Source organism: Salmo salar, unplaced genomic scaffold, assembly GCF_965601325.2.
Source record: "Salmo salar unplaced genomic scaffold, fSalSal1 ptg000742l, whole genome shotgun sequence".
Lineage (NCBI taxonomy): Eukaryota > Metazoa > Chordata > Actinopteri > Salmoniformes > Salmonidae > Salmo > Salmo salar.
This window is the reverse complement of record NW_027675483.1, coordinates 204,634-265,581: the sequence shown is the minus strand read 5'-3', so window position 1 is coordinate 265,581 and position 60,948 is coordinate 204,634. Positions and strand designations below refer to the sequence as shown.

The 60,948-nt window shown below is 41.2% G+C and overlaps 1 protein-coding gene across 4 annotated transcripts; it reads right to left on the bottom strand.

Moving 5' to 3' along the window:
• Positions 1–24,273: 24,273 nt before the first annotated feature.
• LOC106591474 (small ribosomal subunit protein mS33) lies at positions 24,274–37,211 on the bottom strand. Of its 4 annotated transcripts, none has more exons than XM_082972533.1 (3): positions 37,119–37,211; positions 27,025–27,227; positions 24,274–26,090 (listed from the first exon to the last, which is right to left on the bottom strand). In XM_082972533.1, exons 2-3 carry the CDS (start codon positions 27,219–27,221, stop codon positions 25,985–25,987), a joined length of 303 nt encoding a protein of 100 aa, XP_082828659.1. In that variant the 5' UTR covers positions 27,222–27,227; positions 37,119–37,211; the 3' UTR covers positions 24,274–25,984. The 4 variants fall into 4 exon arrangements, with proteins under 4 accessions (XP_082828659.1, XP_082828658.1, XP_082828661.1 ...); XM_082972532.1 differs by having other exon boundaries at positions 27,007–27,227; positions 37,119–37,205; XM_082972535.1 differs by having other exon boundaries at positions 36,975–37,184.
• Between the last annotated feature and the right edge of the window lie 23,737 nt (positions 37,212–60,948).

Below are 60,948 nucleotides of genomic sequence, written 5' to 3'. Positions count from 1 at the left end.
TAGGAACTGATTTCATCCGTCACCTGTTACCGGGCAGAAAATTGTGGCTCAGTCAATCACTGGCCAGTCTGAGGACAGGTGTCTTATGACGCGCGTGCACTTGGCTTCGTTGTTTTTTATTTTTCTTCTGGGATGAATACCTATTGCCCGGTTGTAAAATTATCGCAATTTTACGTAAAAAAATACCCTAAAGGATTGATTGTAAACATCGTTTGACGTGTTTCTACAAACGGTAATGGAACTTTTGACAATTTCGTCTATGGATTTGCGTCCACACCACATGGCATTGTAAAGTGTTCTGGATGGGTCAACAAAACGGACGTATTTGGACATAAATTATGGACTTTGCAGAACAAATGAACCTTTCTTGTGGAAGTGGGTGCCCTTCCGAGTGCATTCCGCCGAAGATCAGCAAAGGTAAGAAAATATTTTGAACATATTTTTAGAGATTTGTCGACGCCGTGGTTGTAGGCTAACTATATAGCTTAGCATTGAAGGCTAAGTTCTGTACTCAGAATATTGAAAAATGTGCGTTTTCCGTAAAGTTATTTTGAAATCTGACAAAGTGGTTGCATAAAGGAGTAGATTATCTCTCGGAAAAGTGGTGCGTGCATATGTATTCACCCCCTTTGCTATGAAGCCCCTAAATAACATCTGGTGAAACCAATTACCTTCAGAAATCACATAATTAGTTAAATAACGTCCACCTCTTTGCACTCTGAGTGTCACATGATCTCAGTATATATACAGACAGATCTATATACAGATATATAGAGATCTTCTGAAAAGCCCCAGAGTCTGCAACACCACTAAGCAAGGGGCACCACCAAGCATGCTACACCATGAAGACCAAGGAGCTCTCCAAAGTGGTCAGGGACAAAGTTTTGGAGAAGTACAGATCAGGGATGCGTTATAAAAAAATATCCAAAACTTTGAACATCCCACGGAGCACCATTAGATCCATTATTAAAAAATGAAAAGTATATGGCACCACAACAAACCTGCCAAGAGAGGGCTGCCCACCAAAACTCACGGACCAGGCAAGGAAGGCATTAACCTATATGGGCTAGGTGGGACGCTTGCACAGTCTAATTTTAAAATCTGAGCTTTAGTCCTGGTTGGTTCAGTTCCTCTTGGACCTGGACTGGTTATTTTATGATTAGAGGTTGGATCCTGCGTCCCCCAATTCAACTTCTAATTTAGTCTTTATTGCGATCTGAATAAGTAAGTTTCCTTTTGAAAACACAATTTTTTTTTTTTATGAAATGTACAGTGCGATTTGAGAGCTTTTGATTGGGTCGTAGTCCTGTTGAATATTTGTGTCGTTGTCCCTGCGGGTTTGTAAGTCTCATTGTAATTGATAAGTTGTATGGAATGTACCTCTTTTTTCCCCCTTTGACAAACTTTGTCTAATCAATACAATATTTAGGATTTCTGCTGTAACGTGACACTTCCTACGGCTCCCATAGGCTCTCAGAAGGCGGGAAAAAGCTGAATGATGTCTTTGCGGCCCCTGGCTGAAAAACATTAGCGCCTTTGGTAGGTGGTCTATCAGAGGACAATGAGACTGAGGCGCGTGCACGAGGCGACCCCATGTTTTTATTTTCTCTCTCTTTGAACGTAAACAGGGTTTCCCGGTCGGAATATTATCGCTTTTTTTACGAGAAAAATGGCATAAAAATTGATTTTAAACAGCGGTTGACATGCTTCGAAGTACAGTAATGGAATATTTAGAATTTTCTTGTCACGAAACGCGTCGGGCGCGTCACCCTTCTTTACCTTTCGGATAGTGTCTTGAACGCACGAACAAAACAGAGGATATTTGAACATAACTATGGATTATTTTGAACCAAACCAACATTTGTTATTGAAGTAGAAGTCCTGTGAGTGCATTCTGACGAAGAACAGCAAAGGTAATCACATTTTTCTTATAGTAAATCTGACTTTGGTGAGGGCTAAACTTGGTGGGTGTCTAAATAGCTAGCCCGTGATGGCTGGGCTATCTACTCAGAATATTGCAAAATGTGCTTTCACCAAAAAGCTATTTTAAATCGGACATAGCGATTGCATAAAGGAGTTCTTTATCTATAATTCTTAAAATAATTGTTTTGTTTTTTGTGAACGTTTATGGTGAGTAATTTAGTAAATTCACCGGAAGTGTGCGGTGGGTATGCTAGTTCTGAACGTCACATGCTAATGTAAAAAGCTGGTTTTTGATATAAATATGAACTTGATTGAACAAAACATCCATGTATTGTATAACATAATGTCCTACGATTGTCATCTGATGAAGATCATCAAAGGTTAGTGCTGCATTTAGCTGTGGTTTGGGTTTATGTGACATTATATGCTAGCTTGAAAAATGGGTGTGTGATTATTTCTGGCTGGGTACTCTCCTGACATAATCTAATGTTTTGCTTTCGTTGTAAAGCCTTTTTGAAATCGGACAGTGTGGTTAGATTAACGAGAGTCTTGTCTTTAAAATGGTGTAAAATAGTCATATGTTTGAGAAATTGAAGTAATAGCATTTCTAAGCTTTTTGAATAACGCGCCACGGTATTCCACTGGCTGTTGAGTAGCCCATAGAAGCCCATAGAAGTTAATGGACCCCAGGAAGAGTAGCTGCTGCATGTTCAGTAGTTAATGGACCCCAGGAAGAGTAGCTGCTGCATGTTCAGTAGTTAATGGACCCCAGGAAGAGTAGCTGCTGCATGTTTAGTAGTTAATGGACCCCAGGAAGAGTAGCTGCTGCATGTTCAGTAGTTAATGGACCCCAGGAAGAGTAGCTGCTGCATGTTCAGTAGTTAATGGACCCCAGGAAGAGTAGCTGCTGCATGTTCAGTAGTTACTGGACCCCAGGAAGAGTAGCTGCTGTATGTTCAGTAGTTAATGGACCCCAGGAAGACTAGCTGCTGCATGTTCAGTAGTTAATGGACCCCAGGAAGAGTAGCTGCTGCATGTTCAGTAGTTAGTGAACCCCAGGAAGGGTAGCTGCTGCATGTTCAGTAGTTAATGGACCCCAGGAAGAGTAGCTGCTGCATGTTCAGTAGTTAATGGACCCCAGGAAGAGTAGCTGCTGCATGTTCAGTAGTTAATGGACCCCAGGAAGAGTAGCTGCTGCATGTTCAGTAGTTAATGGACCCCAGGAAGAGTAGCTGCTGCATGTTCAGTAGTTAATGGACCCCAGGAAGAGTAGCTGCTGCATGTTTAGTAGTTAATGGAACCCAGGAAGAGTAGCTGCTGCATGTTCAGTAGTTAATGGACCCCAGGAAGACTAGCTGCTGCATGTTCAGTAGTTAATTAACCCCAGGAAGAGTAGCTGCTGCATGTTCAGTAGTTAATGGACCCCAGGAAGAGTAGCTGCTGCATGTTCAGTAGTTAATAATGGATTGGGCGGATGTGACACCAGCATCTTCCTCCTGAATCCTCCTCACGATGGTTGCAGAAGCTGGAGTCCTTGGGATATGTTGCCTCCTCTGGATTTGAGGTCTTACCAATGCCATGCCCAACTCCTCGAGAAAGAGCCGTCTCCTCTGGATCTTCCATCTGTTCCAATCTGGGTACAACGCCATCCAGATGACAAATGTGTTGTTCACCGAGATGTCCAAGATGTTGGAGAATATCACAAGTGGCCAGCGTAGGGTTCTTCTTTTGCAGCTGTAGCCAGTCACCATCTTGTCCAAATTTTCCTCCCCTCCTTTTCTGGCATTGTGATCCATTATGATTTCGGGTTTTTTATGTTTCTGGCCACAAAATCTGTCATTCTGCCCCTGAACAAGGCAGTTAACCCACTGTTCTCCGGTATGCCATCATTTGAAAATTAGAATTTGTTCTTAAATAAAGGTTAAATACATTTTTTTACATAAAATTCTCCCATCGCTATGCAGCATACTCACGAGTACCACATTTTTGCTTTTCTTTGGCACGTAGGACACTAGGGACATGTCGGACATGACACAAACTTAGAGGAATTGATAGGCCTGTTCCATTTATTCAACAGCTGAGGTGGGAGCTCTGGCTTGTTTTTTCATACTGTTCCTACCATCGTCAGCATCCTCTTGAGGAGCTCCTGTCCCATCTTTTGCGTAAATAAAGAAGTTATTGCATGTGATGTTGTGGCCACTGTGTCCCTGTGTCATGTCCAGGACAACCTGCATCCCTTGGTTCTTCTCAGGGGCTCCTCCATCTGGCTTCCCTGTATACACTTGCAAGTTCCACGCATATGATGAAGCAGCATCACAGGCAGCCCAGATCTTGATTCCATATTTTGCGGGTTTAGACGGAATGAACTGTCTGAAGGGGCAGCGGACCCTAAATGGCATAAACTGCTCATCAACAGTAATGTTGGGCCCAGGGTTGTAAAACAGGGGAAAGCAGTCCCCCTACTTGTCCCACACTGACCTGATTGCAGCTAGCTTGTCTCTCTGCCGCCGAGCTGGTCTGGTGTCTCGGTTATTGAAGCGGATAATCCTGGAAATAATGTGGAAGTTTTCCAGAGACATTGTTGCACAGAAAAGTTCTCTGTCAGTTTCTGAATCCCACAGGGATTCTGTGGATTCCCCATTGGATCTGAAAACACCAGCATGGATAAGACCCCCAAAGTATGCATGTAATTGAGTTTGGTCCATCTCCTTCCATCTCTCTCCAAAAACACGCCTTCCCTCCAAGTTTGTGCAGTCCAGAATGATTTTCTGGATGGTGTCTGGGATGAACAGTTCAAAAGAAGACTTTATGTTCTGTACATAAGGAACCTCCATCCACGTCGGCCCTGGTTACATCCTTATCACATTGGCAACCGGGGTGTCTCAAGCCTTGCCCAAGAAGACCATTCAATTTCAAACATTTTTAACATCCATATTTCTCCTTCCGCAGGTTGCTGATGAGCTGGCTGCTGAAGGGCTGGTCCTGGGGCTGGTTGCTGATCCTGGAACTGGCTGCTGACGGGCTGATCCTGGGGCTGGCGGCTGACGGGCTGGTCATGGGGCTGGCTGCTGACGGGCTGGTCCTGGGGCTGGCTGCTGATGGGCTGGTCATTGGGCTGGCGGCTGATGGGCTGGTCATGGGGCTGGCGGCTGATGGGCTGGTCCTGGGGCTGGCTACTAACGGGCTGGTCCTGGGGCTGGCTGCTGATGGGCTGGTTCAAGGGCTGGCTGCTTAAGGGCTGATCCTGGGGCTGGTGGCTGACGGGCTGGTTCAAGGGCTGGCTGCTTAAGGGCTGATCCTGGGGCTGGTGGCTGACGGGCTGGTTCAAGGGCTGGCCGCTGAAGGGCTGGTCCTGGGGCTGGCTGCTGAAGGGCTGGTCCTGGAGTTAGCTGAGGGTCAATCTCATCCTCTTCGTCCAATTCACTGTCAGACTCCGAATTGACAGAGACATGATCATCATATTCATAAAATGCTTAATGTTGCAAGGTGGAAGGCGCTCCTTCCACACTAGCTTCTCTATCTTCAAAAAAATCTTTCTAAGGTCCCCTGAGCAGAGATTATTTTTGCCATACTGATTGATTGTGGTAATGAGCCACACATGCAAAGCTATTTATTTGTTGTTTCCCTCCTCCAAGTTGCACCTGGCTGGGGTAGAGAGTTTTACAATGTATTGGAATAATGTATTGAAGTAATGTATTGTAATAACATTGAAAAGGTTCCTGCAAGACATTGTGTAGTTTCACACGCTACAAAGGGTTAAGAGTATGAGATAAACGGGAGACGGGCAGACAAGGCAGGGAGACAAACAGGTTTTGGTGCTATATTGAAACAGCAGGCCCAGGGAAGACGAAGACAGAGTGTAGGCACACAACAAACATTTGTTTCATTTTTAATTGTTTTCACCTACACACACACACACACACACACACACACACACACACACACACACACACACACACCTTCAACACTTTTATTACCCTCTGGTCCAGTGGACCAGAACACCTCATATGTGATATAAATGTGTAGGGGGGGTCCAGTAGACCAGAACACCACATATGTAATTTAAATGTGTAGGGGGGTCCAGTGGACCAGAACACCACATATGTAATATAAATGTGTATGGGGGTCCAGTGGACCAGAACACCACATATGTAATATAAATGTGTAGGGGACTACAGTGGACCAGAACATCTCATATGTAATATAAATGTGTAGGGGGGTCCAGTGGACCAGAACACCACATATGTAATATAAATGTGTAGGGGGGTCCAGTGGACCAGAACACCACATATGTAATATTAATGTGTAGGGGGGTCCAGTGGACCAGAACACCACATATGTAATATAAATGTGTAGGGGGGTCCAGTGGACCAGAACACCACATATGTAATATAAATGTGTAGGGGGGTCCAGTGGACCAGAACACCACATATGTAATATAAATGTGTAGGGGGGTCCAGTGGACCAGAACACCTCATATGTAATATAAATGTGTAGGGGGGTACACAATGTGCACTCAATGAAAATGTGTTATTTGTCACAGAAAATGACAAAAAATATATAATTTTTCTTTTAGTAAACATTGAAAATGGGTCTGACAGACCTGAACACCACACAAGGGTGAAGCATCCTCACACCAGCTCTATACACCCTGCTGGCTTGCTAACTTCAACTGTGGTCTCAACCACATGGAATGCAGCCTAGCAGATACTGTTGTGGGAATCTACCTCTACGTTGTTATTGTCAGAACATTAAAGTCTTTCCTTACTATTGTACGTGAGATAGAAAGGCCTGGGCGGGTGCAACTTGTCAAGAAGGTAAATGCCTGTGGGCAACACCCTATCATGCAGTGGCATGCAAATATAACACTGGCTTACCAACTTCTACATGCCAACTTCAACCTGAAGAGGAGCAGAGGACCACCGGGTTAGTCATGGTACTTTAAACACTGTTTCCTGTTATTCATGATATCATGTTACAGCGATGACATTATATTACAGAGATGTTACTCATGGGCACCAATATTGATCCTTCTGTACCATATGTTACTAGTGGTGGGCATCAATATTGATCCTTCTGTATGATATAGATATCGTTTGATATCGATATGAACAAGGTATATCGTCATATCTGTTTGTCCTTGCTGTTAACCTACACTATTATGAAAAAGCGCAAACATGACTTTTCCCGCAGGTTATATATGTGTTCTGATATGTACTGACAGCATGGGTTAGTGATTATTGAAAACATCACGCTCATATTTGATTTAGCCGTTGACACTCCATAGGAGCTGGGTGGGTGTAAACTTACTGTCACATGGGATGACGCTGGAGAGACGAAGCAGGTACGGGGGAGTAAAACATTTAATGAATAACGGACATGGAACGAGATAGGAACAGCGTCAGCAAACAGGTAACACAAACAAAAGACAATCAATGCAGCAGCAGGGAACAAAGCAAAGGAACTGACAAATATAGGGGAGGAAATAAACAGATGAGTGAGTCCAATAACGCTGCTGTGCGTGATGAGGGAAGGCAGGTGTGCTTAATGGATAGAAGGAGTGCGTGATGCAGGACAGCCTGGCGCCCCCATGCGCCAGGGTGGGGGGAAGAGCAGGAGCAGACGTGACTGTACACCCCCTCTTGGGGCGCCATCCATCATCCCACCTGGGTGAACCGGCCGAGACATGGGTGCTTGGGCAAGCCTGTTGGGGCGTGGGTGCCCGACGAACCGGCAGGAGCGTGAGAGCCTTGCGAGCCGGCTGAGGCAAGAGGGCCCGACAATCCGGCTGAGGCAAGATGCCTGTCAATCCAGATTCTGAGGGAGGCGTGACACAGGGCAACCTGACGCCCTCGAGCGCCGGGGGGGGAAGAGTGGGAGAATACGTGACACTTACATAATATTTGATGTAGCCGTTGGTACTCCATAGGCGCTGGCTGGATGTAAATCTTACATCATATTTTATGCTGATTATTTTGGGAAGCAAGGACCTAAATAAGCGACTGAATCAGTTTAGTAAATGTAGTGTCATTCCTTCTCTCAAGAATGTCCCAACTGTCCTCCTTTCATTGATTCATATCTGTTCTTTTCTACCAACCAGTCTAAACTGATGATCCATGGTGAATTGAGGAACATTATGGGACAGGCTGTGTCCCAAATGGCACCCTATTACCTATGGACCCTGGTCAAAGGTAGTGGACTGCACCATGTAGGGAATAGGGTGCCATTTGGAATGCAGACGGAGTCCCCTGACCACCCACTCATTGCTCTTTCTCTTAATCAGCATTTTTACCAGCTAGGAGAGAGTGTCTATGAGGAGCTGAGGCAGGTAGGGGTGAATTAATGCAGGCTGACTGCTGATATCAACATGTCTTTATGTTTGGCGCCCTCATGTGGTAGTCAGGGTGCATTTCAGATATAAATATAAATTATGGATCTTCATGATTTGGACAGTTCTATTCTTACCGTGATCAAGTATAGAGGAAAACACATATTATAACTTTAAATGGAGGGTATATATTGTATAACATAAATACAATGTAACTTCAATATCCTTGTTGTAGGAAGTGCATGATTTTGGGAGTGGGAATACTGCACAAAAACATTTTATGTACACCATCATACATTGCGTTCGGAAAGTTTTCAGACCCCTTGACTTTTTCCACATTTTATTACATTACAGCCTTATTCTAAAATGGATTAAATTAATGCTTTTCCTCATCAATCTACACACAATACCCATAACGGCAAATCGAAAACAGGTTTTTAGAAATGTTTGCAAATGTACAGTACCAGTCAAAAGTTTGGACACCTACTCACTCCAGGGTTTTTCTTATTTTTATTTTATTTTCTACATTGTTTAATAATAGTGATGACATCAAAACTATGAAATAACACAACACACAAAAAAGTGTTAAACAATTCCAAATTATATATTTGAAATTCTTCAAAGTAGCCAGTGTTGCACACTCCTGGCATTCTCACAACCAGCTTCACGAGGTAGTCACCTGGAATGCATTTCAATTAACAGGTGTGCCTTCTTAAAAGTTAATTTGTGGAATTTCTTTCCTTAACTTTTGAGCCAATCAGTTGTGCTGTGACAAGGTAGGGTGTGTATACAGAAGATGGCCCTATTTGGTAAAAGACCAAGGCCATATTATGGCAAGAACAGCTCAAATAAGCAAAGAGAAATGACAGTCTACCATTACTTTAAGACATGAAGGTCAGTCAATCAAGAACTTTGAACGTTTCTTCAAGTGCAGTCACAAAAACCATCATGATGAAACCGGCTCTCATGAGGACCGCCACAGGAAAGAAAGACCCAGAGTTACCTCTGCTGCAGAGGATAAGTTCATTAGAGTTACCAGCTTCAGAAATTGCAGCCTAAATAAATGTTTTACAGAGTTCAAGTAACAGACACATCTGAACATCAACTGTTCAGAGGAGACTGTGTGAATCAAATCTTCATGGTGGAATTGCTGCAAAGAAACCACTACTAAAGAACACCAATAATAAGAAGAGACTTGCTTGGGCCATGAAACACGAACCATGGACATTGGAACGGTGGAAATCTGTCCTTTGGTCTGATGAGTACAAATTTGAGATTTTTGGTTCTGTGAGTCACAGAAAGAAAGAAAGAAAGAAAGAAAGAAAGAAAGAAAGAAAGAACTCTGTCCATCTATGACCACTCAGGTCATACTCAGTAAATGTATAAAAAAAATAGTGATACGTTAAAAAGGGTATCATTTATAGATAAAACTATACTAAATATATTCACATCACCAAATAACTTATTAAACCAGCTCTACTGTAGTCTCGACCGCACTTTGTAGGGTAGCACCAAGGTGTTGCCGAAGGACAGCTAGCTTCCATCGTTCTCTGGGTACATTGACTTCAGTATAAAATCTAAGAGGCTCATGGTTCTCACCCCTTTCCATAGACTTTCACAGTTATTATGTCAACTTCCGGAGGACATCCTCCAACCTATCAGAGCTCTGTCCACCCAATCAAAAGATCGGAGAATGAATCTAGTACTCAAATCATAAGATACAGCTAGCTAGCATGCAGTGTATCAAATGTGTATCAAATGTACTCACCCTGCTCAAACAGAGAGATGCTATGTTGGCTAACTGGCTATGGCTATCAAAGACTGGAATTCTTCCAAGTCAAGGTAGGCTTTTGGTTTAATTAATTTATTGCCACTGGGGCCTGCTGGTGTCATTGCTAAACTGCTTGCTGACTGTACACTGTTTTTGCATGAAAGTAGCGGGCTTACTAACGCATTAGTTCTAGTAGCTATGTTGAGTATGACGTTAGCTAATATGGTCACAACGATGTAGGCTGTGTGTAGCGGTTTGTGGTAATGATATGAAGGTTTGGCTTGGAAAGGTTTTTTTGCCTGTTCACAGACAGATGATGTGTTGAAGTTCACAAGCGAAGGAAAAAGGTGAGAGGAGGAGAGAGCAAACTGATCATGGTGTTTTTATGTAGCTGCTATGAAACTGAACTGTGTGATCAGGGTGTATTCATTCTGCCGATTCTGTTGAAAAACGTGAGTGTTTGTTTTCCTGTACCTAAGACATTATTTACAGATATTTCAAACATTTTGTGAATCAGGTTTATATTGGACTTTTCAGTACATTTCTTCTAATCAAGAGAATTTACATATGTGAACCCAAAACTTCAGAAAATGTAATTTGTGTACAGCATCCTAAAACCAAAATAAAAATACCCCACACAATAAATCAGAGTATTAACCACTAATAAATATTAATTAACCTGTTGGGGCTAGGGGGCAGTATTTGCACGGCCGGATTAAATCTGGTTATTACTACTGCCCAGAAACTAGAATATGCATATAATTATTGGCTTTGGACAGAAAACACCCTAAAGTTTCTAAAACTGTTTGAATGGTGTCTGTGAGAATAACAGAACTCATATGGCAGGCAAAAACCTGAGAAGAGTCCTTACAGGAAGTGGCCTGTCTGACCGCTTTCTTGGGCTTCTACACTCTCTTTATTGAAAACTGAGGATATCTACTGTAACGTGACACTTCCTACGGCTCCCATAGGCTCTCAGAAGGCGGCAAACCGGTGAATGATGTCTTTGCAGGCCCTGGCTGAAAAACAGTAGCGCATTTGGATAATGGTCGATCAGAGAACAATGAGACTGAGGTGCGTGCACGAGGCGACAACATGTTTTTTTTTCGTCTTTGAACTTAAACAGGGTTTCCCGGTCGGAATATTGTCACTTTTTTACGAGAAAAATCGCATAAAAATTGATTTTAAACAGCGGTTGACATGCTTCGAAGAACGGTAATGGAATATTTTTTTGTCACGAAACGCGTCGGTGGCGTCACCCTTCGGATAGTGTCTTGAACGCACGAACAAAACAGAGGATATTTGAACATAACTATGGATTATTTTGAACCAAACCAACATTTGTTATTGAAGTATAAGTCCTGGGAGTGCATTCTGACGTAGAACAGCAAAGGTAATCAAATTTTTCGAATAGTAAATCGGAGTTTGGTGAGGGCCAAACTTGGTGGGTGTCAAATTAGCTAGCCGTGATGGCTGGGCTATCTACTCAGAATATTGCAAAACATTAGATTATGTCAGCAGAGTACCCAGCCAGAAATAATCAGACACCCATTTTTCAAGCTAGCATATAATGTCACAAAAACGCAGAAGACAGCTAAATGCAGCACTAACCTTTGATGATCTTCATCAGATGACACACCTAGGACATTATGTTATACAATACATGCATGTTTTGTTCAATCAAGTTCATATTTATATAAAAAAACAGCTTTTTACATTAGCATGTGACGTTCAGAACTAGCATACCCCCCGCAAACTTCCGGTGAATTTACTAAATTACTAACGATAAACGTTCACAAAAAGCATAACAATTATTTTAAGAATTATAGATACAGAACTCCTCTATGCACTCGATATGTCCGATTTTAAAATAGCTTTTTGGTGAAAGCACATTTTGCAATATTCTAAGTAGATAGCCCGGCATCACAGGGCTAGCTATTTAGACACCCAGCAAGTTTAGCACTCACCAAAGTCAGATTTACTATAAGAAAAATGTTATTACCTTTGGTGTTCTTCATCAGAATGCACTCCCAGGACTTCTACTTCAATAACAAATGTTGGTTTGGTCCCAAATAATCCATTGTTATATCCAAATAGCGGCATTTTGTTCGTGCGTTCAAGACACTATCAGAAAGGGTAAAGAAGGGTGACGAGCATGGCGCATTTCGTGACAAAAAAATTCTAAATATTCCATTACCGTACTTCGAAGCATTTCAACAGCTGTTTAAAGTCCATTTTTATACCATTTTTCTCGTAAAAAAGCGATAATATTCAGACCGGGAATCTGCATTTAGGTAAACAGACGAAAGAAAATAAAGCATGGGGTCGACTCGGGCACGCGCCTAAGCCCATTGTCCTCTGATCGGCCACTTGCCAAAAGCGTAAATGTGTTTCAGCCTGGGGCTGCCTCGATATCATTCAGCTTTTTCCCGGGCTCTGAGAGCCTATGGGAGCCATAGGAAGTGTCACGTTACAGCAAAGATCCTCAGTCTTCAATAAGAAGAGCCAAGATGAACAACAACTTGTCAGACAGGCCACTTCCTGTTCAGAATCTTCTCAGGTTTTTGCCTGCCATATGAGTTCTGTTATACTCACAGACACCATTCAAACAGTTTTAGAAACTTTAGGGTGTTTTCTATCCAAAGCCAATAATTATATGCATATTCTAGTTACTGGGCAGGAGTAGTAACCAGATTAAATCGGGTACGTTTTTTATCCGGCCGTGTCAATACTGCCCCCTACCCCCAACAGGTTAACCAGCATGGCTACCTCAGCATTATACAGCGATACGGCATCCCATCTGGTTTGTGTTTAGTGGGACTATAATTTGTTTTTCAACAGGACAGAGACCCAACACACCTCCAGGCTGTGTTAGGAACTATTTGACCAAGAATGAGAGTGATGTAGTGCAGCATCAGATGACCTGGCCTCCACAATCACTCAACCAATTGAGATTGTTTATGGTTAGTTGGACCACAGAGTGAAGTAAAATCATCCAACAAGTTATCAGCATATGTGGGAACTCCTTCAAGACTGTTGGAAAAGTGTTACAGGTGAAACTTGTTGAGAAAATGTCAAGACTGATCAAAGCTGTCATCAAGGGAAAGGGTGGCTACTTTGAATAATCTCAAATGTTAAATGTATTTTGATTTGTTTAACAATTTTATGGGTTACTACATGATTCTATATGAGTTATTTCAAAGTTTTGATGTCGTCACTATCTTTCTACAATGTAGAAAATAGTACCAATAAAGAAAAACCCTTGAATGAGTAGGTGTGTCCCAAACTTTTGACAGGAGCTTTATGTAAATACATGTGTATATATATTTTTATACATTTGCTAACATTTCTAAAAACCAGTTTTCGCTTTGTCATTATGGGGTATTGTGATGTCATTATGGGGTATTGTGATGTCATTATTGGGTATTGTGATGTCATTATGGGGTATTGTGATGTCATTATGAAGTATTGTGATGTCATTATGGGGTATAGTGTGTAGATTGATGTGGAAAAACATTAACCTCTATGGGCTCTATGGGCTACGTAACAGCCACTTGAAGCCTGTGGCGCGATTTTCAAAACCTTAAAAATCCTATTACTTCAATTTCTCAAACATATGACTATTTTACAGCTATTTAAAGACAAGACTCTCGTTAATCTAACCACACTGTCCGATTTCAAAAAGGCTTTACAACGAAAGCAAAACATTAGATTATGTCAGCAGAGTACCAAGCCAGAAATAATCAGACACCCATTTTTCAAGCTAGCATATAATGTCACAAAAACCCAGAAGACAGCTAAATGCAACACTAACCTTTGATGATCTTCATCAGATGACAACCCTAGGACATTGTGTTATACAATACATGCATGTTTTGTTCAATGAAGTTCATATTTATATCAAAAACCAGCTTTTTACATTAGCATGTGACGTTCAGAACTAGCATACTTCCGGGGAAATCGCTAACATTTTACTAAATTACTCACGATAAACGTTCACAAAAAGCATAACAATTATTTTAAGAATTATAGATACAGACCTCCTCTATGCACTCGATATGTCCGATTTTAAAATAGCTTTTTGGTGAAAGCACATTTTGCAATATTCTAAGTACATAGCCCAGGCATCACGGGCTCGCTATTTAGACACCCGGCAAGTTTAGCACTCACCATAATCATATTTACTATTATAAAAATGTCATTACCTTTTGTTGTCTTCGTCAGAATGCACACCCAGGACGTCTACTTCAATAACAAATGTTGGTTTGGTCCAAAATAATCCATCGTTATATCCGAATAGCGGCGTTTTGTTCGTGCGTTCCAGACACTATCCGAAATAGTAAAGAAGTGTCGCGCGCTTGGCGCAATTCCTGACAATAAAATTCAAAGTATTCCATTGCCGTACGTCGAAGCATGTCAACCGCTGTTTAAAATCAATTTTTACGTCATTTTTCTCGTAGAAAAGCGATAATATTCCGACAGGGAATCTCCTTTTCGGCAAACAGAGGAAAAAATCCCAAAGGCGGGGGCGGTCGGGGTCACGCGCATAAGCTAGTGTCTCTTGATGGGCCACTTGAGAAAGGCGATAATGTGTTTCAGCCTGGGGCTGGAATGACGACATTCTCTTTTTTCCCGGGCTCTGAGAGCCTATGGACGACGTGGGAAGTGTCACGTTAGAGCAGAGATCCTTAGTAAATGATAGAGATGGCAAAGAAGTTCCAGAAATGGTCAGACAGGCCACTTCCTGTAAAGGAATCTCTCAGGTTTTGACCTGCCATTTGAGTTCTGTTATACTCACAGACACCATTCAAACAGTTTTAGAAAATTTAGGGTGTTTTCTATCCATATGTAATAAGTATATGCATATTCTAGTTACTGAGTAGGAGTGGTAACCAGATTAAATCGGGTATGTTTTTTATCCAGCCGTGTCAATGCTGCCCCCTAGCCCTAACAGGTTAATGACTTGATATTTTTCCATGCAATGTTCAATTCACTGGTGTTACTAAACAATCAATACCACGAACCAATAACCAGAATTCATCACAAAACAAAACGCTTCTTTCCCGCCAAACATAGCCCAGCGATTACCTCTTTTCAAACAGCGTTCTGCCTTTCCTCTATCGCAAGATTAAAACCAATGTTCCAACTGTGTCTCTCTTTCGGCTTCACACTTATGAAATGTCTATGACCTTATATGTACCATGTAAATCGCCAAATTTATATAATTTATATTATGGCTAGGGGGCAGTATTTTCACAGCCGGATAAAAAACGTACCCGATTTAATCTGATTATTACTCCTGCCCAGAAACTAGAATATGCATATAATTATTAGCTTTGGATAGAAAACACTCCAAAGTTTCTAAAACTGTTTGAATGGTGTCTGTGAGTATAACAGAACTCATTTGGCAGGCCAAAACCTGAGAAGATTCTATACAGGAAGTGCCCTGTCTGACAATTTCTTGCCCTTCTTGATTATCTCTATCCATTACAGGGGATCTCTGCTGTTACGTGACACTTCCTACGGCTCCTATGGGCTCTCAGAAGGCAGCAAAAAGCTGAATCGTGGCTTTACAGGCTCTGGCTGAAAAAAAGTAGCGCGTTTGGATAGTGGCTGGTCACAGTACTGTGAGACGCAGGCGCGTGCCCGAGTCGACCCCATGCTTTGTTTTCTTTCGTCTGTTTACCTAAACGCAGATTCCCGGTCGGAATATTATCGCTTTTTTACGAGAAAAATGGCATAAAAATTGATTTTAAACAGCGGTTGACATGCTTCGAAGTACGGTAATGGAATATTTAGAAATCTTTTGTCACGAAATGCGCCATGCTCGTGACCCTTATTTACACTTCGGAGAGTGTCTTGAACGCACGAACAAAACGCCGCTATTTGGATATAACTATGGATTATTTTGAACCAAAACAACATTTGCTATTGAAGTAGCAGTCCTGGGAGTGCATTCTGATGAAGAACACCAAAGGTAATCAAACTTTTGTAATAGTAAATCGGAGTTTGGTCAGGGCTAAACTTGGTGGGTGTCTAAATAGCTAGCCGTGATGGCTGGGCTATCTACTCAGAATATTGCAAAATGTGCTTTCACCGAAAAGCTATTTTAAAATCGGACACCTCGATTGCACAAAGGAGTTCTGTATCTATAAATCTTAAAATAATTGTTATGTTTTTTGTGAACGTTTATCGTGAGTAATTTAGTAAATTCACCGGAGGTTTGCGGGGGGTATGCTAGTTCTGAACGTGAACTTGATTGAACAAAACATGCATGTATTGTATAACATAATGTCCTAGGTGTGTCATCTGATGAAGATCATCAATGGTTAGTGCTGCATTTAGCTGTGGTTTTGTTTTTTGTGACATTATATGCTAGCTTGAAAAATGGGTGTCTGATTATTTCTGGCTGGGTACTCTGCTGACATAATCTAATGTTTTGCTTTCGTTGTAAAGCCTTTTTGAAATCGGACAGTGTGGTTAGATTAACGAGAGTCTTGTCTTTAAAATGGTGTAAAATAGTCATATGTTTGAAAAATTGACGTTTTTGCATTTTTGAGGAATTTCAATAACGCGCCACCTAGCCCATAGAGGTTAATCACCAGGACTCTAGAGAGATCGATGACGCAGCAGATGGTGAGATATGGGCCAATTCCGAGCTCCGATCAGTGGGATGGCGAATGCGGGCCTCCAGGCCAGGAAGATGGCTCCGTTTCTTTTAATCATGAGGAGCCAATGTTTGATGAACCAATTTTCAACGTTTTGATTGAATTTTCAACGTTTTGATAGACTGTTCCTTTAATGAAAATTATGATGAAAATCCTGAATCGAAGTTTCATAATTGGAAAGAGGCCTAGGACTGTCATTGATGGGTATAGGAGGAATAATTATGTATTAGTCTTGTTAAATCCTTGTATCACAATTAAATTCCATATAGCGTGTGATTATTGTATTTCCATATAGCGTGTGATTATTGTATTTCCATATAGCGTGAGATTATTAGTGATTACTTATAGCATGTGATCATCATGGTGAATTAGTGAATCATTTAAGGTTGGAATTGATAAGAGAATTATCTAATAAAGGTAAATGAATCAATAAACCATGATGAATTATTAGTCATACAGCAGGTTTAATGAATAATCAATGTAATGATCAATGTAGGGATCGATTAGTCTGATTAGTTCCGGAAAGTCCAGGAACCACTGGAGAGGGAAAGAAATGTGTGTATGCAATTAGTATAGAGAGATAGAGAAGCAGATGGTCAAGGGAGTAAAACCTCAGAGTTCCTAACCTTGAAGGAAAGGAACAGGCTGAGCCAGAAGGTGATAAACAGTGTGAGAAGTTTATGGGGGTTGCAGGTCACCAACGGATTGTGTGTAAATGCATGTGCGTAAGTAAGCAAGAACTATATAATGACTGTTTTGTTATCCTGACGCCAGAACGTTCTCTGAATAAAGCTACAGAAACCTTTTGCAGAAAGCTGAGTCCTTGCCTAATTATTTTAACCCATTGTCTTACAAACCTTGGGCAGTAGTCAAGGCGAATTGATTATTGATTATTATCATCAAGATATACAATTCCTTTAACATTTATCAATTAATTTGCTGTTTCAATGTTTAAATGTTTGATGGTGTAGAATGGTTTGATTTATTGATTTTGTTGATATCTGGTATTTGTCAAGTGTACGAACACCAAGTTTAGATAGGTGGGTTAGAAGCGGGGTGATTTATCAATTATTTTTGTGTTGGTCGGAAAATAAATACGGGGATAATACAGTAAAACAAAAACATGACTACCAGTGAAGAAGCGGAAAGAGTATTAAAGGCTCTAAAATCCACGCTCGAAATCAATGGAGGGAAGGAATGGAAGAGACGAGGAGAGAAACTCTGTATGGAATGGATAGAGGATGGTTGGGTATTGTCCCCTGATGGAGTTCCCACAGAAGGTGAGCCAGGTAGAATACTGGGAGCATTGAAGCTAATAAAGCTAATAATTATATGCATATTCTAGTTTCTGGGCAGGAGTAGTAACCAGATTAAATCGGGTACGTTTTTTTATCCAGCCGTGCAAATACTGCCCCTTATCCCCAACAGGTTAATGTTGCTGATCAATTTGAATGTATTATTATTTATTGATTATATTTTATTTTATTTTTCAGTATCAAATGGTCAAAAAATGTTTACAGTTTAAATAAGGCTTGAATTTTTTTTTTAATTTCAGGCAAATTGATGCACTTTAAGTCTTTTCTGTTACAGACTAAAAAACAATGTTAATAAAGTTATTCTTTGTTGTAAGTTGATCTATATTTCTTTCTTTTTTCTTTTTTTCTTTTCTTTAATGTTAATAAGGATACAATGTTATGCAGAGGTGTACTTATAACAATTTTATAGACAAATGATACTATTTACAGTTGCGGCGGAGAGTTGGGGGGCGCGGTTGGAATATTGTCCGGTTGGAATATTATCGCTATTTTACGAGACAAATACCATAAAAATTGATTTTAAACAGCGTTTGACATGCTTCTAAGAACGGTGATGGAACATTTTGGATTTTTTGTTCTCGAAATGCGCTCGCGCGTTACCTTTGGATATTGACCTGAACGCACGAACAAAACGGAGGTATTTGGACATAACTATGGATTATTTCGAACAAAATCAACATTTGTTGTGGAAGTAGCAGTCCTGGAAGTGCATTCTGAGGAAGATCAGCAAAGGTAATACAATATTTCTAATACTAATTCTGAGTTTAGGTGACCCCGAAGTTGGCGGGTGTCTGAATAGCTAGCTGTGATGGCTGAGCTATGTACTCAGAATATTGAAAAATGTGCTTTCTCCGTAAAGCTATTTTAAAATCTGACACCGCGGTTGCATAAAGGAGTAGTCTATCTATGATTCTTAAAATAATTGTTATGTATTTTGTCAAGGTTTATGATGAGTATTTTTGTAAATTCACCAGAAGATTTTGGTGGGAAGTTTTTGATTTTAGAAACTTTAGAGTGTTTTCTATCCAACGGTGTTGCTTCCAGTTTTTTCTCCTCAGGGACTGGATCCACACCCAGTCTCCTGGTTGGATTGAGTGAATCACCTTCTCCTGTAATTCACCTGTTGGACACAAAATCTTGGACATACGGGTTTGGTTAACAAACAGTCTTCTCATGTGCTCTGCTAGTATTTCTTCAACTTCTATGTCTACCTGTTCTGGTATCTCTAACTCTGGCATTCTATAGGCTCTACTTGATTAGCTAAAATGTCATCCATCATTTAAAGAGATGGCTCCTAGTAAACCAACTCTAGGGATAATATCTTGACTTAATATTTTAGCTACCATAATCATGTCCACCAAGTAAGTTGGGAACGCTTCTACCCATTTGCTATACTTATCTATTATTGTTAAACACCCCTTCTTCCCCTTAATTCGGAATAGTTCAATAAGTCCAATTCCAAATGTTGGAATGGATCTTCTTACAAAGAAATTGTTTAAGTAATTATCCTTTAGGTCATCACTCTTTCCTAACTACTCTACTATACTTCCCTCCCCTTGATACATTGCTTAGCCTATGTATCAATATTGCTGCGTATCCATACAATGTCTTTGGTAGGATAAGTAAATTATCCTTATGTCAGACCTTCTCTTGTAGGATGCCCCCTTTCATTTTCCACATGTCCAATTCTCCCTGGGGCCTTCATCCTCAGATATTCTGTAACAATTCTCTGTCAAGTGTTTTATCTTCTTTAAGATTTATCTGTGCTGCTTTGTATGGTTTTAAATGTCTATGTGCTTGTCTGTGTAAATAGTAACTTTTCTCTCCTTTCTTATTTCACCGGTTCTAGTCAATGCTACTATTTCGGCCTACTGTGCAGAATAGCGTCTGAGCAATGGTTCAGTGTCTAACACCTGAAACCAACTAAGCTTTCATTTCCCTTTTAGTTAGGGTAACAATTACTTTCAACAAAATTATACTAATCTCCTCCTAGCGAATTTACCAAACATAAACTTAAAATCAAAACTAAAATACATGCCTGCCAATGGAGCCGATAGTCTCTCCATTAATTAATATCCTAGAGCTTTAGTGAACCAAATTCTCTTCCTATCTACTCCTGCTGTCCCCCTTCTTTCTTCCTGCTTCTCCCCAACCCTCAAGGTTTCAGCATTGCAAGGGAGGATTTCTCCATCTTCCCTTCTATCTGTCTCCTACTTTTTCTCATAATATGGGTTGTTTCCAAATATTGACTAAATGTCTCATTGTCTCCTTGATTTCACTCCTGAGTTTTAGAAAAATCAACCTGTCTAGATATTGCATATCTACTTAAATGTATCTCGTTACCCTCAATAATCTTGGATCACCTACAGATGTCATATATCCCTGTCCTGTTGACATAAGTCTATCATTATTAAACTTATTCACAACAAAATATAGTAATACTATTATATCAATTCCACAGCCTTGTTGTGTTAAATGTCTTACACTGAATTCAACAACAGCTGACTTCCTAAGAGAAAATAAACGTATCTAGATCATGTAAAAAATACCCCTGCTACTGGTCAAAATATTTTCAAATCACATAATCAGATCAAAATGACTAATCTGATTTACTCCACCAAGAAAAATTATTTTACCCTTATTGTTCTAGGAAAATAGACTTAAAGAAGCCTACCCTTAGTCTAAGGCTTTGCCCTTTTAGTCTTCTCATTGTTTCAAATTATCAATTGTGTCTAAGAACTTTAACTCTATCATAATTATCAGTTCTACAAATTCCCTTAAAATCAATATCACCAATGACCTTAAATTCACCATCCAAATGGCTTTTCAATGTGGCTGATCAGACCACACAGGAAAAGTCACCAGAGGGGTCAAAAGTCATACCACCCTTTCAGAACCGTGTTTCTTACTACATTAAACAAATTAAAGCTAAGAACTTTATCTACATTTTGTATCCCAGGTTCCCAGAACATTCCCTATCAAAATAATTTCACGTTTTTAATTAAACTAAGAAAACAAAACTTCCAAAATGCCATGTGTGTATACCCCTTTAAGATATCCTGTCCCTAGGAATTTGTTATTATTTTGTTTTCAAAGAGAGCTAAGCGCTTCTTTTTCCATAAAATAACCACTTGGTCAGCGTTTCATCCTATCACACTGATTCAAAAACCCCAAAGTTGACTATAAACAAAACCTAATAATATTTATAATTCCATTGTACTCCCACCATCATTAGTTTTAAACTTCCTCAATGGCTTATGTGATTGAACATGCTTTTCTGTGGGCGCCTGACCTTCTCTCTGTATTTGTCTCGACCCCGTCTTTGGCCTCTCTTATTTCCCTCATCTGCTAGCCCCCACCCTAGGAGGTTCTGTTTGGTGGCACGATTTATCTCGGGACGCATTCCACTGAGGAAAGCAATTTTTAATTCCTGATAATACGGGGCATCAAATCCATCCACTACCGGGGGTTCTATTAACCCACTATTAGCATTGGACACGTCCTTTAATCTCTCTAGGTATTGGCTTATAGTCTTATGAAATGTCCAAGGGTTTAAAAAAAATATCATGTATATCGCCACAATTCTGTCACAATTATTAATTTCCACTCTTTATAATTCATTTAGATTTAAGTAACTGCATTTTCCTTGATTCCGTCATTCAAATACAACTCCCATTCTCTATAAATCCTTTAAGCAGGCCATTCAGACCACAAACAACGTACTTTATCGAATTCGCCTCGCTATTATTTTCAAAGAATCTGTCTTCCTATTTAAACTAAACAAGCTATCAAAACATTTGGTTTCTATCTTAAACAAACACTAACAACCGTATCGTTCCAGTCAAAACATAACAATAATTTAATTTTAGTCCCATGAGCTGGGATCAGTACACGGGTCCCCCGCATGCCAGGCAAGAATTCTACCACTGAACCACAATGCTATTGTTCATGTTTACAATTTCGGTAGTTGTGTCCTACTCGGTCACAATGTTCACAGGGTGTTTTACAGTCTCTGGCGAAATGTCCTGTTCTATCGCAATTAAAACACCGCTTCTTTCCGTCTTTGTCAGCACGACTCCCTGTTTTCCCCCTTCTGTCTACAGAGTCTCTTCTCCTCCCTGCTATTTCCCCTAGGGTTGCTATCAGGTACTCTGCTTTTTTCTGTTCTTTTTTAATCCTGTTGTTTTTACCATGCTGCTCATAGTGAACGGCATATCTCTTCACCTCTGCCAGAGTTGCTGTTCCCCATCCTACTAGAGTCCTTTTTATGGCACGACTTATCTCTGGGCGCATTCCACTGAGGAAAGCTATTTTCAGTTGCTGGTGATATGCTGTATCGTTCCCCTGGGCTACCGGTGGCTCTATTAACCCACTGTTGGCATTGAATACCTCCTTTAATCTCTCTAGGTATTGACTTATAGTCTCATTGTCTTCTTGTTTACATTCGTGGACCTTAGAGAAATCTGCATGTCGGTGATAGTGGTCCCTCAGATTATTACACAGCTGTGTGATTTTCTCGACATACTGTCCATCTATCGCCCAGGGCAATACCACCAAATCATTATGTCCAGGTACCCACTGTCCCCGGACCGCTGCCCAGTCCTTCCCCACCAGCTGTCTTACTGCTCTCTCAATCTCCCCTGTGTCTAGATTAAAGCTGGCTGCTAGACCTTCCAGATCTCTTCTGAACCCTTCTATACCTGTCTTAGGATGCACTACACCCTCTACGGCTCGGACCACATCTCTCTGTGTCCATGCCCTGTATACATCCAGAGTGGCCTGCGCCCCATCATCCCCAGCCCGTGGGTTTGGCAATGCTATCATAGGGTACTGGCCACTCTCTCCATCCTCTCTCAACTTCAGTAGCTCCTCTCTCTCCTTACCCTGTTCTTCCAGCAGCCTTCTCAGGGCTTTGACTGCCCTGTCCTCTTCACTATCTACATGTCTATGTTCTACCATTAACTCTAGCTTTTCTACATCTAAACGTCCATCAAATTCATACTTATTTCTCCATTTTGGGTCAAAATAAATGTTCCTTTTATCCTTAGATTCAATATATCTCTCATATATCTCTCTTAATTCCAGGACCTCCTTCGAGGATTTACCACCCATATTATTCAATTGCTTTCCTTGTTATTATGCTTATTCTCACAATCTATGGGTGTGCTTTTATTGTATATTTTTAATAGTTCCTGACTACTTCCCATATACCCCTAATAGTCCCAGACTACTTCCCATATATTTTTAGTAGTCCCAGACTACTTCCCATACATTTTTAGTAGTCCCAGACTATTTCCCATATATTTTTAGTAGTCCCAGACTACTTCCCATATATTTTTAGTAGTCCCAGACTACTTCCCATATATTTTTAGTAGTCCCAGACTACTTCCCATATATTTTTAGTAGTCCCAGACTACTTCCCATATATTTTTAGTAGTCCCAGACTACTTCCCATATATTTTTAGTAGTCCCAGACTACTTCCCATATATTTTTAGTAGTCCCAGACTACTTCCCATATATTTTTAGTAGTCCCAGACTACTTCCCATATATTTTGAATAGTCCCAGACTACTTCCCATATATTTTTAGTAGTCCCAGACTACTTCCCATACATTTTTAGTAGTCCCAGACTACTTCCCATATATTTTGAATAGTCCCAGACTACTTCCCATATATTTTTAGTAGTCCCAGACTACGTCCCAGACAACTTCCCATATATTTTTAGTAGTCCCAGACTACATCCCATATCTTTTGAATAGTCCCAGACTATATCGATACGGGGTAGTTTATTTTTAGTAATGGCCTCAACTACTACGAGTCATTACGGACCCGTCCGTTTCCGAATAGTCCCAGACTACTTCCTATATTTAAAATCCTCCCTCACCTTTATCTTGACCAAAGCTTTATAGGAATTTTTAGTAAGTTTAGAATTTAACCCCAAAATAATGAATAAAGATTACTGACCTTATCTTGCAGCTGAGAATTCAATGTTCGTAGAATCTCGTCACCACCTCTGTCGCGTACCAGTTTGCCACCGGCCTGTAAAGAACCCACAGTAAAGGGCCAGGTCTTTGATTTACAGATATTTCATCCGCACGGTTTCAGTGTCTCCTTGGAACGACAGCGGCAGTTTGAGATCCGGCTCGAATAGGACCAATTGTTATAGGAATTTTATATCTTGATGATAATAATCAATAATCAATTCGCCTTGACTAATGCCCAAGGTTTGTAAGACAATGGGTTAAAATAATTAGGCAAGGACTCAGCTTTCTGCAAAAGGTTTCTGTAGCTTTATTCAGAGAACGTTCTGGTGTCAGGATAACAAAACAGTCATTATATAGTTCTTGCTAACTTACGCACATGCATTTACACACAATCCGTTGGTGACCTGCAACCCCCATAAACTTCACACTGTTTATCACCTTCTGGCTCAGCCTGTTCCTTTCCTCCAAGGTTAGGAACTCTCTGAGGTTTTACTCCCTTGACCATCTGCTTCTCTATCTCTCTATACTAATTGCATACACACATTTCTTTCCCTCTCCAGTGGTTCCTGGACTTTCCGGAACGAATCAAACTAATCGATCCCTACATTGATCATTCATTAACCATGCTCTATGACTAATAATTCATCATGGTTTATTGATTCATTTACCTTTATTAGATAATTCTCTTATCAACTATATAGGGAACAGGGCTCTGGTCTAAAGTGGTGCACAACACAGGGAATAGGGCTCTGGTCTAAAGTAGTGCACTACATAGGGAATAAGGCTCTGGTCTATAGTAGTGCACTACATAGGGAATAGGGCTCTGGTCTAAAGTAGTGCACTACATAGGGAATAGGGCTCTGGTCTAAAGTAGTGCACTACATAGGGAATATGGTGGCATTGTTGGACGTAACCAGTCAGTCTCTGGACAAGACCCACTACACCAGTTAACATGTGTATCAAGGTGATCTGAACACACACATGGCTTTATGAACGGTGTGTGTAGCAGCAACATTAAAACATATCCACGTATTGAGTGACATCCAAATCCAACCACCCTCTGAGACTAGTTTTTCAACAGTTATGAGTTTCTCCTGTCAGACTAAATACATAGAAATATAAGGAATAGAACCAGAGTCTCCATTCAAGTCAAGGATTCAGACATTCTATTTCTATCTATTCAGTCCTATCCGATAGGAGAAATACAGATCACTTTTGAAAAACTGGGCCCTGGGCATCAAGTCATCAAGGGATCAGGTCAGAACAGGTTTTTAATGGGTTTCCTGTAGTTACACTAAGTCACTATTAACAACATTGTATAGCACAGTACTTACATGGCAATAAACCAGTCACAAAATGGAGAGAGTCCTCCTACACATCTCAGCAGATTTGTTGACAGTATTGTATTCATGACACCTGGTGTTACTCAGAACAGATGTAAAATCAGCAGCTTTGGCTCAGCCAATAGGAACATACTAGCATCACAATGACATGTACTGATGCCCTCCAGGTCTCCTTCACCTATTCACTGTACAGATGGTATGAGAACGGAAAGCTGCTAACAACGCGGATACAATTGAAACCTAAATGAAACATCTTGTAAAGCAATGAACAGAAATGTTTTATGTACCAAACACACAGCGATCAAAGACTGGTCACTTGTCAGACAGGATGTTCTGTGATGGGATATGAAAGGATCCTCTCAACACATCATCATCATCATCATCAGCTGTTACAAGGGCCCATTTAATATGAACATCCTGAGTGGGGTCACATGTTACCGATGTGAACACAGTTAGGGAGGCCATTCCTCTGGTGTCCCAAAGCAAACGAGGCCTGTTGTGATTCCCCCATAGGTCCTATATGACAGGGAAAGGCTGGGTTTACCCATAGGTCCTATATGACAGGGAAAGGCTGGGTTTACCCATAGGTCCTATATGACAGGGAAAGGCTGGGTTTACCCATAGGTTCTATATGACAGGGAAAGGAAGTGCTTATTTCTTCTTGGTGGCTCTCTTTCCTTCGCCCTTCTTGGGTTTCCCCTTGCCTCGTAGTTTCCTCAACCGCCGCATCTCCTCCTTGAAGTCCTCGTGCTCATCTCTGGTGGGGAAACAGGGAGGAAATGGTGTTACTGAGGTAAGCAGCATTAGTACTAAACTAAAAGGACGTGTTCAGAAGAACAGAGACAAACAGGGTCTAGAAAACTGTCTGCTTAGAACACAGAGACAAACAGGGTCTAGAAAACTGTCTGGTTAGAACACAGAGACAAACAGGGTCTAGAAGACTGTCTGGTTAGAACACAGAGACAAACAGGTTCTAGAAAACTGTCTGGTTGGAACACAAACAGGGTCTAGAAAACTGTCTGGTTAGAACACAAACAGGGTCTAGAAAACTGTCTGGTTAGAACACAGAGACAAACAGGGTCTAGAAAACTGTCTGGTTAGAGCACAGAGACAAACAGGGTCTAGAAGACTGTCTGGTTAGAGCACAGAGACAAACAGGGTCTAGAAGACTGTCTGGTTAGAACACAGAGACAAACAGGGTCTAGAAAACTGTCTGATTAGAACACAGAGACAAACAGGGTCTAGAAAACTGTCTGGTTAGAACACAGAGACAAACAGGGTCTAGAAAACTGTCTGGTTAGAACACAGAGACAAACAGGTTCTAGAAAACTGTCTGGTTAGAACACAGAGACAAACAGGGTCTAGAAAACTGTCTGGTTAGAACACAGAGACAAACAGGGTCTAGAAAACTGTCTGGTTAGAACACAGAGACAAACAGGGTCTAGAAAACTGTCTGGTTAGAACACAGAGACAAACAGGGTCTAGAAGACTGTAATTTCACTGTCTGTGGTTAGCCAGAAGGACCTTCTAAAGCCTCTAGAAGTGGTTCTGGCTAGAGTAGGGCTGTATACATTATTACACAATGCCAAACACAGACATGCCAAAAGAACCCAGATCCCTTTCCCATGAATAGGCCTATGGATCTATTCAGCCCATCGTCACGTCATGTCTACCTGAAGAGTCCCATGTACCGTAGCTTCTGTGTAAGGGCATAGTAGATCTTGTGTTGAGGGTACCAGTCGTACACCTCCTTTTTCTGGGCCATGGGCGGCTCCTTGAACAGCTGGACCACCTTCATGGACTTGTTGTCCGTCGGACGCGCCACATCCCCAAAGATACGTGCGCTGAGACGTGCCATACGCACAGCGTAGTTGGACAGGCTGGCCATAGCTAGCTGAAATACAAGAGGAAAGAGAAGCAGCAAATATTAGTTACAAATATGTCCTCAAAAAATAAACAACTTCTATAGACGGGTTAGCTGACAACGTCACAAAACATGATCGCTTCAAATGGGGCAGAAATCTGTGTTGTGATTCTGGTTGGCCAGATAGCTAGCAACAACGACAGGAAGCTGGCATGTAGGGAATCGTAGGTGGCTCGTTTCAGCTAGTTTCATCTTCTTCTCGATGCCACGTCTTGTTTTGAGGTGTTCTGACTGATGTCTGACCTACGCTAATATGGCTAAAATTCACCCGCTACCTTGCCAACAACTGTAACGATGTATTTGACACAACAAGTGCAGATGTATATATTTTCAATAAACATCAGAGACGAAATATAGTTTACATGTTGTCAACACTCTAAACTGAACAAGAATCTGGGCTTACAGGAGACGTTGAATACAGTCATTCTCTGTTAAGCCCAAGAAGCAGCCATTTAACAGCTTGTCGAACTTAACGTCGAAATAAGCATCAAATCCACCTTTTCTGCACCTCCAATAAAATCCCTTTTTACTGCCACGCGCAGATTGGCTGATCCAGCAGATGGAAAGGTCATTGATTATATCCAGAGAGGAACAAACACAGAGCAAGAGGTTTCACTCTTGACAAAATCTATCAAAAAAGAAAAAGCCCAATAAGTTTCTACGAGCTTATTTTGGCCCTAAGCTTGTCGACCTTTGTGACAACGATTCCTAATGGTAGAGCAGAGGCATGAGCATCTCCTAATTAAAGAAGATCTCCGTTTTATCACCTACAACAGTATAGGAACATAAAATCTAAATTGGTTGTATAAACCTGCTCTACCCAGAACGTAAAAATATTCCACCTGCCCTACCCAGAACGTAAAAAATATTCCACCTGCCCTTCCCAGAACGTAAAAAATATTCCACCTGCCCTTCCCAGAACGTAAAAATATTCCACCTGCTCTACCAAGAACGTAAAAATATTCCACCTGCTCTACCCAGAACGTAATAATATTCCACCTGCTCTACCCAGAACGTAATAATATTCCACCTGCCCTACCCAGAACGTAATAATATTCCACCTGCTCTACCCAGAACGTAATAATATTCCACGTGCTCTACCCAGAATGTAATATAGATTCTTTCCAGAAAAGGCATATTTTCAGTTGCTTGCATCTTTTTATTCAGACCTTATTTGGAAGTACATAAAGGTCGTGACGGCAGTAATGATGATAGTTGCCCAGAGAAACTCCATTCTTTGGAAGCTAATTCCCATATATATTTTGACATTATTAAGCTTGAAAAGCTGGTGAATGGCTGTTTCCTGGGTTTAAAGTGGAACTGACTGCATTTTAGCAACATGAAATCTTATTAAAATCTGTTCATATACAACCCATGAATATCTGACAAGCGAGCGCTTGGTCATATGGCCATTTTCACATTTTCATGAATGTTTGGGCATTTGTGAAAATTCCATAGCAATATAGAGTGGGAAAGTGGCCTTGCGTTTGGACAATTTAATAGACACTGCAGTAAATAAACCATCTTTCTTGTCCAGGACCAGAGTCTATGCAGACTGGTGCACCATAGCCAATCAGAACTACAGTAGGACTATATACAAACAAGCCATTTGCACATAGGCCTGTCATCATTCACTATGAACTGGACTGTGTGTTTACAGGCAGTAGGGCCTGCCATCATTCACTTTGAACTGGACTGTGTGTTTACAGGAAGTAGGGCCTGTCATCATTCACTATGAACTGGATTGTGTGTTTACAGGAAGTAGCAACAGAGCGACTTTAGATCAATAGAACACATTCCCCAAAAGCCACAAAATACACCTGAATGGATTTCTGCAAATACCAGGGAGTCCTCTTACATTTTGGGAACTTCACAGTCCTGTTGATCAAACAATCATGACAAGGTAGGCCATCTTTTCACTATATACACACACATCAACAAGATCAACATCTAATGCTAGTCAACAAAGCAAGATTAGCGTAAAACCCTCTCAAAGTTTTTTTTAGCTAGTTTGCCATCAAAATTGCACTGTTAGGGCCTCCTGAGTGGTCTAAGGCTAGATGTGCCACTAGAGATTCTGGGTTCGAGTCCAGGCTCTGTCGCAGACGGCCGCGACCGGGACACCCATGGGGCGGCGTACAATTGGCCGGGTTAGGGGAGGGTTTGGCCGGCAGGGATGTTCTTGTCCCATCGCGCTCTAGCAACTCCTGTGGCGGTGCGGGCGTAGTGCACGCTGACACAGTCACCAGGTGTACGGTGTTTCCTCCGTCACTTTGGTGCGGCTAGCTTCCGGGTTAAGCGGGCATTGTGCGCCATGGCTCTCGACCTTCGACTCTCCCGAGTCTGTACGGGAGTTGCAGCGATGGGACAAGACTGTAACTACCAATTGGATACCACGAAATCGGGGAGAAAAATAAATAAATACTAAAAACAATTTGCACTGATAAGCAATAGAGAATTGTAGCCTCCTCGCCTTTCTGCAGCTTGCCTTCCAACAGTGCATGCTTGTCCCAACCAAACACCCAAGCTAAAGTTGGCTTGCTAGCTACTTCCAGACACATAATGAGAGAACACCTCACTCTGATCATTTGACTCCCCCTAGCAGACCTGGTTAGGTTGTTTACATGTTATGCAGCATTTTTTTTACTAACTTCCTTTCTTTGCCTACATTTACTGACACCAGTCATATTCAGCAGGTGTTGCACGTTGGTATCATCAGTTATTCAGCGCTCTGGCACGCTCAGACGAGAGTGCTCTGAAATCGAAGTAGATAATCAGAGTGAATTTGTAAAACGCAAGAGATATGCTAACTGGATAACAGTCGTTCAATTTCAGAATAGCGAAGCGATTAACATGTCTTGCTAGCTAACCAAATGACACCTGCATCCATATCTCTGTAGCCACCGGAAAATTCAGTCACTCACCCACTCCTCCGATGACATCCTCCTAGCAGCTAGCTATCTAGCTAAGTTCAGTCTCTGTGTTTTAGCTTGCTACATAGATTCGCTAGCCTATCAGCCACATTTTAACTGACTTGTGATCATGGGCCTTGGCCTTACTAGTTTGAATCAAATTTTATTGGTCACATACACATGGTTAGCAGATGTTAATGCGAGTGTAGCAAAATGCATGTTCTTCTAGCTCCAACAGTGCAGTAATATCTAACAATTCCCCAACAACTACCTAATACACACAAATCTAAAGGTTTGGAGCGAGCAGTCGCACCACGCTTCGCTCCACAGGTAATATTCCACTTCGCTACATTACAACGGCTTGATTTGTTTGATCTGAGCAATTCTTCTTAGCTAGCTACATAGCCGTCTTTGTATCAAAGATAATTGTGTAGTTTAGAGTAACTGAGTAATTAGAGGCTAGCTATCTTCGTCCTCCTAACGTAGTCAACACTGCTAGCTGCTAGCTAGCTAGTCATCACTGTTAGCTAGCCAACTTCTACCGACTAGCAGCACCGCAGAAACTATTACATTACAACGCAACGACTTGATTAGTGTGGTGTTAGTGTTAGTTAGCCAGCTACATAGTTGTCTGTGCTGTCTCTGTATCTAAGATAATTGTGTAGTTTGAGTTTGAGTATTATCGAGGTGTGCTAGCCAGCCGCGACGCGGCGCCAGACTTACTCAACACACCTAGTCATCATTAACCCACTGCCAGATAGCCATCCGTTACCGACTAGCAGCGCTGTAGTTACTAATACTTCACAACGGAACGATTTGACTAGTGCAGTGTTACCTAGCTAGCTACCTAGTTGTCTTTGTCATAGCTTGATAATTGTTCATTGATAATTGTTAGCTAGCCAGCCATCGAGGTTAGCTAGCCAGCTATTTCCGTCCCCCGCGACGCCATTTTTCCTAACCTAGCCAACTATTACCGACGAGCAGCATTGTTGAAACTAAATACACTACAAGGAACGTCTTGATTAGTGTTATGTTAGCTAGCTAGCTACAAAGTTGCTTTGTATCATGACAAGGTGTAGTACTGAAACTACCGAGGTTACCTAGCCAGCTACACGTTCAAAGTCAACAACGCAGCCACTGCTAGCTAGCCTACTCCACCAGCCAGCAGTACTGTATCATTTTAGTCAATAACATTTTTGCAACGTAAGCTTAACTTCCTGAACATTCGAGACGTGTAGTCCACTTGTCACTCCAATCTCATTTGCATTAGCGTAGCCTCTTCTGTAGCTTGTCTACTATGTGTCTGCCTATCCCTGTTCTCTCTCCTCTGCACAGGCCATACAAACGCTCCACACCGCGTGGCCGCTGCCGCTCTAACCTGGTGGTCCCAGCGCGCACGACCCACGTGGAGTTCCAGGTCTCCGGCAGCCTCTGGAACTGCCGGTCTGCGGCCAACAAGGCTGAGTTCATCTCAGCCTATGCTACCCTCCAGTCCCTAGACTTCCTGGCGCTGACGGAAACATGGATCACCACAGATAACACTGCTACTCCTACTGCTCTCTCCTCGTCTGACTACGTGTTCTCGCATACCCCTAGAGCATCGAGCCAGCGGGGTGGTGGCACTGGAATCCTCATCTCTCCCAAGTGGACATTCTCTCTTTCTCCCCTGACCCATCTGTCTATCTCCTCATTTGAATTCCATGCTGTCACAGTTACCAGCCCTTTCAAGCTTAACATCCTTATCATTTATCGCCCTCCAGGTTCCCTTGGAGAGTTCATCAATAAGCTTGACGCCTTGATAAGTTCCTTTCCTGAGGATGGCTCACCTCTCACAGTTCTGGGTGACTTTAACCTCCCCACGTCTACCTTCGACTCATTCCTCTCTGCCTCCTTCTTTCCACTCCTCTCCTCTTTCGACCTCACCCTCTCACCTTCCCCCCCTACTCACAAGGCAGGCAATACGCTTGACCTCATCTTTACTAGATGCTGTTCTTCCACTAATCTCATTGCAACTCCCCTCCAAGTCTCCGACCACTACCTTGTATCCTTTTCCCTCTCGCTCTCATCCAACACTTCTCACTCTCCCCCTACTCGGATGGTATTGCGCCGTCCCAACCTTCGCTCTCTCTCTCCCGCTACTCTCTCCTCTTCCATCCTATCATCTCTTCCCTCTGCTCAAACCTTCTCCAACCTATCTCCTGATTCTGCCTCCTCAACCCTCCTCTCCTCCCTCTCTGCATCCTTTGATTTCCTCTGTCCCCTATCCTCCAGGCCGGCTCGGTCCTCCCCTCCTGCTCCGTGGCTCGACGACTCACTGCGAGCTCACAGAACAGGGCTCCGGGCAGCCGAGCGGAAATGGAGGAAAACTCGCCTCCCTGCGGACCTGGCATCCTTTCACTCCCTCCTCTCTACATTTTCCTCTTCTGTCTCTGCTGCTAAAGCCACTTTCTACCACTCTAAACTCCAAGCATCTGCCTCTAACCCTAGGAAGCTCTTTGCTACCTTCTCCTCCCTCCTGAATCCTCCTCCCCCTCCCCCCCCCCTCCTCCCTCTCTGCGGATGACTTCGTCAACCATTTTGAAAAGAAGGTTGACGACATCCGATCCTCGTTTGCTAAGTCAAACGACACTGCTGGTCCTGCTCACACTGCCCTACCCTGTGCTTTGACCTCTTTCTCCCCTCTCTCTCCAGATGAAATCTCGCGTCTTGTGACGGCCGGCCGCCCAACAACCTGCCCACTTGACCCTATCCCCTCCTCTCTTCTCCAGACCATTTCCGGAGACCTTCTCCCCTACCTCACCTCGCTCATCAACGCATCCTTGACCGCTGGCTACGTCCCTTCCGTCTTCAAGAGAGCGAGAGTTGCACCCCTTCTGAAAAAACCTACACTCGATCCCTCCGATGTCAACAACTACAGGCCAGTATCCCTTCTTTCCTTTCTCTCCAAAACTCTTGAACGCGCCGTGCTTGGCCAGCTCTCTTGCTATCTCTCTCAGAATGACCTTCTTGATCCTAATCAGTCAGGTTTCAAGACTGGGCATTCAACTGAGACTGCTCTTCTCTGTGTCACGGAGGCTCTCCGCACTGCTAAAGCTAACTCTCTCTCCTCTGCTCTCATCCTTCTAGACCTATCTGCTGCCTTTGATACCGTGAACCATCAGATCCTCCTCTCCACCCTCTCCGAGCTGGGCATCTCCGGCACCGCGCACGCTTGGATTGCGTCCTACCTGACAGGTCGCTCCTACCAGGTGGCGTGGCGAGAATCTGTCTCCGCACCACGTGCTCTCACCACTGGTGTCCCCCAGGGCTCTGTTCTTGGCCCACTCCTATTCTCGCTATACACCAAGTCACTTGGCTTTGTCATATCCTCACATGGTCTCTCATATCATTGCTACGCAGATGACACACAATTAATCTTCTCCTTTCCCCCTTCTGACAACCAGGGGTCGAATCGCATCTCTGCATGTCTGGCAGACATATCAGTGTGGATGACGGATCACCACCTCAAGCTGAACCTCGGCAAGACGGAGCTGCTCTTCCTCCCGGGGAAGGACTGCCCGTTCCATGATCTCGCCATCACGGTTGACAACTCCCTTGTGTCCTCCTCCCAGAGTGCTAAGAGCCTTGGCGTGACCCTGGACAACACCCTGTCGTTCTCCACCAACATCAAGGCGGTGACCCGATCCTGTAGGTTCATGCTCTACAACATTCGCAGAGTACGACCCTGCCTCACACAGGAAGCGGCGCAGGTCCTAATCCAGGCACTTGTCATCTCCCGTCTGGATTACTGCAACTCGCTGTTGGCTGGGCTCCCTGCCTGTGCCATTAAACCCCTACAACTCATCCAGAACGCCGCAGCCCGTCTGGTGTTCAACCTTCCCAAGTTCTCTCACGTCACCCCGCTCCTCCGCTCTCTCCACTGGCTTCCAGTCGAAGCTCGCATCCGCTACAAGACCATGGTGCTTGCCTACGGAGCTGTGAGGGGAACGGCACCTCCGTACCTTCAGGCTCTGATCAGGCCCTACACCCAAACAAGGGCACTCCGTTCATCCACCCCTGGCCTGCTCGCCTCCCTACCTCTGAGGAAGCACAGTTCCCGCTCAGCCCAGTCAAAACTGTTCGCTGCTCTGGCACCCCAATGGTAGAACAAGCTCCCTCACGACGCCAGGACAGCGGAGTCAATCACCACCTTCCGGAGACACCTGAAACCCCACCTCTTCAAGGAATACCTGGGATAGGATAAAGTAATCCTTCTAACCCCCCCCTTAAAAGATTTAGATGCACTATTGTAAAGTGGTTGTTCCACTGGATATTATAGGTGAATGCACCAATTTGTAAGTCGCTCTGGATAAGAGCGTCTGCTAAATGACTAAAATGTAAATGTAATATGTACATGATCTACTGCATCCATGTACATGAATATGTACATGGATGAGCGATGGCTGAGCAGCATCGGCAAGGTGCAGTAGATGGTATAAAATACAGTATATACATGTGATATGAGTAATGTAAGATATGTAAACATTATTAAAGTGGCATTGTATAAAGTGACTAGTGATCCATTTATTAAAGTGTCCAGTGATTGGGTCTCAGTGTAGGCAGAAGCCTCTCTGAGTTAGTGATTGCTGTTTAGCAGTCTGATGGCCTTGAGATTGAAAAACTGCTTCTATCTCTCGGTGATCATATTGACATTCCCAGCCGTAGTTACATTTGTCCGTTTTTGTCCAAAAAATATCGAGCCATTGAAACAGAAACAGTGCATTCCGAATGGTACCAGGTCCGCTGTGATTTACAACATGATAGCAATATTTTCTGGACCACCAAGACATGTATTGGTTTATTATATAAATCATGTATTGAACTGCATCTATCTATTCTGACAACAGTGCCTTGGTGTATGGCATGGAATGTTAAGTCAAATATAACCTATTTATAAAACCTCTTATGAAGTTGGTTTCGTAGCATAAAAGTGTGAATTTGATATTTTTGACTGATATTATGATTATCTGTTTTCAATGGCATAAAGTACTTAAGTAGTACTTTTAAGTATTTTTACTTAAGTAGTTTTTTGGGGGTATCTGTACTTTACTATTTAAATTTGTCAACTTTTACTTTACTACATTCCTAAAGAAAATTATGTATTTTCTACTCTGTACATTTTCCCTGACAACCAAAAGTACTCGTTGCATTTTGAATGCATAGCAGGACAGGAAAATTATCTAATTCATGCACTTAAAGAGAAAATCCCTTGTCATCCCTACTGCATCTGATCAGGCAGACTCACTAAACACAAATGCTTTGTTTGTATATTATGTCTGAGTGTTGGGGTGTGCCCCTGGCTATCAGTCAATAAAAATAAAAATACAAATTGAATTGTGCCGTCTGGTTTGCTTAATATAAGGAATTTGAAATGAGTTATACTTTAACTTTTGATACTTAAGTATATTTAAATCCAAAACCCTTTTTTACTTTTACTCAAGTAGGATTTTACTTGGTGACTTTCACTTGAGTAATTTTCTATAAAAGGAATCTTTACTTTTACTCAAGTATAACAATTGGGTACTTTTTCCACCACTGTGTGTTTCATATCTGCAAAGTAGTTCCTCTTTAAATAGTCCAAGTGCCACCCACCAAAAATGTGTTGGACCTTCCGTCTGACTACGCAATCCACTGTTTCATCAGCCCAGCCAGGCAATTTATAAACTTGATCTCCACTATAAAAAGCATCTAGACATTATCTCACATTTCTTTTAGATTAACAATTAGTTTTAAACAGCAGAGATTTGTATAAACATTGCTGTCTCTCCGACATTTGCTAAATTGATTCAATATTCAAATTCCACCTCCAGCTGTCCCATATCATAGTAATGAACAAGTAGAAGTCGCGACCAGACAGACAGCGTTTCTCAGCCAGTCGAAATCATGAATCAGCTGGCATCATTTTTATGGATATATAAAAATACATTTAAAATGAAATAAAAAGAAGGTCCAACTAAAGGAATTGCAGCAGTCTTTCTGGCTCCAGTGTTTGAAGTGATTGTAGTTGTGTTGTCTGCTAGCTGCTCTGAACAACAGGGGTCCTGACCAGAGAGAACATTTTCTATGCCAGGAGAAACCGCACCTCATTAACTCATTGTTATGGACGTATCCAAATAAAATGTCACTAGAAAACTGATTAAACAAATGCCAAATGTAGCTAGTGTATTGTTTTTGACCTGACTAAGTTAGCCGTAGTTGGCTAGCTAGCAAAACAAGAGAGAAGAACGGTTATGTCGGGTCTAACACCCGTACCAATATCCTCCAAAAACACCAGCTTCTCGGGCATTTTTTCATTTAAATAAACACTGTATGGTTCAAAACTTGTAAAAGTGGCCATTTATTTTTTTAATAAAAGTTACTTAAAGTTAGCATTGAAATCCCAGCGCATATTGGGTTATTTCCCTAACAACATCCTGGCGTTGCCGTTTTACCTTAGTTACTATTAATTTCACAGAACTATTTGTGAGTTCGGTATATATATAAATAAATAAAAACTGAAAACACATGTTACCGGTCTTTTTTGGGCCTTGGATTAAAATAATAATCGCCATATTGAACGTCTTGTGTAAAACCCAGTATTTCCCCCCATAGTAGCTAAACAACCAACCCGTTAATGAAACAGCTTCATGGTTTTAAAACCAATGGAAAAATCATAGCCAACAAACACATCATAAAGTTGATGATCAGTGTGAAAACATGCACCAGACAGAGGAAAGCACATACTGAATAACAAAATGGCTCACTGTGTCCACAGCCAAATACAGACCTGGAATCACCGCGACGTGTGGACTGGCTTTGTTATATCCAATGTTGATATGTTACCATGTTCTACACGATAATGCTATACCTTGCTACTCAGTATGTGTGTCACTAGTAGTTATTATTGTATTTCGTTAAATATGTCGCTAACCTTCAAGCATGCCACCACTGCTATTCTTCGATGAGGTTTAACGGCGGGTTGGCATCCAATACATGTTGCATTACCGCCACCTACTAGACTGGAGTATAACTCCCTTATAGTTGGCTTGAAAATGTCAAATAAATACATTAATACCCCTACACTCACTAAAAACCCACCACCTTAATCCACTATTTAAATCTATCTAGTTCTACTTCAGACCAACAGCCTGAAAGGACGGGACACCACCACTCAACACACCCTGTAACTCTTCTGAGGTAAAGTCTTGTACACTCAAATACCTCACTGCAGCTGCCACCACAACCTCAACATCCAGAGACTTACGTTCCATCCCTACAGTACAGTTGATAACCATTGCTATAAATGCTAAAAATCCAATCTTACTGAAGCATACTGTACCAGTCAAAAGTTTGGACACACCGGCTCATTCAAGGGTTTTTCTTTATTTGTACTATTTTCTACATTGTAGAATAATAGTGAAGATGTCAAATCTATGAAATAACACATATGGAATCATGTAGTAACCAAAAGTGTTAAACAAATCAAAATATATTTTAGATTCTTCAAAGTAGCCACCTTATGCCTTGATGACAGCTTTGCACACTCTTGGCATTCTCTCAACCAGCTTAACCTGGAATGCTTTTCCAACAGTCTTGAAGGAGTTCCCACATATGCTGAGCACTTGTTGGCTGCTTTTCCTTCACTCTGCGGTCCAACTCATCCCAAACCATCTCAATTGGGTTGAGGTCGGGTGATTGTGGAGGCCAGTTCATCTGATGCAACACTCCATCACTCTCCTTCTTGGTCAAATAGCCCTTACACAGCCTGGAGGTGTGTTGGGTCATTGTCCTGTTGAAAAACAAATGATAGTCCCACTAAACCCAAACCAGATGGGATGGCGTATCACTGCAGTATGCTTTGGTAGCCATGCTGGTTAAGTGTGCCTTGAATTCAAAATAAATCACAGACTGCAAAGCATCCCAACACAATTACACTTCCTCCTCCATGCTTCACAGTGGGAACCACACATGCAGAGATCATCCAGTCACCTACTCTGGTCTCACAAAGACAAGGTGGTTGGAACTAAAAATCTCAAATTTGGACTCATCAGACCAAAGGACAGATGAGCATGTTTTGAAACTGATCATGAACGTTTATGATGTGTTGGCTATGCTCTTTTGCACACCAGTATTTCTACTTGCACATTATCATCTGCACATCTATCACTCCAGTGTTAATTTACTAAATTGTAATTACTTGCTACTATGGCCTATTTATTGCGTTACCTCCTCACGCCATTTGCACCCACTGTATATAGACTTTCTTTTTTTTCCTATTGTGTTATTGACTGTACGCTTGTTTATTCCATGTGTAACTCTGTGTTGTTGTTTGTGTCGCACTGCTTTGCTTTATCTTGGCCAGGTCGCAGTTGTAAATGAGAACTTGTTCTCAACTAGCCTACCTGGTTAAATAAAGTTTAAATAAAAATGTGATTGGTATTAAACCATGACCAATGAAGCTTTTTGATAATCGGGTTGGTTGTTTAGAAACTATGTGGCTAAGTTCAACATAGTGATTGTTATTTTAGTCCAAGGGCCACAAATACATCGGTAACGTATGTTTCTTCAGGTATTGCAAGGACGGACACCGAACGCACAAATCGTTCTGTGTGCAACAAAAGTAACCAAGGTAAAACGACAACGCCGGAACGTTGTTAAGGAAATAACCCAAGATGCACTATGATTTCCATGCCGCAAATCTCCGCTGTTGAAAACTAAATTGTAGTCTAAAAGAAATGTGAGATAATGTCTAGATGCTTTTTATAGTGGAGATCAAGTTTATAAATTGCCTGGCTGGGTTGATGAGACAGTGGATTGATTGTGCAGTCAGATCTTTATTTAGTATATATTTTTTTAAATAGATTTTTCATATATATTTTTTTATTATAACATTTCAAATTACAATACAAACGTAGGACATCAATACATGTATATTTTCTCTGAAGAAACATAAAATGACATTAAAAGTAAGAAATAAAAAAAAAAAACACAAAAATGTACTTTCAAAAGTTAAAGTTAATATAATCAAATAAAGGCCAGGGGTTACAGTTGTACAAACATATGATAGAGTTGTAAGAATACAGTGTTTTTTTTGTTATTGATGAATTCTAGAAATTTTATTAAATATTGGATTTCAACTAAAAAATGTATTGCATTTGGGGACAGATTTCAAATATTTGTTTTTGTGTATATTAAATTTACCAGAGAGAATGAGGAATGAATGACTAATTCAGTGGTTTTGTTTTCATTTGAATAATAACATTACATTTTTCATTGTAAATACCTGGGTCTTATTGATTAAATAAAAAATGTACATACTTAACTCGCTCCAAAATAACTTCACAGAGTCACACTCATAAAAAAAAATTGTAAAACAGTTTCCCCTTCTTTATCACAGAAAAGGCATATTTCTTGTAAGTCCATGAGTAGACAAGATATTGCAAGGGTATATTTTGTGCAAGATTTTAAAGTGAATTTCTTTTACTTTATTTGATTTGAACAAAAAAAATGTGTGAGGGAGCAACCAAGCTTTCTTCCATTAAATTTCAGTAATATATGCGTTCCAGAAGATTTTCCATCAAGGAGGGATCTTGTTGTTGGAGTGAAAAAGTATTATTACATTTCCTATCCAGCAGGGGGCAACCTTCTAACATAAATTGTGCATCTATCTTGACGTGTTTTCCAAAACACAAATCAGATTTAATTAATTGAGTTAATCCTGAAGGTATTGCGTTGCATATAGAATTTAATTAATTTATAATGTATTGGTAAGTTATATGTTTCTAAGACCTTCCTATAAGATAGTATATTCCCTTCTTTATCAAAAAAATCAAGCACAAATATAATATTTATTACAAACCACTTAAGAACAAAGACTTGGTTTTTTAACAACAATATCTTTGTTGTTCCACAGAAGTGCCTTGTGTGGTTGAAGAGTTGTAGACAACATCGTTTCCAGGATAGAAGAGCCAGTTCATGAAATTTGGACAGTTTGATGGGTAATTCTGCTGGAGAATAATTGCACATCCACAAAAAAATTGAAGACCTCCCCATTTCATAAAAATATGACAGGGAATGAAGAACCATATAGATTCAGAGCGAAGCATACAGCTTTTTATCCAGTTTACCTTTAAAAAAGGTATTGTTGATATCAATGAATTCTAGTACATCAAGCCCACCATAAGCTCTATGGTTTGATATTACAGACTTATTAAGTTTGCGTCGTTTATTTTTCCATATAAAGTCTAGGAAAGTTTTGTTGATATCCTTGCTGGTTTGATCAGATAGGGATAGAGCATGGTAGACAAACCGTGACAGACCATCTGCTTTGGACAGTAAAACCCTTCCAATAATAGAGAGAGAAATTGAGATGTTGACGGACAATATGATTTTTCGCCATGTGCACCCCTAAATATTTCACATTACCTTTCACTGGAATATTCTCAACAGATTGGTAATTTGAGTTATTATGGGACAATATTTCGCATTTATTTAAGTTAAGTTCCAGACCAGAAGCAGAAGATAATGATTTGATAATATTAAGTCCAATTGCAACTTGATTCTTGTCTTTTAGAAGCAGAGCTGTATCGTCTCCTAATTGAGATATTTGTATTTATTTTCCAAAAATTGAAATACCTTGTAATTCAAGGGTTGTTTAAAATGCTAATAAATAGTAATTCTACAACTAAAAGGAATAAGAAAGCTGAAAAAGGGCAACCCTGGCGTACACTATGGTGAATATTAAATATTTTAGATGTTCTATTATGATTCATCTTAACACAATTAATATCGTTATAAAAACAGATCGATCACAGAGAAAAGCTAGTACCGAAACCAAACGTGTGCTACGAATGTATTAGGGACTTGTGTTCTATTGTATAAAATGCTTTACAAAAGTTGAGGAATATTATAATACTGTCGGAGTCAACTGAATCAGCGCGAACAATCAAGTCTAAAACTAAACTAACGTTACAGCTGATGTGGCGACATTTCATGAAACCAATTTGGGTTTCATTAATAAGGTGGTTTTTGGCCCATTTTAAGTCTATTAGCTTATGCTAAAATTATCAGTTTATAAACTGTATTAAATAATCTAATAGGTCTCCAATTATCTATGAAAATGGGATCTTTATCAGGTTTTGGTATTAAGGAAATAATCCCTTGTTTAATGATAGTAACCAGCTCACCCTTAGCAAGGCATTCTTGGAACATGTTGAATACGGGTCCCTCTAAATGTTCCCAAAAGTGTAAATGAAATTCCACAGAAAGACTATCTGTTCCAGGTGCTTTGCCCTTCTTCACAGATTTAAGAGCATAAAAAGGCATTTTAACGTGATAGATTTAGCCGGTGGTAATTTGTGAAATAGACAAATTCTCAGTAAAAGCGGCTGGAATGCGCTTTTAACCAATCAGCATTCAGGATTAGACCCACCCGTTGTATAAATTCATAACATTATCTCGGTGATGTTGTTGACCTTTTGCAGTTTTGTTACTTGGGTCAAGGAACAACACATTTTTGGTGAGTGTCCCTTGGACTGTTTAAAGTGGAACTGACAGCGTTTTAACTACTTTGCAGTCAAAAATATCAAATTCTCAGTTTATGCTCAGAAACCAGGTTTTAAAAATAGGTTATATTTGACTCAACATTCCATGACACACATGAAGGCATTGTTTTTGGTCGGCCAAAACATATTGCTATCACAATGTAAATTACAGCTGCCCTGGTACATTGTTCCTTCCTCCATTCGATATATACTGTTTCACTTTCAACGACTCAATATTTTGGACAGAATTTGACGAATGTAACTAAGGCTGGGAATGTCAATACAATCAAACTAGTAAGGCCAAGGCCAGTGATCACAAGTCAGTTAAAATGAGGCTGATAGGCTAGCGTATCTATTTATGTAGCAAGCTAAAACACAGAGACTGAACTTAGCTAGATAGCTAGCTGCTAGGAGGATGTCATCGGAGGAGTGGGTGAGTGACTGAATTTTCCGGTGGCTACAGAGATGGGGATGCAGGTGTCATTTGGTTTGCTAGCAAGACATGTTAATCGTTTAGCTATTCTGAAATTGAACGACTGTTATCCAGTTAGCATATCTCTTGCGTTTTGCAAATTCACTCTTGACTATCTACTTCGATTTCACAGCACTCTCACCAGAGCGCAAAATAACTGATGAATTTACCAATGCAACACCTGCTGAATATGACTGGTGTCAGTAAATGTAGGCAATGAAAGTAAGTTAGTCACAAACATGCTAAATAACATGCAAACAGCCTAACAAGGGTGTTTGCATTCTGGGGTGAGTCAAAAGGTCAGAGTGAGGTGTTCTCTCATTTGTGTAGCTAGCTAGCCAACTTTTATTTTTTGTTTAACCTTTATTTGACTAGGCAAGTCAGTTAAGAACAAATTCTTATTTACAAGGACGTCCTAGGAACAGTTTGTTAACTGCCTTGTTCAGGGGCAGATTTTTACCTTGTCAACAGATTTTTAACCTTGTCAGCTCAGGGACTTGATCCACCAACCTTTCGGTTACTGGCCCAACACTCTAACCACTAGGTTACCTGCCGCCCAACTTTGGCCAGTTAGCCTGGGTGCTTGGTTGGGACAAGCAGCAGAAGGACGAGGAGGCTACAATTCCCCGTCGCTTATCAGTGCAGTTTTGACGACCAACTTGCTGAAACAGTTTGAGAGGGTTTATCTAATGTTCCTCCATTAGATTTGAGATAATCTTGCTCTGACTAGCATTAGTTGTTGATCTTGTTGTCGATGTGCATATAGGAAAAGATAGCCTACCTTGTCTTGATTGTTTGATCAACAGGACTATAAAAGTTCCCAAATGTAAGAGGACTCCCATGGTATTTACATATTAACAGAAATCCATTCAGGTGTATTTTGTGGCTTTTGGTGAATGTGTTCTATTGATCTAAAGTCGCTCTGTTGCTACTTCCTGTAAACACACAATCCAGTTCATAGTGAATAATGACAGGTCCTACTTCCTGTTAACACACAGTCCAGTTCAAAGTGAATGATGGCAGGCCCTACGCCTGTTAAAACACAGTCCAGTTCATAGTGAATGATGGCAGGCCCTACTGCCTGTAAACACAGTCCAGTTCATAGTGAATGATGACAGGCCTGTGTGCAAATGGCATGTTTGTATATAGTCCTACTGTAGTTCTGATTGGCTATGGTGCACCAGTCTGCATAGACTCTGGTCCTGGTCAAGAAAGATGGTTTATTTACTGCAGTGTCTATTATATTGTCCAAACGCAAGTCCACTTTCCCACTCTATATTGCTATGGAATTTTCACAAATGACTTACTATACATAATTCCCAAACATTCTATGAATTTATGAAACCGTGAAAATTACCAAATCTAAGTGCTCTCTTGTCAGAAATTCCTGGGTTGTAAATGAACAGATTTTATTATGATTTCATGTTTCTAAAACGCAGTCAGTTCCATTTTAAACCCAGGAAGCAGCCTTTTAATTTGACATTCACCAGCTTTTAAAGCTTAATACTGTCAAAATATATATGGGAATTAGCTTCCAAAGAATGGAGTTTCTCTGAGCAACTATCGTCATTACTGCCGTCACGACCTTTATGTACTTCCAAATAAGGTCTGAATAAAAAGATGCAAGCAACTAAAAAAATGCCTTGTCTGGAAAGAATCTATATTACGTTCTGGGTAGAGCAGGTGGAATGTTATTACGTTCTGGGTAGGGCAGGTGGAATATTATTACGTTCTGGGTAGGGCAGGTGGAATATTATTACGTTCTGGGTAGGGCAGGTGGAATATTATTACGTTCTGGGTAGAGCAGGTGGAATATTATTACGTTCTGGGTAGGGCAGGTGGAATATTATTACGTTCTGGGTAGGGTAGGTGGAATATTATTACGTTCTGGGTAGGGCAGGTGGAATATTATTACGTTCTGGGTAGGCCAGGTGAATTAACTGATTAGATGTTATGTTCCTACACTGTTGTAGGTGATAAAACTGAGATCTTCTTTAATTACGAGATGCTCATGCCTCTGCTCTACCATTAGGAATCGTTGTCACAAAGGCGACAAGCTTAGGTCCAATATAAGCCAATAGAAACGATATCTGGCCATCCAGAAATACGACAATACAGATTTATTTCCCCATTGAAGCGAGCGTGTGGTTTTCGTGACGTTGTCAACTAACCCTAACTATTTGACCGATGTTTGCTGCTCCTCTTTCCTCTTGTATTTCAGCTAGCTATGGCCAGCCTGTCCAACTACGCTGTGCGTATGACACGTCTCAGCGCACGTATGTGATAAAGGAATTTATATTTTTAAAGATAATGACTAAAGTATTCCACCCTGAAACCATATAACTGTTGTGTAAATGTATGTGAGACTGTTTCTGCTTGGAATAGATTAGCACGTTGTGAAAAAAGTGCCCAAAGGTGGCAGGAGCTAAAATATTTATTGATTATTATGTCCACGATAATACATTTAACATAACCCCAATGATAGGTTTCAGTCCGTGAATGTAGGACTTGTAAGATGTGTTGTTTTTGACTATGTTCCCCGCTGGTGTGCACTCAGAATGGTGTGTCGTTGGGTCAAAGGGGAGATGAGGAGATGCAGCCCTTGTACACTGAACAAAAATATAAACGCAACATGTAAGGTGTTGGTTCCATGAGCTGAAATAAAAGATCCCAGAAATGTTCCATATGCACAAAAAGCTTATTTCTCTCCAATGCTAGACTCAAATGTGGTTACATCCCTGTTAGTGAGCAGTTCTCCTTTACCGAGATTACACATCTACCTGACAGGAGTGGCATATCAAGAAGCTGATTAAACAGAATGATCGTTACACAGGTGCACCTTGTGCTGGGGACAAGAAATGGCCACTATAAATTGTGCAGTTTTGTTACACAACACAATGCCACAGATGTCTCAAGTTTTGAGGGGGCGTGCAATTGGCATGTTGACTGCTGGAATGTCCACCAGAGCAGTTGCCAGAGAATTTAATGTTTATTTCTCTTCCATAAGCCACCAACTGGCCTCACTACCGCGCAACAATGTGTATGGTGTTATGTGTGCAAGCGGTTTGCTGATGTCAACGTTGTTAACAAAGTGCCCAAAGGTGGCAGTTGGGTTATGGTATGTGTAGGTATAAGCTACGGACAGTGAAAACAATTGCATTTTATCAAAGGCAATTTAAATGCACAGAGGTTCCCTGACAAAATCCTGAGGCCCATTGTTGTGCCATTCAGCCGCCGCCATCACCTCATGTTTCAGCATGATAATGCACGGCCCCATGTCACAAGGATCTGTACACAATTCCTGGAAGCTGAAATTGTCCCAGTTCATCCATGGCCTGCATACTCACCAGACATGTCACCCGTTGAGCATGTTTGGGATGCTCTGGATTGACATGTGTAACAGATGTTAAACGTACTCTCCTTGTGTTGTGTTTTGTTCAAATAAATCACCCCAGCCAGTGGTCCCAGTTGAGCATTATTTATTATCTGTTGTTAAATAGGAAACAGCATGTTAGTTGTGCCGGGCTTAATGATGTTGATGGCTGTCGATGGTAAAATCTGTAGCATGAAAACAACTGTGTTAGCAGTGGGCTTATGTGACCATTACATCGGTGCATGCTAGCATGCTAGCTAACACACTTATATACAGCAATCATATACCAAAGAACATCCCAGAAAGCCCCTCAATCCCTAACAGGTACCATATACCCACACATGTATAAATCAGCAATGTACAGCAACCTTGTAAACAAAATGTTAAAATGCACCAATAGAAAACCAGTATTCAGAACGTGACCCCTTGCATCACATTTTCATACTGGCGAGACCTGATGTTCGCTATCTCCCCTAATCTGCAAGTGGGGCCAATAACAACACGCCTTATTGTCATCGGAATTGAACCAACCAATAAGAATGCTTGAACATTAAATACACCTTTCTTTAAAGGCAAGTGGCAACACAACCAACCCTGTTACACGTCACCCATTGAGCATTTTTGGGATGCTCTGGATCAATGTGTACGACAGCATGTTCCAGTTCCCACCACTATCCAGCGTCTTCGCACAGCCATTGATTAGGGACAAATTTATTTCTTTCAATTGACTGATGTCCTTATATGAACTGCAATGTAATGTAGATATTCTTGCATGTTGCGTTTTATATTTTTGTTCTGTGAAATTGTGGATCCTAATAAATAATATAAATATTTATTATTAAATATGAGGCTATCATATTTGACCTTACTTGACTCCATAAAGTCACGGGGTCTAAATACTTTCCAAATGCACTGTACTGCTCTGTTCTGTGCTAGCTCTGGTCATGGGCAAAGCTAGCTAGGTTTGGCTCACACTAGCTCTGGTCCTGGGCATAGCTAGCTGGGTCTGGCTCACACTACCTCTGGTCCTGTGCATCGCTATCTAGGTTTGGCTCACACTAGCTCTAGTCCTGGGCGTAGCTAGCTGGGTCTGGCTCACACTAGCTCTGGTCCTGGGCGTAGCTAGCTAGGTCTGGCTCACACTAGTTCTGGTCTGCGCTATAAATTATAAGTACATAAATGTGCATAAATCAGCATATATTACCTAGCAACAATAATTGTAACTCTTGAACTGTTCAAGTTAGATACACCAAAACAACGTTCACAGGTTCAGGCTATCCTAACTTTAAATTCTTTAAAACTTGTATCAAACATAACTATATACATTACCAATCAAGTTTGGACACACCTACTCAAATCAAATCAAAACCTAGGAAGAAACCAAGAGAGGAACCAGGCTATGAGGGGTGGCCAGTCTTCTTCTGGCTGTATGAATGAATGTATACTCATTCAAGGGTTTTCCCTTGTCAAGAGTGAGCAAAGCTGTCATCAAGGCAAACTACTGGTGGCTAAGGTGGCTACTTTGAAGAATCTCAAATATAAAATATATTTTGATTTGTTTAATTACTACATGATTCCATATGTGTTATTTCATAGACTTCACTATTGTTCAACAAAGTAGATAATAGTAAAAATAAAACATTTACCTGGAATGAGTAGGTCTGTCCAAATGTTTTGACTGGTACTGTATATTTGCATACATTTCCATGAAATAACTCACCAGCAGTAAGTCTTAAACTGTTCAAGCGAGATACACTGAACCAACTTTCATATGTTCAGGCTATTTTAACTTTTCATCTACCTACCTTTTCAACTATAACCAGTCACCAGAATTACTATTGCAGACACTAATACTACTATAAGTTTTTTTCAAAACCAAACATACTTAAAACTGATTCGCTTTAAATAGTTATTTAAAACATTTAAAAAACTTCTACCATTACCACAAAATACTTTTAGAGTTAAAGCAAGTCTCATAAATTGTACTTCATGTACATTTTACCATCTATTTACTATTATTATTATTATTACTGCTGTTGAACAAATGTCCAAAAGGTTTTTGTCTTTGAGAAGTTAGGAGGGATGTGATGTTCATGTTAAATGGGTGTCTGCCCCCTTTAAGAGCCCCTGAGACTGGGATAAGGGAGAGATGACCAGATAGAGAAACCTGTATTTGCAAACAAAGGACAGAATGTACATTTGATATCTGACTTTTTAACTTAAAACAAATAACTTTAACTAGGACCTAAGTTCTCGCCAAGGATTTACTTACTGGTGAAAGAGTTATTTAATATTACACTTGTTGCCAATCCATGGGAGCATCTGCTAAATGACTACATTGTAATGTAAATGTAGTGCTATGTATATTATGTAGGTTATGTATTTGTTGTGTTGTTTCCTGTTTGGTCCCCGAGAAGAGTAGCTAATTAGGAATCCTAATTAATGCTAAATATGAGGCCTTATTTGACCTTATTTGGTCATATTTGACATTATTTGACTCTACTTTCTTATTTGGATGGATACTACATGTACAAGTGGTTAGGGTTGGTTGGTAAAGAACTCTATTTTCAGGTTACTTCTGGTTTGGGTGTGGGTTACCATGGTGATGTGTGTATATGTCCATGGAGGTACAGTTCAAAGGGCTGAGGCTCCTCCTCCTCATTTGACTAGGCGTGCTGATTAGATCCACTAGTTTCATTTGAGATATCTTCATTTGATTGGACATTGCTTCTAGTGTAGGATAAACTAAATATTTGCTGACACTATTGGAAGAACAATGTGTTTCAGTTCAAATGTAAAGCAGTTTGTTCTCCTTATCATTGTTGGAATCTTCTTGCTTCTGGGGTATGTGTTTTTCTATATTTTATGTAATTACTATGCATGTGCTATGTGTGTATGTAAATGGTGTTATTTTGGAACAGCTAAATCTGTACTAAATAAATTGAAGTTGAATTAAAGTGATATAGTACAATTTCATGTCAACTAAGTGTACTGAGTAAAGTATACTGACCCACCTAAAAGTGTTTGTAATACCCACCTTATCTACCCACCTTAAACTGTACTTGAAAGATTTTATTTGAGTGTTCTCTATATACAGTCGGTGAATTTGTAGTGGCACTGAAAGATAATTGCAAATAGTAATGTTGCTAGCATATCCCATGTACACTAAAGGTGCACTTTATCTAGCTTTGGTGTACTATGTCAGTATACCTTTCATGGTTGTATTTTTATATACTATGCATGTATTTAATGTTACTTAAATGGTGTTACTTTGGGACACCTACATTTAAAGTAGAATTCAAGTAGTGTTTTTGTACTATTTCATGTCAACTAAGTGTACTTTGCGTGCTAATTTGTCCCACCTTAAAGTATACTTGCAATACCCACCTCATACAGGATCTGAACCAGAAAAACAACTTCACTGGTTGAAATCATCCCGTGGCATCAATATTAGTCAAACATTGATTCAAGGGCCAAAGTTGACTACAAAGTGTAAATAGCATAATTCTGGTCTTAATAAAGATAGTATCTTCCAAAGATTTGCAATATTTAGGGAAAACTATGATGTTCCTAAATCCTTGGATATTTTAGGGTTTAAATTTTCAATCATGGCCAGTCTTGCCCACTAACAAGGGGCGGTAACAACTAGGGAGAATTGTCATGCACAGAGAAACAGCTAAGTGCATTCAATCCAATCACTCCCTTTCAGAGTGTGCTCCTAATCTCAACTCGTTACCTGTATAAAAGACACCTGGGAGCCAGAAATCTTTCTGATTGAGAGGGGGTCAAATACTTATTTCCCTCATTAAAATGCAAATCAATTTATAACATTTTTGACATGCGTTTTTCTGGATTTATTTGTTATTCTGTCTCTCACTGTTCAAATAAACCTACCATTAAAATTATAGACTGATCATTTCTTTGTCAGTGGGCAAACGTACAAAATCAGCAGGGGATCAAATACTTTTTTCCCCTCACTGTATCTGACAAAGGTATTGATGTGAGTTTCTGTTCCTTTCTACACATTATTTTCACCGTATCAATTGTGGCCGGTAATATCAGTCTCTGTAATAGTGTGTGGTTTCATAGCTTAGTGGGCTGAAATGTTTTCATGACAGACTTGAACTGATTCTCTCCTCTCTCCCCAAAGGTATGTGGTCTTCAACCACTTCAATGAAAGGCAAAACATGTAAGCTTAAGTTTCTGTTAATTTATTACACCCTAATGATGCTATAATGTGATGTGGATTTTCTGATTGATTCTTATTCACAGGGTTTGGTTTGACACTTCCAAAATACATATCCCAGTTGATGAGGACCAGAGGAACACCAGGTTAGTTGATATAAACTGAGAAATTCTGGCAACAAGTCATGGTACTTGATACTTTTAATAAACACTCCTTTCTATTTCCTTAATGTTACCCGTTAGATCATTTTCAGAGATGACATCACTTCTATGGGCTAGGTGGGACGGTAGCGTCCCACCTGCGGGACACAGCCAGTGAAATATCAGGGCGGCAAATTGAAAAACAACAAAATGTCATTCAGCTTTCTCAAACATACGACTATTTTAAACCATTTTAAAGATACACGTCTCCTTGATGTAACCACATTGTCCGATTTTAAAAAGGCTTTACAGCGAAAGCAAAACATTAGATTATGTTAGGAGAGTACATAGACAAAAATAATCACACAGCCATTTTCCAAGCAAGGACATGTGTCAATAAAACCCAAAACACAGCTAAATGAAACACTAACCTTTGACGATCTTCATCAGATGACACTCCTAGGACATTATGTTACACAATACATGTATGTTTTGTTCCATAAAGTTCATATTTATATCCAAAAACAGCATTTTACATTGGCGCCTGACGTTCAGAAAATATTTTGCCTCCAATACTGCCGGTGAATCAGCACAGCAATTTACAAAAATTCTCATCATAAACGTTGATAAAATATTAAACTGTTATTCAAAGAATTATAGATGAACATCTCCTTTATGCAACCGCTGTGACAGATTTCAAAAAGGCTTCACGGGGAAAGCACACTTTGCAATAATCTGAGTACTGCGCTCAGAAAAATACACCAGGCTATACAGATACCCGCCATTTTGGAGTCATTTAAAATCATAAATAGCATTAGAAATATTCACTTACCTTTGATCTTCATCAGAAGGCACTTCCAGGAATCCCAGGTCCACAATAAATGTTGTTTTGTTCGATAAAGTCCATAATTTATGTCCAAATAACTCCTTGTTGTTTGTGCGTTCAGTAAGCTAATCCAAATGTAGGAAGCGCACAGAAAATTTCACAACAAAAAGTTATATTTACGTTCGTTGAAACATGTCAAACGTTGTAAAACATCAATCTTTAGGGCCTTTTTAACCTGTTAGGGCTAGGGGGCAGTATTGACACGGCTGGATAAAAAAACGTACCCGATTTAATCTGGTTACTACTCCTGCCCAGTAACTAGAATATGCATATAATTATTGGCTTTGGATAGAAAACACTCCAAAGTTTCTAAAACTGTTTGAATGGTGTCTGTGAGTATAACAGAACTCAAATGGCAGGTCAAAACCTGAGAGATTCCTTTACAGGAAGTGGCCTGTCTGACCATTTATTGTCTTTCTTTGACATCTCATTCCATTACAAAGGATCTCTGCGGTAACGTGACACTTCCCACGGCTCCAATAGGCTCTCAGAGCCCGGGAAAAACCTGAATGTCGTCATTCCAGCCCCAGGCTGAAACACATTATCGCCTTTCTCAAGTGGCCGATCAAGGGACTGTGGGCTTAGGAGCGTGCACTGGCCGCCCCCGTCTTTGTGTTTTTTCCTCTGTTTGCCGAAAAGGAGATTCCCGGTCTGAATAAATTGCATAAAAATTGATTTTAAACAGCGGTTGACATGCTTCGAAGTACGGTAATGGAATATTTAGATTTTTTTTGTCACGAAATGCGCCATGCGCACGACCCGGATTTACCATTTCGGATAGTTTCTGGAACGCACGAACAAAACGCCGCTATTCAGATATAACGATGGATTATTTTGGACCAAACCAACATTTGCTATTGAAGTAGAAGTCCTGGGAGTGCATTCTGACGAAGACAACAAAAGGTAATCAAACTTTTGTAATAGTAAATCTGATTTTGGTGAAGGCTAAACTTGCCGGGTGTCTAAATAGCTAGCCCGTGATGGCTGGGCTATGTACTTAGAATATTGCAAAATGTGCTTTCACAAAAAAGCTATTTCAAAATCGGACATATCGAGTGCATAGAGGAGTTCTGTATCTATAATACTTAAAATAATTGTTATGCTTTTTGTGAACGTTTATCGTGAGTAATTTAGTAAATTGTTAGTAAATTCCCCGGAAGTTTGCGGGGGGTATGCTAGTTCTGAACGTCACATGCTAATGTAAAAAGCTGGTTTTTGATATAAATATGAACTTGATTGAACAAAACATGCATGTATTGTATAACATAATGTCCTAGGGTTGTCATCTGATGAAGATCATCAAAGGTTAGTGCTGCATTTAGCTGTCTTCTGGGTTTTTGTGACATTATATGCTAGCTTGAAAAATGGGTGTCTGATTATTTCTGGCTGGGTACTCTGCTGACATAATCTAATGTTTTGCTTTCGTTGTAAAGCCTTTTTGAAATCGGACAGTGTGGTTAGATTAACGAGAGTCTTGTCTTTAAAATGCTGTAAAATAGTCATATGTTTGAGAAATTGAAGTAATAGGATTTTTAAGGTATTTGAAAATCGCACCACTGGATTACACTGGCTGTTACGTAGGTGGGACGATTACGTCCCGCCTAGCCCATAGAGGTTAACTTAGAACTTCAATAATATTCCAACCGGACGATTCCAGTGTCTTGAAAAACGTTTTGGAACACAGCTACCTCCTCACGTGAATGAGCGTAATTGTGGCCTGTCATTCTCTCGGTCATCAGACTCCAGGAGGTCTTGATCGCTCTCTGTTGACTGCAAAAGCCTGAAACACGTTCTAAAGACTGTTGACATCTAGTGGAAGCCTTAGGAAGTGCAAACTGAACCCTAAGTCACTGTATACTGAATAGGCCCAGTCTTGAAAAACTACAATCCACTTCCTGGTTGGATTTTTTTTCAGGTTTTTGCCTGCCATATGAGTTCTGTTATACTCACAGACACCATTCAAACAGTATTAGAAACTTCAGAGTGTTTTCTATCCAAATCTACTAATAATATGCATATTCTAGTCTCTGAGCCAGAGTAGTAACCTGTTTTAAATTGGGTACGTTTTTCATCCGGCCGTGAAAATACTGCCCCCTAGCCCAGACAGGATAACAGAGATGTACTGTACACAGTTACTAATGGTGAGCACCAATAAGGATGTGAACAAGTCACATTGTGACATTGGTTCATCGTTGCTGTTACCCTACACTATTATGAAAGAGAGCATACATGACTGTTCCTGGAGGAACAAAACCATCTCATAGGCCTTCAACGTAGCATACTTAACGGCCTGCTGATGGGCCATCAACAAGCTTCCCATTGCTTTCAAACTGGTTCAGAGGTTCAACTGGATAAAACCAACAAATTATAGTCCCACTAAGAGCAAACCAACAACCATTAGCTTTGGTTCCAACAAACCCAGACCCATCGGAAAATCCCAACCCCATGACCCAACTAGCAATTTGGATCAGTCTGTTGTTATCACAATGGCATGCATAAAAAAGGGGCATTTTCTTACAGTTTGTTTGCTATAGTGAAATCAAGGTTTGATTATTTGTTCCATAGTATTTCTTCCATTTGGTTTGGTTGTTTTCACATTGTGAAAAAATGGTTTAACAAACTACAATACTTAATCAAAACCATATGTGTGTATCGGACGTCACACTACTTGCTTAGTGAGTACCAGTTCTTCCTGACTTGGCTCACACTTGGAGCCTGTTGGACGTACTACCAAATTCTTTAAAACAACATTGGAGGCGGCTTATGTTAGAGAAATGAACATTCAATTCTCTGGCAGTAGCTCTGGTGGAGTCAGCATGCCAATTGCACACTCCCTCAAAACATGAGACATCTGTAGCATTGTGTTGTGTGACAAAACTACACATTTTAGAGTGGCCTTTTATTGTCCCCAGCAGAAGGTGCACCTGTGTAATGATCTTTAATCAGCTTCTTGATATGACACACCTGTCAGGTGGATGGATATCTTGGCAAATGACAAATGCTCACCAACAGGGATGTAAACACATTTGTGCACAACATTTGAGAGAAATAACATTTCTGAGATGTTTTATTTCAGCTCATGAAACATGGGACCAACACTTTACATGCTGCGTTTACTCACTGAGTGTACAAAACATTAAGGACACTGTCTTTCCATAACAGACTGACCAGGTGAATCCAGGTGAAAGCTATGATCCCTTACTGATGTCACTTACTAAATCCACTTCAATCAGTGTAGATGAAGGGGAGGAGACAGGTTAAAGAAGGATTTATGACTCGAGAGAATTGAGACATGGATTGCATATGTGTGCCATTCAAAGGGTGAATGGAAAAAACAAAAGATTTAAGTGTCTTTGAACGGGGTTTGGTAGTAGGTGAGAGGCTCATCGGTTTGTGTCAAGAATTGCAACGTTGCTGGGTTTTTCATGCTCAACAGTTTCCAATGTGTATTAAGGTTAAACCATCATGTATTGGTTCTCTCATTGTGTCTGTGAGTAGGCTATCCATGAACTATCCATTAACAATTATGTTTGTTGAAATAAAGTTATGCCGACAGAAAATTCCCAGTTGTCCAAATGGGAAATCAGCATGCAGTTGTCTGGACTTCACAAAGCCATGGAAGTGAACAGACAATGAAACATTGACACAGTTGCAATGTTATTCCCAATGGATTGGCTGAGTTGCAGAAAACATAGGACTCTTCTTCCTGGTGGCAAAACAAATTAACCTTCTGCACGTGTGTGTGGGATTCTCTACTTTATAATATTTTTCTCCCTCTGCTGCCGCTTCCCCCTCCTGTGTGTGTGTGAAGCTGGGAGAGTTAGTTAAGTGTTCAGGATGTTTTTTAATAATCTTTAGATACAGTGTTATTACTATTATAATACTCATAAAGGCTGCTATTCTACTTGGAATGTAAATAAAAAAACATAGAGGAAACCATTTGTCCACAACACAACAGTCTTTGATCCGTTCTCAGCTTGCATGTCTCACAGCATCTGTAACATCAATGGTTTTTAGCTCTATGGAAGAGGCATCTGATTCGCTAGCACACCCTCAGGTTATTCATAAAAACCAATATGATGTATAATTACGTTACTCATAAAAATCGATATGACATTGATATCAGTTTGAAAAAAATGCAACTGACATCGATATAGAGTTTCCATATCGGTGCCCATCACTAAGAGCTACACAGATACTGTATGTGTATTATGTATACTGTACAGCCATAGCTGTCATTAATCATTGTACTATGTCTTTCTACTCATACAGCCTGAGTAAGCCCATATTCAGGAGCAGAGTACAGAACATCGTCTCTCCAGAAAGGTGTGTATCAGTATTTTACTGTACCATCATTCACCATTTGGCTGGCAACCCAAACTCCATGCTCCTGGCCAAACTCTACGCCACGCCCATGGGCGTTAGTTTCTTCACCGCAATGAATCTGGCTCTGAGTACATCAGCAACAATTTCTAGAACAAAATAATTAGTGGAATTTTAATGTAGTTTTTTTTATCCACATGGATGAAAATCTCTTGCACATTTAACTGCCAACCCAGACCCAACCCCTTCCCCTCCCCAAACACAAGGACACAGACAAACAGTTAAATATTCCACCAGACCAGCCATCAAACCGCAGACTCCAATCTCAAGCAGACAAAATCCATTTATCAACAGACAACATGCAAAAAAACCTCTAGATCACTGCTATTCTACACACAGAGACACATACAAAGCTCTTCCTCACCTTGCATTTGGCAAATTTGGCCATAACACCATCCTCTTAATTTCTGTTTACAAGCAAAAACTCAAACAAGATGTACCAGCGATACGGAAGTTGTCCATAGCAGACAGTAAGTTTCAGGACCGTTTTGCACCGATTGGATTATGCATCGACAACGTCGTCCCCACAGTGACCGTACGTACATATCCTAAACAACAGTCATGGATTAAAGGCAACATCTGCACTAAGCTAAAGGCTAGAGCTACCGCTTTCAAAGAGTGGGACACTAATCCAGAAATCTCACAAAGTCCTCAGATGAACCATCAAACAGGCAAAGCATCAATACAGGATTAAGATTGAATCCTACTACACCGGCTCTGTTGCTCGTCAGATGTGGCGGGGCTTGGAAACTATTACGGATTATAAAGGGAAACCCAGACGCAAGCTGCACCAGTGACGCGAGCCTAACAACCAAGCTAAATGCCTTCTATGCTCGCTTCGAGGCAAGCAACACTGAACCATGAATGAGAGCACCAGCTGTTATGTACAACTGTGTGATTACACTCTCCGTAGCCAATGTGAGTAAGACCTTTAAACAGGTTAACATTCACAAGGCTGCAGGACAGGGATGGATTACCACGACGTGTACTCAGAGCATGCGCTGACCAGCTGGCAAGTATCTTCACTGACATTTTCAACCTCTCCATGGCCCAGTCTGTAATGTCCAGATGTTTCAAGCAGACCACCATAATCCCCATACCCAAGAACGCCAAGTTAAGCCGTCTGTCGTTCTGCCCCTGAGCAAGGCAGTTAACTCACTGTTCCCCGGGTGCTGATGATGTGGATGTTGAGTAATGCAGCCCCCAGCAGCTCTCGGATTCAGAGGGGTTGGGTTACATGCGGAAGACACATTTCAGTTGAATGCATTCAGTTGTACTACCAATGAAGTATCCCCTTTTCCTTCTAAATGACTATTGCACCGTAGCACTCACATTTGTGTCCATGAAATCGTTTGAAAGGCTGGTCATGGCTCATATCAACACCATCATCCCAGACACCCTGGACCCACTCCAATTTGCATACTGTCCCAACAGATCCATATATGACGCAATCTCTATTGTACTCCACACTGCCCTTTCCCACCTGGACAAAAGGAACACTTATGTGAGAATGCTGTTTAATGACTACAGCTCAGTGTTTAACACCATAGTGCCCTCCAAGCTCCTCACTAATCTAAGGACCCTGGGAATAAACACCTCCCTCTGAAATCGACCACTGGACTTCCTGAAGGTGCCAGGACAAAAACCTCTCCCTCAACATCAGCAAGACAAAGGAGCTGATCATGGATTACAGGAAACTGAGGGTTGAGATGAACTGGCACCAGAGGGGAGTGGTGCCAGATCAACTCTGTCCACAAAGCATCTCAGATTAGGAGTGCTGATCTAGGAGCAGTTTTCCATCATAATGAATACGATTATTTGGACAATGTCTGGACAGTGCTTCACACATAGGTGTGAAACACACACACACACACACACACACACACACACACACACACACACACACACACACACACACACACACACACACACACACACACACACACACACACACACACACACACACACACACAATGCAAACAATGGGACACAGAGACAAACGAGCCACAAGAGGGATGGCTTCTCAGTTGAAAACGAATTAAAGATATTGCACCAACAGGACATAGTTACATGGCTTATACTAGTATGTTGGCCATACATACAGTCCAAAATACAAAAAAGCAGACCACAACTACAACAAAATGACATTACTGTCCAAAAGAGTAAAGGCAGATTTGGTGGCATGCTGCTGAGATTCTTTATTCTCTTGTCTTCGAAGTCCAGTCCAATCCTCTCTCTCCTCCCTCTGGAAGCATGCAGTGGGACTGTCAGGAGGGATGGGATGACAACGGGCCAAAAGAGTAAAGACATACTGGGCTAAAATGTACGAGTGAAATTAATTAACTTGTCAACTTAAAAGATTTGAATGTAGCTTTAACACATGAATACATACAGCTATCTGAAATTATTGATAATGTCATGAAAATGTAAAAAAACACCAGATAAATGTATTATTATCAAAAGAATGAGTCTATACATCATAAATCAATGTGAGAATCAAAACATATGCCTTTGCCTGGCCACAGCTTCTTCTGCAACGAGGTAACTAGACTGTTTCACATAGTACTTTGTCAGCTTTAAAGTTTGCTGTTCAACAGTTTACCAGTTCTACCAGTTGAGTGTGATTCTGCAGATATTTCCCATCTGTAAATATCCTCACTGTCAATCAGCTTTACTCCAGAGTTTTATGTGTTGACTTTGTGTCTGTATTCTGTTTGTACATTGTCTATTGCTGGCAGCAGCTATTCATTAAGTTACATTACAGGTAGGCCTATGTCCAAATGTACTTGTCAAATAAAGTGATTCTGATGCCAGTATTTATGTGTTTCCTGATGTGGAAGAGCCTGGGGGTCATTGTTAAGATCCTCTTTTTCCCCAATGATTCTTAAATTTGACTTTGGTTGCCATTTACTTCAAATTCCTTTTTCATGTTACACTTCGTCAATCTTGGAAAGATACATACATTTCGTGGCGACAGGTAGTGGTTAGAGCGTTGGGCCAGTAACTGAAAATGTTGCTAGATCTAATCCCTGAGCTGACAATGTAAAGTTTAGTCATTCTGCCCCTGAACAAGGCAGTTCCTAGGCTGTTCCTAGGCTGTTATTGTAAATAAGAATTTGTTCTTAACTGACTTGCCCAGTTAAATAAAGGTTAAATAAAAAATAGAAAAAAATTGTCTTATGTGACATTAGATAGTGTGACAGCCATTTGCTCTGATCTGTCTATTCTGTCGAGATACATAATAAAAATGTTGAGTTACAAAGAGTACCAGTTTGACCACCAATGGTGGTTGGAAAAAAGCAAAAGAAACTGCAAGACTGAAGAGGAGAAAAAAACAAGCAACAAACAAAGAAGATAGGCTTTTGAAAAATAACTATTTTTCATAAAATTGTAGTTATCTTAGCTAGCTGAATTGTTTACCAGTTGCTAAGCAGTTGCTAGGGACTCTTTTGGAAGAAGCTAGCTAGCTAACGAAGAACAACAAAGAATATCTTTTTAACAGAAGAAAAGAAAGAGAAAATCAGGACAGAAGAAAAAGGATATCAAAGTGAAACAGTTCTCTAAAGACACAAGAGACAATAATACAAGAAACAACACTTCTGTAGCTTGTCAACTATGTGTCTGTCTATCCCTGTTCTCTCCCCTCTGCACAGGCCATACAAACGCTTCACACCGCGTGGCCGCTGCCACTCTAACCTGGTGGTCCCAGCGCGCACGACCCACGTGGAGTTCCAGGTCTCCGGCAGCCTCTGGAACTGCCGGTCTGCAGCCAACAAGGCTGAGTTCATCTCAGCCTATGCTAACCTCCAGTCCCTAGACTTCCTGGCGCTGACGGAAACATGGATTACCACAGATAACACTGCTACTCCTACTGCTCTCTCTTCGTCTGCCCACGTGTTCTCGCATACCCCTAGAGCATCGAGCCAGCGGGGTGGTGGCACTGGAATCCTCATCTCTCCCAAGTGGACATTCTCTCTTTATCCCCTGACCCATCTGTCTATCTCCTCATTTGAATTCCATGCTGTCACAGTTACCAGCCCTTTCAAGCTTAACATCCTTATCATTTATCGCCCTCCAGGTTCCCTTGGAGAGTTCATCAATGAGCTTGACGCCTTGATAAGTTCCTTTCCTGAAGATGGCTCACCTCTCACAGTTCTGGGTGACTTTAACCTCCCCACGTCTACCTTTGACTCATTCCTCTCTGCCTCCTTCTTTCCACTCCTCTCCTCTTTTGACCTCACCCTCTCACAAGGCAGGCAATACGCTTGACCTCATCTTTACTAGATGCTGTTCTTCCACTAATCTCATTGCAACTCCCCTCCAAATCTCCGACCACTACCTTGTATCCTTTTCCCTCTTGCTCTCATCCAACACTTCTCACTCTGCCCCTACTCGGATGGTATTGCGCCGTCCCAACCTTCGCTCTCTCTCTCCCGCTACTCTCCCCTCTTCCATCCTATCATCTCTTCCCTCTGCTCAAACCTTCTCCAACCTATCTCCTGATTCGGCCTCCTCAACCCTCCTCTCCTCCCTTTCTGCATCCTTTGATTTTCTCTGTCCCCTATCCTCCAGGCCGGCTCGGTCCTCCCCTCCTGCTCCGTGGCTCGACGACTCACTACGAGCTCACAGAACAGGGCTCCGGGCAGCCGAGCGGAAATGGAGGAAAACTCGCCTCCCTGCGGACCTGGCATCCTTTCACTCCCTCCTCTCTACATTCTCCTCTTCTGTCTCTGCTGCTAAAGCCACTTTCTACCACTCTAAATTCCAAGCATCTGCCTCTAACCCTAGGAAGCTCTTTGCTACCTTCTCCTCCCCCTCCCCCCCCTCCTCCCTCTCTGCGGATGACTTCGTCAACCATTTTGAAAAGAAGGTTGACGATATCCGATCCTCGTTTGCTAAGTCAAACGACACCGCTGGTCCTGCTCACACTGCCCTACCCTGTGCTTTGACCTCTTTCTCCCCTCTCTCTCCAGATGAAATCTCGCGTCTTGTGACGGCCGGCCGCCCAACAACCTGCCCACTTGACCCTATCCCCTCCTCTCTTCTCCAGACCATTTCCGGAGACCTTCTCCCCTACCTCACCTCGCTCATCAACTCATCCTTGACCGCTGGCTACATCCCTTCCGTCTTCAAGAGAGCGAGAGTTGCACCCCTTCTGAAAAAACCTACACTCGATCCCTCCAATGTCAACAATTACAGACCAGTATCCCTTCTTTCTTTTCTCTCCAAAACTCTTGAACGTGCCGTCCTTGGCCAGCTCTCCTGCTATCTCTCTCAGAATGACCTTCTTGATCCTAATCAGTCAGGTTTCAAGACTGGGCATTCAACTGAGACTGCTCTTCTCTGTGTCACGGAGGCTCTCCGCACTGCTAAAGCTAACTCTCTCTCCTCTGCTCTCATCCTTCTAGACCTATCTGCTGCCTTTGATACTGTGAACCATCAGATCCTCCTCTCCACCCTCTCCGAGTTGGGCATCTCCGGCGCGGCCCACGCTTGGATTGCGTCCTACCTGACAGGTCGCTCCTACCAGGTGGCGTGGTGAGAATCTGTCTCCGCACCATGCGCTCTCACCACTGGTGTCCCCCAGGGCTCTGTTCTAGGCCCTCTCCTATTCTCGCTATACACCAAGTCACTTGGCTCTGTCATATCCTCACATGGTCTCTCCTATCATTGCTATGCAGACGACACACAATTAATCTTCTCCTTTCCCCCTTCTGATAACCAGGCGGTGAATCGCATCTCTGCATGTCTGTCAGACATATCAGTGTGGATGACGGA

Bases quoted from the DNA above. Each gene is read 5' to 3' on its own strand.
- LOC106591474 (XM_082972532.1), bottom strand. From the start codon at position 27,221: ATGGCCAGCCTGTCCAACTACGCTGTGCGTATGGCACGTCTCAGCGCA. The intron at 26,091-27,006 runs GTAGACATGACG...TTTCCCCACCAG, and splicing joins CGGTACATGGGACTCTTCAG to AGATGAGCACGAGGACTTCA.